This window comes from Vicia villosa, linkage group LG5 (genome assembly GCF_029867415.1).
Source record: "Vicia villosa cultivar HV-30 ecotype Madison, WI linkage group LG5, Vvil1.0, whole genome shotgun sequence".
In the NCBI taxonomy this organism is placed as follows: domain Eukaryota; kingdom Viridiplantae; phylum Streptophyta; class Magnoliopsida; order Fabales; family Fabaceae; genus Vicia; species Vicia villosa.
In genome coordinates, this window is record NC_081184.1 from 36,083,901 (window position 1) to 36,155,989 (window position 72,089).

Genomic DNA, 72,089 nt, shown 5'->3' on the forward strand with positions numbered 1-72,089 from the left:
CGCTCATCGTAAGGATTGCTCCTGACATGCGACTATTGGTATTACCACCTCCTATCTCAAGTTACTCACAAAAGTCCGGGTTAGAACTTTATCTCATCACAGAGGAACCATCGAGCACCAAAAAGAAAAAAAAGAAAGAAAGTAATCACACAAAGCACACAATAATATATACAGATAAAAACACACAGATAAACAAAAATAGGCTTAACACACTTAAAACTGATTCCCCAGTGAAGTCGCCATTTTTCTGTAGCGGGGAAAATCTGATATCGAAGCCATGGGATTGACTCGAATCAATATTTCGTTTGAAATCGCCACCGCGCTTTATTTTTTCAAAAGAAAAGGGAAAAGAACGAAAAACCCAAAGTTTTGTTTTTTAAAACAAGGAAGAGAACTCAGGTTCGGGTGTTGATTATACAAGGGGAAGGTTTTAAGCACCCCTCATATCTGTGGTACTCCACAGGAACCTTTTTGAAAATCTGTGTTGTGTGTGCTAAAAAAGAGTTTGTTTTATTTTTAAAATAAGCTCGGAAAAGCGTTAAGCTTTGTGCCTACATACCTCCTCGGTGCAATGGAGAAGTCAGAGCTAATGTAGTTCCGCTTAAAGGGAAAACATTTTTTAAAACGAATAAACACTTTATCGTCGTTTGAGAGAAATACTCAGCCATTGATCTTGAGCATGAGAACAAACGAGTTCTTTGCATCGCAAATGAAAGAAGAGCTCCAACTCGGATAAAATCGACGAGTATGCCACTAGCTCTCTCACGCGGAAAAGATCTCATTATATCAATCATTTTCAAAATCGTGGGGTATAACCACTCGTTTCGACAATTAACGGTGTCTAAACTTTTTGAAGAAAAAGGCCATTGAAGGCTAAAGATATTTTTAAGAAAAAGGTTTTGAAAAGATTGCAAACATAAGAAGGTTTTTGAAAAAGGGAGAAGATTTTGAAAATTTAAGAATGGGAGGAGATGAAGAGGCTATCCTATTGCGTAAAATAAAAGCTAAGGAAAAGAACGGTCTAACCGAAATAAGAAGCCAACACTTGACATTGTGAGTCAAGGTAGATTTCCCTTCCTTTGGAATATCAATACTAAACCAACATTATTACTTGGGGATCCAGATGAACTTATTATCTTAGCACCATTTCGCATTAAGCATATTAAAATTCTGGCAAAAATCGGGCAGAGTAACGGCTGTTTTCGGGTAAAATCCTTATCTCAATGTCTTGGAATTAACCATCAAGGGCTTTCAAGGAAATACCTGCACACATAAACAGACAACAATCCAATTCCAGACAGACAGAATAACAGCAGAGTAACAATATCATAAGGGTCCAGAGGTACTAAGTCCATAAGTCCGAATCTCCAAAATGCTAGGGATAGTAACCAATAGTCCAAAAGAGAGCCTTAGGTGTTTTTTAGATTTTTGTTATTTATTAGTGTTTTAGCATAAAAGTAAAGTATGGTCCAAGTGGACAAAGAGAAAATGGCGGAAACATAAACATATGTCCAAATGGACAAAGAGAAAATAGCGGAATGTAAATATGATGAAATGATAAAATAAAGCGATAAAGCGAGAAATATAAAGAGCGGTATAATAAAGTGCGAAAATTAAAGTCAATTGTTAGATGTTAAAGATAACCATCTTGAAACTTGTCAAGTATGTTATCAAAGTTAGTAATAAAGATCGATGGTGAGTGAAGGATGTACTCGGATTTAAATTCAATGAACATTTATCAGAAGCTTGATAAAATCATAGCGACTACACGATAAACCTTCATAAGTCTTAAATCAACCGCATACAATTCTCTTCTATGTTTGATCTTTTTGATTCGGGACACGAAATATTGCGCTATGTTAAGCAGATCGCCAAGTGATTTATGTAGAAATCACCCTACAACGAGGCCGGTCAAAACTTTATGTGCTAATGCATGCGAGAGGAATGATATGTAGATCATTCTCCGAAAGCAATACCGCACGAAAAGAAAAATGGTGAGTGATCTAGTCTTTACTAAGAATCCATAAGAATTCTCAAAGTATTAAGACTTTCAACGATCAAAATAAAGAGAAGTAAAAGATGGAACAACATTAAAAGCTCCTTTCATCCATAATTTCAATCACATAATTTTGTGGATTTGGATTCTCATCCTATCGACGCCCTAAGTCCATTGAAATTAGAGAGAAATTAGGCCTCTAGTTTGTGATTCAAAGAAAATATCAAAAGAATGGAGTAGAAGAAGAGTTAGAACGAAAAACAAGTTAAAAATAGCAAAAACAAGCATTCTGCCTCACTGGAAATCGATTTACCTCTGTAGGAAATCGATTTCCTGCCTGCAGAATTCAGATCTGGCGCAAAAAACAGAGTGGAAATCGATTTCCCTCTATAGGAAATCGATTTCCTGCGCATAGTTTTCAAAAAAACAGCATTATGAACTTTGGAACTTGATTTAGGCAAACATACAAACACCTTATGATCACATATCCATTGGAGCACGAATTTTCCATCAAATCACCATCAAATAGGACCAATATAGCATCAAAGATGCATTGAACACAAACAACAAAGAATCACATTATGGTAGATGGAAAAGGAGGATGAAAATTACCAATTCTTGAACAAAACTTAGATCCACTTCAATAATCACCAACACAAATCTTGATCTCTCAACAATTGAAGAAAAAAGAGTGAAATGGATGGTGGTTTAGCTCAAAGTTTGTGAGGTTCAAGGTGTGACTCACAAACTTTATGAAAGAATAAAGAGCTTTGGTGAATTTGGTAGGGATGAGGAGAGAAATTGCAAGGGGTTTTTTGGCTCTCAAAGCTTGAGAAATGAGAGAGTAGAGGTCTCTATTTATAGAATTGGAGCAAGAGTAGTGGCAAATTGGTCTTTTTGTGTTTGGTAATTAATTTGTGGTTAATTGGTAATTAAAGTGGGATTTAAATGGTAAAATGATATTTAAGTGGGTTTAATGAAGGAGTTAATTTTGATGAGGTGGAAAATTGGTAAAATGATCAAATAAAAGGTGCCAAAATGATGTCAAGCTTCCCTCCTTATATTTTTTTGAATTTTGCGGACAGGAAATCGATTTCCCACAGGGGTAAATCGATTTCCACCTTCAAATTTTCAAAAATTGTTTTCTTGCACTGTTTTGACTTTTGCCCGATCTTTCACCTGTAAAATATAAACAAAAGAGACAAAACACATATTTTTGATTTTTGGATAGCACTAAACAAATAAAAATCTAAAAGTGCTTGATGATTCCCCTCAGAGATAATCACAGTATCAAAGACAAAGCCTCACAATGGTGCTTTTGATTGATGATTGAATGCAATTGATGTATGATCTTAGGGTCAAAAATTGGGGTATGACAGTATGCAAACACATATGGCTCCTTTTGTCATACATGCATTTGCGTTTAAGTTGAACCAACCCAAACTGTCTCGATACAAGATTGGGTTGATAACAGAGAAGGCAACAATGGCTCTTTGGGGACCGTAGTCGATGATACAATAGTTTAGGCGTAAAAAAAGCTTCCCAAATAACCATAGATTCAGCTTGTTGATCTGGAGAGGGTGCAGGAAATTTTCGCGTAAATGTTAGGAGTGAATTAGTAGTGTTTTCATGTTTTAAATTAACTACCTTTTGAGCTAAAGTTGAGTATATCTTAGGAGTTTTGAGGATTTTACGGTTAGAATTGAACTCTAGAGGTTCGACACTAATTGTAGAACAACTTGCGTCACTTTGGGTGTTATTTGTGCAGATATTGAAGTTGAGAAATAAAGACGAAGAAACACGCAGGCGTAGAGCTTCTGGAGAGGAGGAATCACAAAGAAGGAAGGTGAAACAAAGGCCGAGCCGCACCAAAAAGGGGCGAGACGCGCCTTAACCCTCTGACTTGGGTTCGCGCCGCGCGAATACGTGCCGAGGCGCGGTGGCTGCGTTACAAGGATGAATTATTATAAATAGAAGCCCTAATTATCATAAGGGGGATCTTTGGTGAGCGAAATTCAGAGAGCAATCCTAATCCAGAGCAGCAAACAACATCCGACGGAGAATTCAACATCAATTGAAGACATTCCCTTGATGAAGATGAATCCAGCCATGAAACTTTGTGTGTTCTTCATATCTATGGAGAGCTAAATCTCATTGTGTTGAGTTTAAGGTAGTAGTTAACCTATGAAGATGCAATTACTTTGATTAATTCCTGTGAACAATTGTTTAAGCTTTATTATCAATGAAAAACCTTGCTTTTATTTTATATCATTGTTGAACTATCAATCGAGAGATAGGGTTTATACTTTTGCCCTAGGTTTTTACATTGACTTGTTGATTAATACTCAGAGATGAGATTTTGAAGAAGTTTTCATAAATCATCGCGGTTAATTCCCTTTATCTTTATAGTTATTCTGAGATATCGAATATCATACCGATAGAGGTGGTTCTAGATTGATTATTAGACATAATATCAGTTTTGAGGATGAATGAAGATAATAACTTAGATAATGTTCACATGTGGATTAATTGATTATTGCATATGAATAGGTTGATGAACCCTAAAACTCAACATATTCATTCACCATTGATATTCATCTTTAAGCTTTTTATCATTCAATCATTATTTTGTTATTTGCAAGTAGAGATTAAAACAATCAACATCAATATTTTTCACTACTCATTATAAATTAACTATAGAACGGCAGTAATATTAACTCAGTCTCTGTGGATACGATATTAGAAAATATTTACCCAAAATACTTTCAACAAATTGGCGCCGTTGTCGGGGACTGTTTCAATATTGCACGCATTGCAATAGTTTTTCTTATTTTGAGTTTACTTTCATTAATCTCGTTGTTTCACGTGTTTGTTAGTTTTTGCAGATTTAGTGTATGCGCAGCAAAGTTTCCAGCGATCAACTTCTTTTTGATCCCGAGATCAAAAGGACCGCTAGGAGATTGAACAGCATAACACGAAAAAGAGCAAGCATAGCAAAGGCAAGAGACAATGCAACTGCGACTTCGTCACAATCTTTTGAAACTATTGACGAGTCGTCTGACGGACTTTACTTTTACGAACTATTTGGAGAAGAGCAAGAAGCCATCATACAACACACTGTTGTGAACATGGCCGCCACAGCTCCTTGTGCAAATAGTCCTCGTCTCAATCCTCAATTCGCAAGGACTGCCCCCAATGAGCGGACATCTGAATTGAAGACCGGTATTCTAAAGCTCATCTGTGCAAGTCCTTTCGCCGGATTGGACCATGAAGACCCATACACTCATCTGACTCGATTCTATGAGTTAGCAGGTACTACAGGTGTAGCCCAAGCGGAGGAAGAAACATTGTTCAAAAGGTTGTTCCCATATTCTTTGCTATCAAAGGCTAAAGATTGGTATCTAGATCAACCTGAAACAGTTATGACTGATTGGAATACTCTGGAAGAAAAATTCTTGGAACGGTTTTACTCTCAAAACTGATTCTTTGATGCTAAAACAGCAATTGCGGTATTCTCTCAAGGTAGTAATGAATCACTGAATGAAGCTTGGGAAAGATACAAAGCTATGCTGAGAAAATGCAAGGGACACGGATTTGCAGAAGTTGATCAAATTCACATGTTCCGCAACGGTCTTACACCTACAAATAAGACACTCTTGGACGCCACAGCTGGTGTCTCACTAATGTCCAAAACAACTGCTGAAGCAATTCAGATAATTGAGAGAATGGCTTTGAATGACCGACCAGGTAATCATGACCGAACTGTCAGAGATAAGAAACCGGGCCGATTGGAGCTAACTAATAGTGATGCCCTGCTTGCTCAGAACAAATTGCTAACTTCACAAGTGGAGCTTTTGACACAACAAATGTCCAAACTTCCACAACAAATCAAAGAGCTTAATGGAGTTTCAAATTCATACCAAGTTGCTAAGTGTGAGTTATGCAAGGGAGATCATCAAACCGGATTTTGTCCACCAGTCTTGGCAGAAGAAGTGAATTATATGAACAACAACCAAGGACATAGGCAAAATCAATACCCAAACCCTCCGCCGTATCAACAGAATTATCCTCCAAGGAATAACAACCAAGGGTATCAACAAAGACCTAACAATCAAGGGTATCAACAACAAACTTTTCAACCTTACACTCAGCCTCCGCCGCAACATCAAGGAGGACAATCTAAGTTGGAAGAGACTATGACGCAGTTCATGCAAATGTCAATGACAAACCAGAAAAGCCAGGAAGCCGCAATTAAAAATCTGGAAACTCAAGTGGGCCAACTGGCTAAACAAATTGCAGCTAATTAGTCGAATGCGACATTCTCCGCCAACACTCAAGAGAATCCTAAAGAGCAGTGCAAAGCAGTTGTAACTAGAATTGGTCAGAAAGATGGTGAGGGGGAAGTTGAAATCAATGATGCCGAGAAGGAGGATAATAATCGTGCTGCGGAAGATGAGGAGAATGAAATCATAGTGAGTGATATGAATAAAGATGCTGAAAAAAATAAGGGGTCGCGGCGCGCTAATACACAGTCGCGGCGCGCTAAGGATAAAACAGCTAGCAGTATGATCCCCAGCCAACATCTCCCATATGCACATGCACCATCAAAGAAAGATCATGCTAGACAGTATGCAAGTTTTATGGAAATCTTCAAGCAATTACAAATTAACATTCCATTCTCCGAAGCCATTGCCCAAATGCCAAAGTATGCAAAATTCATGAAGGATATCTTGACAAAGAAGTAGAGACCAGAAGAGGAAGAAGTTGTTGTACTCGATGCCCAATGAAGCGCTATAGTGTCCCGTCTCCCTCAAAAAGCAAGAGATCTGGGACGAGTTACTCTACTGGTCACCATTGGAAATCAGCACATTGGGAAAGGATTGATAGATCTAGGATCAATCATCAATCTAATTCCTCTATCAATAGTAAAAAGATTGGGAAATATCGAGATGAAGTCAACCAGAATGACCTTACAACTTGCAGATAAGTCCACCACTCTTCCCTGCGGTGTTGCACAAGATATGCTAGTAAAGGTAGACAAATTCCTATTTCCGGTAGACTTTGTTGTGATTGATATGGAAGAGGATAAAGAGTCACCAATTATTCTGGGAAGGCCATTCATGAAAACAGTTTGGATGATGATAGATATCGATGATAGTATTATGAAGCTAAGATTCCAAGATGAAGAGGTATGCTTTAATCTCTTCGACGCCATGAAACAACCTAAGGATAAAAGCGATTGTTTCCGCCTAGATGTCACTGAAGAAGTAGCCACAGAGGTAGCCAGTGAGATCCATCTTTCTAATCCGTTAGAAAGATCCCTTGTTAATTCTTTTAATGTTCTGACTCAAGAGGAAGAAAAGGAAATCGAAGGATTTGTAAAAGAACTATAGAAGGGAGGAAACATGAACGATAAGGATGAGAAAGTGGAAACATTGGACCCACCAAAAGAAGTGAAGGAAACAAAGACGGAACTAAAACTACTACCGGCTCTTCTGAAATATGTCTTTTTAGATAAGGAGGGAAAGAAACCAGTAGTTATTAGTTCAAAGCTAACTACGCAAGAAGAAGAAAGACTACTTCAAATCCTACAAAAGAATAAAGCTGCAATCGGATGGGTCTTGGCCGATTTAAAAGGTATAAGTCCAGCATATTGTATGCACAAAATCATGTTGGAAGAAGAATTCAAACTGGTAGCTCAACCGCAACGAAGGTTAAATCCAACTATGAAAGAAGTAGTAAGAAAAGATGTAGTCAAACTATTGGAAGCAGGAATGATTTATCCAAGTTCAGATAGCGCATGGGTGAGTCCAGTACAAGTAGTGCCAAAGAAAGGAGGAATGACAGTCATCAGTAATGAGAAGAATGAACTAATACCAATAAGAACTGTCACTGGTTGGAGAATGTGCATTGACTATCGTAGACTCAACAAAGCCACGAGAAAAGATCACTTTCCTTTTCCCTTCATGGATCAAATGCTTGAAAGATTATCCAGACAAAACTATTACTATTTCTTAGATGGATACTCCGGATACAATCATATTGTAGTCAATCCAGAAGACCATGAGAAGACACCTTTCACATGTCCCTTTGGAATTTTCGCATATAGAAGAATGCCATTTGGATTATGTAATGCCCCAGCCACCTTTCAACGGTGTATGCAAGCAATCTTCTCCGACCTCATTGAAAAGAGCATTGAAGTATTCATGGATGATTTTTCGGTGTTCGGAAAATCCTTTGACATTTGTCTAGCTAATCTAGACGAGGCACTAGGAAGATGTATTGAGACCAACCTAATTCTAAATTGGGAGAAATGCCATTCATGGTAACTGAAGGTATTGTACTAGGACATAAGGTATCTTCAAGAGGGCTTGAAGTGGACAAAGCCAAGGTGGAGTTAATCTCAAAAATTCCACCTCGAGTAAACATAAAAGGGGTAAGAAGCTTTTTGGGTCATGCGGGATTCTATCGAAGGTTCGTAAAAGATTTCTCGAAGATTGCCAAACCATTGAGTAACTTACTCAACAAAGGTACGTATTTTACTTTCGATGAATCATGTGTCCAAGCTTTTAATGAGTTAAAAGAAAGGCTAGTTACCGCACTTGTGATCGTAGCACCTGATTGGACAAAACATTTTGAACTTATGTGTGATGCTAGCGATTATGCCATAGGCGCGGTACTAGGCCAAAGAAAGGAAGAAGTATTTCACGTTATACACTATGCAAGCAAAGTTTTAAACGACGCTCAAGTCAATTATGCCACTACAGAAAAAGAGTTGCTAGCCATAGTGTATGCCCTTGAAAAATTCAGATCCTATCTCATTGGAACAAAGGTGGTGATTTACACGGACCATGCGGCCATTAAATATCTGCTAACTAAACCGGATTCGAAACAAAGGCTCATTCGATGGGTTCTTCTTTTACAAGAATTTGACTTAGAAATCCGCGATAAAAAAGGTTCAGAAAATGTGGTAGCAGATCATTTATCCCGTCTGGTCAATGTAAATGTCACTACCCAAGAAGCGGAAATAAATGACGAATTCCCAGATGAACAACTTTTTCAACTCCATGTAAGACCGTGGTTGACCGATCTTGCAAATCATAAAGCAACCGGTATGGTACCAGAGGACTTTGATTGGCATCAAAAGAAAAAAGTTGTTATCTGATGCTAAATACTATGTGTGGAACGACCCATATTTGTTCAAGATAGGTAAGGATGGCATACTCAGAAGGTGTGTGAATGAAGAGGAAGCCCAACAAATCCTTTGGCATTGCCACAACTCTCCGAGTGGTGGGCATTTTAATGGATGGAGAACAGCAACAAAAGTTCTCCAATCCAGTTTTTTCTGGCCAACTATTTTCAAAGATGCACACCACCATGCGATAAATTGTGATAAATGCCAAAGAGTTGGAGGGATAAGTAAAAGAGATGAGATGTCACATCAAACCATGATCGAAGTTGAAGTTTTTGATTGTTGGGGGATCGATTTCATGGGACCTTTTCTTCCCTCATTTACTAATGAATATATTCTAGTTGTTGTGGATTATGTTTCCAAGTGGGTTGAAGCTATCGCTACTCCAAAAGCGGATGCCAAAACGGTATTTAAATTTTTAAACCGTAACATCTTCACCCGGTTTGGCATGCCACGAGTAATTATTAGCGATGGTGGATCCCATTTTGTTAATGAACAGGTTGCTAAAGTGTTGGAAAAGTGCGGCGTCAATCATAAGATTGCCTCACCTTATCACCCTCAGACCAACAGGCAGGCAGAAATCTCTAACAGAGCAATAAAGAATATCCTAGAGAAGACAGTCTCGATATCCAGGAAAGATTGGTCCGCAAGGATTGATGATGCTCTTTGGGCATACCAGACTGCATACAAAGCCCCCACTGGTGCATCGCCTTTTCAAATGATTTATGGTAAGGCATGTCACTTACACGTAGAGATAGAGCATAAAGCCTTGTGGGCTCTACATTTCCTTAATAGAGATGACAGCCTAGCATTTAAGAAAAGGAAAGAACAACTCCATGAGCTAGAAGAGTTCAGGTACTTAGCATATGAGTCCAACAAAATGTACAAGGAAAATATGAAAAGATACCTTGACAAGAAACTTAAAAAGAAAGAGTTTAAGGTTGGAGATCTTGTGCTTCTGTTCTATTCAAGGCTAAGATTATTTCCCGGTAAATTGAAATCTAAGTGGTCAGGACCATTCATGGTCAAAGAAGTCAAACCATATGGTGCTATTGTCGTTGAGGATAGCAAAACCAAAGAGAGTTGGACGGTCAATGGAGAAAGACTGAAAGTTTACCTTGGGGGAGAATTTGGTAGGGAAGTGTGTATTATTGCACTTCTGAGTACTTAAGGAAGCTGATCGTCTAGCTCAAAACGACGTTAAACAAAGCGCTTGTTGGGAGGCAACCCAACGCAGTAAGTTTTTATTGTTTTCTCGTTTTTAATTTTAGTTTTATGTATCATCAGACCGGTGTAATTGAGCAGGAACAGAAACCTAAACAAAATGCAGCACCGCACCGTGAGACCTCATACCGAGGCGCGACACGTTGACATAAGCTTTCGCGTGTCGCGAAAGATTTGCGCGCGCCGCGGTGATGCGAAAGCAGATTTTTTCCTCTAACCTGCCCTCAGTTGCCTTGCGTACTGTGGTTAGCCGGAGCCCAACCCTCTTCTTTTGGGGGGGTGCAGGTGCTCGACAAGATGAGTTCCTGAAGCGACCAGAGGAGGATAGTGAGCTGTTATGTTTATGATAACTGTCGTGATGATTTTTTATTTTTTTATGTCATTCTGTTTTTATTTTATGTCATTGTTGCTTTTTAATTTTTTGTTAGTTGTCCTCAGTTTAGAAAGAGTAGTTCCACAGCAAAATGAAAAGCCCAAGCAAGACAATGATAGTACCAACAAGGGAGCAACATGCATGAAAGTGGTAGTGAGTGGAAATTTTTCAAAAATTAATTTTTCCCTTTCTTTTTCAATAAAAATGACAAGGCAAGTATGAATTTTCGAACTCTGACTCTTAGTGTGTGCATGAAACGTAGGTTGTTAGTAAATACTAATATTAGTTCTTTGTGGTACACAATTTTTTGTTGGATCGGCTTAGCCTTAACCCTTGTGAGGAAAGCTTTCCATTGTTTACTATATGCAGGAGACCATCAATTACTTTGACTTGTTTGTATTGTGCTAAACTGTTTGTCGCATCGTTTTATGGAAATCCGTGAAAAGGACTTAGGCACTTATTTGAATCTGAGAGTTTCTTTGAGCCTATTCCATCTTAAAACTTATGTTTTCTGTGAGGGTGTGATCCTTTGCTAACCATTCTTTGAGCCTGAGGTCAGGATAAATTTCATAATATGCACCAAGAAAAACATCTGGTGAGGTGTTGATCTCAATGAAAAGTTTTATTTTGGACCATCAACCATAAAATTTGGTGATGTGTTTTCTCTTTTACCTTTATAGAAAGTAGGGGAGCATTCATAGAATCTAAATACAGGTTGATCTCCAAGTTGGGGAGATTCATAAGCAAAAGAAAAGTAAGTACAGGTGGTGATGTGCAAAGAACAAAAGAATTTCGTAGCTTGACAAAAAGAAAACAAAGGAAAAACAACATGTGAACTTGGACAGTTGTTGAAAATAAAAGAAACATCGAGCTACAAATGAAAAGATGAACGGGTGAAAAAGCTAATGGTATAGAGAAAAAGGAATGAGTTATGTGATTCAGATGCTTCCCTAGAATAGGAACAACCCTTGAACATCTTCTTTTCTTTGAATCTAAACCACATTACAACCCTATAAAGACCTTTCGATTCTCAGATTCCACAGGACTTGATGATAACAATATGGTGAACTTATGATATGGATATTTGTTGATTTAATTGTTTGGATGAGTGTTTAACCCCTCTGTTATTCATCGTACTTTTTTATGAGTGATTAGTGCTGATTCAACTGCGGTTCTGTAGTGTTTTGAACTTCTGGAGGTAATTTCCTTTCAAAATCTGTTTCATGTGCATGTTCTGAGTTTGCAGGGAGATGAAGAGTATCTGAGTTAGTCACTGAATTGAACCATTTGAAAAACTTTTTGAAAAACTTGTTGCATGATTGTTGGTACATTTTGTTGTTTTTATTGAGGTGAGTAATTTTGTTTAGGGACAAACAAAACTCTAAGTTGGGAAGAGTTTGTTAGGAGTGAATTAGTAGTGTTTTCATATTTTAAATTAACTACCTTTTGAGCTAAAGTTGAGTATATCTTAGGAGTTTTGAGGATTTTACTGTTAAAATTGAACTCTAGAGGTTTGACACTAATTGTAGAACAACTTGCGTCACTTTGGGTGTTATTTGTGCAGACATTGAAGTTGAGAAGTAAAGACGAAGAAACACGCAGGCGTAGAGCTTCTGGAGAGGAGGAATCACAAAGAAGGAAGGTGAAACAAAGGCCGAGCCGCGCCAATAAGGGGCGAGACGCGCCTTAACCCTCTGACTTGGGTTCGCACCACGCCAATACGTGCCGAGGCGCGGTGGCTGCGTTACAAGGATGAATTATTATAAATAGAAGCCTTAATTCTCATAAGGGGGAGATCTTTGGTGAGCGAAATTCAGAGCGGAATCCTAATCCAGAGCAGCAAACAACATCCGACGGAGAATTCAACATCAATTGAAGACATTCCCTTGATAAAGATGAATCCAGCCATGAAACTTTGTGTGTTCTTCATATCTATGGAGAGCTAAATCCCATTGTGTTGAGTTTAAGGTAGTAGTTAACCTATGAAGATGCAATTACTTTGATTAATTCCTGTGAACAATTGTTTAAGCTTTATTATCAATGAAAAACCTTGCTTTTATTTTATATCATTGTTGAACTATCAATCGAGAGATAGGGTTTATACTTTTGCCCTAGGTTTTTACATTGACTTGTTGATTAATACTCAGAGATGAGATTTTGAAGAAGTTTTCATAAATCATCACGGTTAATTCCCTTTATCTTTATAGTTATTCTGAGAGATCAAATATCATACCGGTAGAGATGGTTCTAGATTGATTATTAGACATAATATCAGTTTTGAGGATGAATGAAGATAATAACTTAGATAATGTTCACATGTGGATTAATTGATTATTGCATATGAATAGGTTGATGAACCCTATAACTCAACATATTCATTCACCATTGTTATTCATCTTTAAGCTTTTTATCATTCAATCATTATTCTGTTATTTGCAAGTAGAGATTAAAACAATCAGCATCAATATTTTTCACTACTCATTATAAATTAACTATAGAACGTCAGTAATATTAACTCAGTCTCTGTGGATACGATATTAGAAAATATTTACCCAAAATACTTTCAACAGTAAACCATTCGGGACCCACTTCTCTATTCACGAACGGAGCCATAGAAGGACTGAAGTGATAACGTTTAGTAAACATCACGATGTATGCTCGAAAAGCTTTATGCAGTTTCCCTCCTTCTTCTAAAGGGGTGAGGTGGGCAAGTCTAGTTCCTTCAACTGTTCAGTTCCGAATAGCTGTGTCTTTCTCATCGACAACACCTTTACTTGGAAGGAAAGCTTCAAAGGTGGCATTAAGCTATAACTGCAGTAGCCAAAAGGGTCCAGCGAAAAGAAGAGAAGATCCAGTTTTGTAGTGTTTGATGAAGTCTGTTGATTCGCCAATGCTTTCATAAAGGTACCCTAGAATTAGCGGGCTTAAGTTCAGCTTTTTCCAGCATTGATTTGGGTAGCTATACAGAGATACCTCTTGGCCACTTGAAGAGATCTAGAACAGAAAACACATCTCGAAAGCCAAAGTGCCAGAAATGCAATATGCTCTTTGTCTGATACCTCGTAAGTCGTTTTGTCATGGTGTTTCATGATGAATGGAGTGAAAGTGGCTTTAATTTCATTAAATCATATGGTATCGATATCCATGTAGTTGGGATCAAAGATTTCCCCTGTTGGTCGAAGCCCTGTGATAACGGCTATATCGAAAAGAGTTGGGGTAATCATCCCACAAGGAAGATGGAAAGTACTGTGGGAAGCATCCCGGAAATATATAGATGCTACTAACATGGTTTGGTTATATTCTAAGCCTGTCGTTGATAATTTGATCAAATCGTAAATCCCTAATTCTTTCCAGAAGGGAGCCTTTTTGGATTCAACCTTAGCCAATCGGGCGTAATAAAGCTCGGGATCCTTTGCTAAAAGGACCGCTCTAAAAACTGAGAGAAAATTAGTCATGTAAACTAACCTAATTTTTCCTGGAACTACAGCGGCTTCAGTCGAAGCGCCTTCCACACTGGTGGATTCAGCTAAGAGTGGTTTACCCCCTTTGTCTATCTTCTTCTTACTTACTAAGGGTCTAGTCTTGTAATAAACAGGGAAGAATTTGTCTTGAAGAGGATTGTTATCACCAGGTAAAGGACCCATAAAAGCATGAGTCTTTTCAGAAAGAAGGAAAGGGATGATTACCTGGGAAGCATAAATAGCACGAGATTCTTCTAGGTTTGGCTCTGGAATGTATTGCTGATTCGCTACTTGTGTGGGGCGTTGAAGTTTTTGGACAGGTTGAAGAGCATCTGTAGTTTCCGTTGATGGGTTTTGGACGATGGAAGACGCCATGAGTGAGTTGCTTCAAGAAATAAAGTTGAGATCTAAAAAAGGATTTTTTGCGTTCAGGAAGATGAAAGAACGATGATGTGTGAAGAAGAGAGAATCCTGAATGATAAAACCCTGGTATTTAAGGGTTTAGTGAAAACTTTTCAAATCTCTATTTTGTTTTGAATAAAGTTCAATAAGACACGCGTCGGCAGCTGATTCACTCGTCTGGCAGTCGAACAGTTATTATCCTTACTCTTAGTATCTAGGAGCAATGATTATGAGTAATGCTAAGACGTGGGAACGCACGTCTTGAAGAGACGTTGTTGAAAATGACAAGACATCTTTGAAAGAAAAGTCATAAATGATTGTGACGTTAGTCAGAGTCTTGGAACTCAAAGAAGTACGAGGAAATCGAAATCTCATTACGGCAAGAAATGCCTATTTCTCTTACTTTTCCGTAACAGGCATTTATTGGGGGCAATTTGTTAGCTGGAGATTTCGATTATTGTATATGCTTTTCGAAGATTTAAGTTTCGAGGAGAAAATGGCTTTGGATGGCTATCTCTAAGAATGTTATTTGTGATGAAGATTCCTAAAATTGAAGTTGAATCGAAATAGGTGGTCTTCGGGACTTAAATGGTTTTCTGAAATACAAGGCTGCTAAAACTTAAAGTATTTCGATGCATTCTCACGAAGAATACATTGCCACGTATCAAATAAGATTCGAGCGGGAGGTTTTGAATTTCGAAATGTTCTGTTTAAAACTACAAAGACAAATGGCGCCCCAGGGATTTGAAACACATGCATGTGGGCAACGTGGCGTTTCGTTAGCGTAGGACCTTTAGGGTCGAATTAGTATAAATAAGGGTCTTAGTATCAGGATCCAGGGTGTTCATTTTGTACAAATTACTCACAAATCACTCAAGTATCAAACATTAAGAGAAAGAGTTGTCGCTGATAAATGTACGTGTAACACCAACACCTTACATATGTTTGTATTTTCATTATAGAATCGAAGTATTTTACATTCCTTTAATTTTTTGTTAAGTTTTTCCATTCCTGCAATTTACATTCCTTTTTACATTCTTGTCGAAGTTTTACTTACGTTTATTGTCTAACCACTTTACTTTTCGTCGTACATTCATTTAGTTTATTTCGCAAAGTTATTTACACATTCACAGCATAACCTTATAAAACAATAAAATCCAAGAGAACATGAATCAAATCATTCTGAAAGACAACTTTTCGACACATGTCCTAGGATCAATCTAGTCGATCTTGCGAGTAACCAAAGTATATTTATAATTTGGAAGACTAGCGGTTGTTTACCGGAAATCACCGTAAACACCCCTGTAAAGGCCTGCAAAAAAAGAGGAGGGGCAGGCATACATATTAGAAAGTGCAGGCATAAAACATTGGTATTTCCCACACAAAAAGTGCAGGAAAAAGGGAATGACCGAAGGGCCGGACATCTTTTGCCCCCTAGTATTAATAAATAAAGTCATTCTTGTTGTGAAGGGTACCAATCAACAAGAAGAAATAGATTTATATGAAATATATTCTCTTTTAGCTATATTACAGGCCATAAGCACGTTATTAGTTTTTTCTGCATCATGAATTTCAAACTCTTTCAAATTAATGTAAAGAGTGCTTTCTTAAATGGATACATCCAAGAGTAGGTATTTGTTGATCAACCTCCAGGTTTTATGAACTCAACCTTTTTTTTATCATGTTTTCAACATTTTGAAAGGTTTTTACATATTGAAATAAGCTCCTATAGCTTGGTGCGATCTTTTAAGCGAGTTCTTACTGAAAAAAAAGTTTCAAAGAGGACAAATTGATAAAACTATTTTTATCAAGAAAATAGAATATGATATTTTAGTGGTTCAAATTTATGTTGATGATATCATCTTCAGTGCTACTAACGAATCCTTGTTAAGATATTTTTCTAAAATGATGAAGAACGAATTCGAAAATGCTAATGATGGAGGAGCTTCAATACTTCCTAGTGATTCAAATTCATGAATCTAAGGAATGAACCTTCATTAATTAAGCCAAATATTGCAAAGATCTATTAAAGAGCTTTGACATGGAGAAATCCAAAATAACAGTAACTCCAATGGCAACCTCATGCAACCTAGACAAGGACGAGAATGGAAAACCAATTGAGAAAAGCAAGTACTGAGGTATGATAGGCTCCCTCACTTATCTCAATACATCATGTCCTAATGTCATATTTGTTGTGTGTCTTTGTGCTTGTTTTAAAGCATCCCCAAAAGAATCACACAGTCAAATGCAACCCGAGATATCTCATTAGAGCACAACAAATGGGTTTATGGTATCCCAAGGGAGCAGATTATGACTTAGTATAATACACCAATTTTGTTTTTGATGGGTGCAAGTTGGATATGAAAAGTACCAGCGGTACGTGTCACTTGCTTGGGAACCCGCATGTCTCCTGGCATATCAATAAACAAGCAAGAACTGCACTATCAATATTTGAGGTAGAATAAATTGTTGTGGGTGGTTAATGCGTAAGAAATTTTTTATCTTATCGAATAAACTCGAGGAAATTTTTACAAAATAATTTCCTAAGTAAATCTTCTTTTTCATAAGAATTGAACTAGGAATATTAAGTGAATCATTCATGAATTAGCATGCTTAACTGTCTCTTCTCATTCTTCATCCTACCTTTATCTAAATGATTATATGTGATTTATGTGCTATGGGTGTTTTCCTGCCTTTTGATTAAGCCAAATGGGGAGAAGTATACTCATAGAGGGAATAGCGTATACTCTTAACTCATGTGAATGAGATTTTAACCACTTAAAACTTTATATTTGTATTTCTCTTTTATCACCTCTTTAAGAGATGTGTTTTCATCATAAAAAATGGGAGAATATGGATTGATGTGCTTGAAGGCTAAAAGTTCATAATCTTGATATTGACAACCCTATTGGTGTTTTGATGACAATAATGTGGTGTTGTTTTTTTTACCTCCCCGTTTCACTTGGGAGGACGGCACACTAGACCCTTCACGCAAAATTTGGAAGGAGAAGGCGCCCGGGATGGGATGAATTTTGTTTCAATTCTTCCTACGATATCACACGAACTTTCTTATTGTCCTACGAGTAGGAAAGGGGAAAAAATATCTCAACTAAACCCTAGGAGTTTGCTAAGTGTGGGGATTTCACCTAGACTAGAAATTCTGGAGTTCGGGGGGTCGGTTATACATAGGGAAGAGTTTAAGCACCCTACATATCCGTAGTACTCTACGGGAACCTTCTCTGTGTCATTGTGATTGTGTTTATTGCTAATGATTGGGAAAGTTTCTCCTTTGTGTTAGGAGAGAGAATTGATTTGATTTTAAAAAGACAGACAGACAAACAAACTGACTATTTTTGGTATTTTATTAGCTCGCTGAGATTCCTTGTGAACCTCATGCTTACATATCCCTAGTGGAAGTCAGAGCTTAATGTAGTTCGGGGAACTAACTAGGGAAATTAATTATTTTTGGTGCCTTGCTTGAAGCTCGAGGTTGAAGCTTTGAATTAAATCTCTGTTTACAATAAAGAGACATGAAATCATCTTTACAGAGAGGTATTTCTACTATTCCACCACAAACATTTTAAAAGTGACAGAAAAGCTAAAATGATGTTTCATTAAGAGGGGAGTCTACTTGGTTGATCAAGTATGACAGCCATCGTGCCTCTAAAATGAAAGATTCTCAACCAAATTAGGGAAAGGGTCGTACAAGTCTGGGTGTGTTTCCAGAGCATGCCTTTCAGTGTCCTAAATGGGAGAAATGATGATTTGTTTGAAATGATGATCATTTGAAATGATTGTTTGTTTGTGGTGAGATAAGAGAAATATCTACCTATGAAGATGAGCTATGTCTATCTATTGTTTGAAAGATTTGATTTTTTAGCTGGCTTGAATGAGGCCCAAGCTTGAGGCTTTTGATTGATTTATTGACTTATTGAAAGATAACTCTACTGGGGAGAATTTAAACTAAGGTTTTTTTGTGTTCTGTACAAAGCCCAGAATTGAGGCTGACTCTAATTGGAGAGTGTTTAATTGATGGATTTTATTTGGTGTTCTGTACAAAGCCCAGAATTGTGGCTGACTCTACTTAGGGAGACTCTATTTTTTGTGTGCCTTGTATGAAGCCCAAGGTTGTGGCTAACTGCTGAGGATAACTGAGTTTTTTAAGACTATGGATGACTCTATTTTATGTGCCTTGTACAAATCCAAGGTTGTGGCTGACTCTTACCGAGGATGGTTATTAATTTGTGCCTTGTATGAAGCCCAAGGTTGTGGCTACTCTAGCTAGGGGAAAGATTATTTTCTACCTTGTACAAAGCCCAAGGTTGTGGCGGACTCTTAAAGAAACTAATTATGGAAGACTCTATGGGGAAAAGATCCTTGAGATTAGGAATCTTTGACACAGGGAAAATATGGTTTATCTGCCTTGTACAAAGCCCAAGGTTGTGGCTACTAAAAATGAAAAACTCACTGAGGGAGTTTTATTCTGCTAGAGGTTCTAACAAACTGATTTATTTTTATGTTTTTTGGAAGCTAACCCTTTCCAGGGATTTTGACTCAGTTGGGGAAAATGACTATTAAAAGACTGATTTTTATCATGTTTTTTGGAGGCTGACCCTTTCCAGGGGTTTTGACTCTTTTGGGGAATTTATCCCTTAAAGGAATAAATCTTTGGATTTGAAGGAGTGATTTTGGAGGCTGACCCTTTCCAAGGGTTTTTGTTAAAATGAAAGAATGTATGGAGGCTAACCCTTTCCAGGGGTTTTTGTTAAAATGAAAGAATGTATGGAGGCTGACCCTTTCCAGGGGTTTTTATTAAAATGAATGGCAGAAAGATTATCTAGTGGAGACTTCTTGTTTTAAAGCCCAAGATTAAGGCTGACTCTTGCTGAGGACAAGCAAACATAGATCCTAGACTCTGCTAAGGAAGATTTATGAAGATAAGGGTGACAGAGACTGTCCATGTCTCTCATTCCAAAAAGTGTACTTAATATGAGATTGAGACAATCTTAGCTTGTTTAAAGTCTGGTTTAAAGAATGGAAGAAACTCACCAGGATAGGCTAAAAGGTAACTAAAGACCTGTTCCTATGTTTATAAGAAACCTGATGGGTCCTTGTATACAAGCTCAAGAGGAAGCTGGAAATGCTTTTAAGAAGCCTGTGGGTCCTTGTACAAAGCCCAAGAGGAGGCTAATCGAGGGTCATCGAGGGTCCTTGTTATAGCACAAGAGAAAGCTATGTTGTTTTGAACTTATTTTGGCTCTAAGCAAATGGGTAAGAGGTTTCACCGGGAATAATTCCTCTTTGGGTGGATGTGTCCTATTTTTTTTGTTCTAAGGTTTTTGCCAAGATGTTTCACCGGGAATAATTCATCTTGGGGGTTTGAACTATAGATCTCTAATTAGGAAAGATCCTTCACCGGGAAGACATTCTCAATCCTAGGCCATACTCCTATAATATATGTATATAGTTTAACTGTCCTAGGGTTTACACTCAAACGTAGTTCTAAACAAATATATAAACAGTTCTATATTTGACGGTAATTTAAATAAAGACTGTAAATTGAAAGCTCGTAAAGCCTAACCTGGATGGAGTGGAGGCCTTTGAAGAAGTATGTACAAAGCCTTACCAGCAATTTTTGATAACAGTTGAATACTTATAATAAATAGTTAAGGGTTTTGAAAACAGAAGAAGTGAAGATGGACAAAGGTCACATAGGTATCTGAAGAGTTTCACCGGGAATAATGCCCTTCAAATACCAGAAGAATGTTTTGAAAACAGAAAGGAGATTTTGTAAATACAGTTTTTGAAAACAAACTATGAAAAGAAAAAGGTGTTGGGACTTACTCTCTATTAGAGGCCCATTGAAAATGATTCACTGTTGAATGAGATTGAAATGATATAAGGTTTTGTTGTTTGAAGACCTTAATCATTTGTTTAATCGGAGACTGAAAACAGTTTTGAATATTGACAAAAGTCAACTTAATTAAGGCAAAGATGAAATCTTATACCTAATTAAGACCTAAATAATTAGGGTTTTATCATAAGATTATTCACAAAATAATTAGGTTAAAACAAAATGAAGATATATATTTTCAAAGTATTTAAGAAAACACTTAAAACATAATATTCTAAACCTAATAAAAATATATGAAATAAATAATATTTTTATGATTTTTTTGATTATTCACAAAATAGATATATTAAATGACAAGTGTGTAAAAAATGAGATCAAAATGAATTAATTTGATAGGTTAAATAATTGTTTAAAGTTGTGAAGAAATTAAATGAAAAAGAGTGATAAAAAAATAAGGTTTTGTCACCTAGAGGGATTGAACTCACGCCCTCCAAGTCACTAACCCAAAATAACACCAGTGTGCCAACGCGCGCTTGGTGTTTATGACACACATCCAGTTCATTATATTTTCAAACAAGTGGTAAATCATTGAAAAATAAAAGAAACAAAAAGTCTGGGGCGAGGGGGATTCGAACCCCAGACTTGAGGCATGAGGAGACTAAGAGTGCATGTGAGGCCACTAGGGCAAACGATGAATTCGTTTATAAAACGCATTCCATTCAAAATAAAATAAACCTAGCATATAGATTTGAATTTCGCGCGCCACCATGGTCGTCTTCTTCCTCGAGCTCAAGGATTTTCAAAATTCTAACTCTCTGGTTTCTCAACTAAATGGCATGATGTAAACATCAATCTTGCTCTAAATTTCCTCACGAATCCAGACATGTAACTAACATGAATTTATATTAACTACATCTACTGAATTAACTAAATTACGTGAAGAACCCTAAAATTTGAAATTTAAATTAAATGATCATACTGAAGGATAAATGACTGATGATAGAGGGTTTTTAATCCTCTGATGATGCTGAATGAAATGGTATCGAGCTTTAACCAAAGAAGTACACGAATTAAAGAGATGGAGTTGAGAAACTTACCTCTGAAAATGGAGGTCGTGAGGATGATAGAGAGCACCTGGGCTTGTATGAATGATCCCAAAAGCTTCCTTGGAACTCACTGATGCTAACTGAATGCTTATTGTGACTTCAAACCTTCTGAATTGCTCTATGGACCTCCTTCGATTTGAGCTTCAAGTGGACATGGAGGGTGATGAATCTTGAGTTACAGATGAGCTGCAGCCATCTGAACAGCTTCACTATGACCTAAGGAATGTGTCTGGATGCTTGGCTTTGTTGGAAACCTTCTGAATTGCTCTATGGACCTCCAACTGCAACAGCTCCAAAGTGAGAGCAACAATGGTGTTCCTCCACCTACAGAAGTGATCCAGGTGCTTGGATCACCTCAAATGAGCCCCCTTGAGATGTTATAATGCTTACTTTCCAAAGATAAGCTCTGGTTTGAAGAAAACGATTCTTCTTGCCAAAGAACTTTGAAAAACCATAAGCATGAGAAGAGAAAGAGAAAGCAAGGAATATGGTTGCTTTGGTGTGTTTTCTGAATGAGAAAGAGCCCTCTATTTATAGGCAAATGGCTCAGAGCAATTGATCATAGCAAGCTTGCTTAGTGAAGTGAGTTTGGTTTCTTAGTCATGAAGAAAATTTGAAAATATCCCAAATGCAATGATGCATTTTCGGGCTATCTTCCCCAACCATTGATCTTGTATGATCTTAGGGAACATTTCTGATTCAGAGGAGAGTTCTAATTGGCTTAGAGCAAGATTCCTTGATGATTCACCATTTGCCATAAATTCAAAAATGCAATCATTACATAATCACATGCCTTTGTTTTTGGGAATCTTCTCTAATCCTTATGCAATGATGAATTTGGATGTATGGCATGTTTTCAGATGCATTAGAAGTCGGGTAGCATCATTTAGAGAAGTTACTTGCACAAAATTGCAAAGTTTCAAATTGCACATGACCTATAATTTTCACTTCAAGTGCCTAACTTTGGTCAATCATATCTCTTAGCTCAAAATGAATTTGGGAGAGGTTGAGCACAATTTGGAAAGCCCTCAATATTTACTTTGATTCATTAGTTTAGTGTTTGCCCAAATTCTTTAGGGAAATTAGTGAAAAAGTCCCATAAAGTTTGAAGAAAACTAGGGTTTTCTTGCATGTTTTGTGAAGGCAGCCACTTTGAAGCTCCATAACTCTTCAATGATTGATTTTTAGCCAAAACATCATATGTGTCAAAGTTGTTTATTGGATCAAAATCTACAACTTTCATGTTGGGAGTTTTTTTCAGTTTGTAGGTGAAATTTTGAGAAAATCCCTTCCAAAGTTTGGCAAAAATCACTTGAAAACACTTAGAAAAATTTCTAAGTATGAAAAGTCAAACTTTTGACTTTTGATTTTTGATTGATTTTCTTGATTTTCCTTGATCAAATGACTTCAAATATCATATATTGATGATTTAAAACTTCAAAAGTCATGGTTGACCAAAATTTCCAAAAAGTCAAAGGTGATCCTGTGCAGTTGACTTTTTCAGATGAAGTGAATTCTTGGACTTTTGTGATGAATCAAAATCTCCTGAGTAATGTGAATGGATTATATTGAGGGAATATAAGCTCTTGAGTCATGCTTTGAGTTTTGGATCCATATCCTGATTAAAAGTCAACTATCTTGGTGAATTAGGTCAAAAACCCTAATTGTCGACCAGATGAAATTGATGACTATGGATCTTAGCTTGGAGTGTAATGCCCAATGGATATTGTTATATGAGCCATTTGAAGATGATTGATGCCTTTGAGTGACCCCCTGGAGTTTTCTAGGGTTTCCCAAATGTGATCCCTGATTTTAGTCCTTGATGGGGCTCAAAACCCTAGACTGGGTATCAGATGAACAAGTGACTGCTCTGAGTATCTATTTTGTCTTTGATGAAAAGCCTAAAAGATTATGACATCTCAGGGGGTCAAAAATTAGGGTATGACAGATGCCCCTATTTAAGTTTCTTTTATCTGGAGGGAGAGAGATTGATATCTCGATTACTTCAGAGTGAAAGAGACTTAAATACCAAAGAATGCCCAAATTTTTGGGCGTTCCTGAGATGTTGCAATGATGAAAATCTTTGTATGACTTGATCCTGTTGTCGCACTCGGCGGGGGATAGGGAGACAAACTCCTGTAGAAACACGTAATGTGGATTCGGGTGAATGGATGGCAAAGTAACATGCGCAATCCATCTTCTTCAACTAAGTGTCGATACTTAGAAAAAGGTAAACAACCTCCCCTCGATCCGGATGTCTGTATCGCGGAACTGGTCTCAGTTATAATGACGATAAACAACCTCCCCTCGTTTCGGATGTCCATATCCTGAAACTGGTCTCAGTTGTGATAACCTCCCCTCGATCCGGATGTCTGTATCTCGGAACTGGTCTCAGTTATAATGATGATAAACAACCTCCCCTCGTTTCGGATGTCCATATCTCGAAACTGGTCTCAGTTGTGATAACCTCCCCTCGATCCGGATGTGTGTATCTCGGAACTGGTCTCAGTTATAATGATGAGTAACAACCTCCCCTCGTTTCGGATGTCCATATCTCGAAACTGGTCTCAATTGTGATAACCTCCCCTCGATCCGGATGTCTGTATCTCGGAACTGGTCTCAGTTATATTTGGACAATATCTCAGATAAAGAGAAAATTTCCAAAGGTTTGTTTCCTCATCAAACTTCTCATCAGCACTTGGAGATGAGACGTCGTTTGATGGTAATAAAGAAACTTTACCATCTTTCCTTTCGACTTAACGTTTTTGAAAGAATGTCATACGGCCTCATGATCTTTTGAGGGGCTAATGACTTTGCTTGAAAGCGGACGAACTGTTTTCGGGATGAAAACCACCATTCGTCGACTTATGCCGGGGAATCAACAAACTGTTTTCCTAAGAGGAAAACCGCCATTTGTCGACTCTGAAGGGGATGAAACATCCCAGAAACAGAAAAACTGTTTAAAGAAACTGCCATTTGTCGATTTCTTGAGTATTTAACAGACAAACTGTCTTCCCTTGGGGGAAAGACTGCCATTTGCCAATTGCTAGGGGAACAAACTGTCTTCTACTAGGAGAGACTGCCATTTGTTGACCCTGCCGTGGAAAGAAACGAGTGAACTGTCTTCTGCTGAAAGAGACTGCCATTCACTGGCTCGTCTTAGGAAAAAGTGAGCAAACTGTCTTCTAATGGAGGAGACTGCCATTTGCTTATTTTGGTGGGGAAATTCGAAAGCGGACAAGCTATCTTCCGGAGAAGATTGTCAATTGTCAACCTGCTTGGGAAGTCCAAAAGTGGACAAACTATCTTCCGGAGAAGATTTCCGTCTACTGACCCGTTGGGGATAACAAAAGTAGTGAACAAACTTTACTCTTTGAGGGAGATTTCTGCTTGCTGACTTGCTGGGGAATCCGAACTATCTTCTTGAAGAAGATTGCCGTTCACTGACTCCGCTGGGGATTTGTTGAAGCATCCTCCTGGGAGAAAACTTGTCACTTGTCAACTTTGCCGAAGAATCAAAGTTATTTTCCTGATGCAATCTGTCATCCATCGACCTTGCTAGGGATATTGAACGATTCTGTGAAGAAGGCAAATGCGAAACAAACCCATTTTGTCGAGTGTGGCTCTGCGGGAGAATCTCGGCTGGGGAACTCCAAAAGTGAACAAACTATCTCTTTAAAGGAGATTGCCATTTGTTGACTTGCTCGGGGAGATCCCGACTTATTTTCCTTGACGAAAAGTGGTATTTATTGACCCTGCCGGGGAAAGACCATACTCTCATCGACCCTCTGGGGAATTAAAAATGCAAAATAGACTATCTTATCTGAAGAAGATTGTCAAGTGTCGCTCTGCGGGAGAACCTCGGCTGGGGAACTCCAAAAGTGAACAAACTATCTCTTTAAAGGAGATTGCCATTTTTTGACTTACTCAGGGAAATCCTTGTGTATGAACTGTCGTCTCAAAAAAGAAAGTTCTTCCACAACTCGCAGGGAAAACTCGAGTACATGTCTTAATGACTTGGGTATTAACATGATCAAAGCCCGACTAGACTATGTAATTATGATGTAATGTATGCGTGAATATTATGATAAAATGTAAAGTGATTGTGAACAGAATTGTTGCGGATATGAAATCCTGGGATACGACTTGAATCCCGTTGATCAGAAGATGTCTTCTTCTTGAGAGATGCACTCCATTGGGGATATCTGGTTATCAGTTGCCCGCTGTTTGGAAGTGAGTGACATGAATTTAAATGAAAATCCGTCATCGGGAGATGTTCGCAAAGCGACCTCATGGGGAAATCTGGGTTCCCGGAGTCTCAACCGTTCTTGGAACAACTGTTTGCATTCTTCCTATTGTAAGTAAACCTTAGAAAGAAATTTCACCTTTATTTTTGCAAGTAAATTCATTTTGGTTTTATGAAAACATTTGTTTCAAGAAAATGACTGTTTAAACTTAAAATGCATTTCAAGAAACTGAATAAGACTAGATTGCAAAGAAAAGGCACAAGGCTCAAATTATTATTTATGAAATGGTAACCAGCCAAATGCTTGATTCCATGGAGTATTTACAAAGTTGGAAATTGGTAATTTTCGGGAAAAGGGCTACGATGAAACGTGACGACCGTTATCTTTCCCTTCCACTCTGGATTACGCTGCATGCGTGCTTCGTAGAAGATGACCTACTGATGATGAATACTCCGCTATGGATTTCGAATGATCAAGTTTGTCTTGAACACAGTTACTTGCCATATATCCCTAACTTTTACGTAAACTACCCCTTTCGGGTTTTAAGTCTACCGGGATTGATTATTTTTTATGTCTCTAACTTTTGCCTGAATCGCCCTTTCGGGTTTTCGATTCACCGAGACGCTCTTTTTTGCCTAAGCCGCTCTTTGCGAGTTTTCAACTTAGCGAGCTGTTCTTTTGTTTATTTAGGCGAAGTATTTCTTGACTGCGTCGACGTTCACAGGACGGGTGAATTCTTATCCATCCATAGTCGTGAGTATTAAGGCTCCTCCTGAGAAAGCTCTCTTGACCACGTATGGGCCGTCATAATTGGGAGTCCATTTCCCTCTCGAATCTGTGAGAAAAGATTGAATCTTTTTGAGTACAAGGTCGCCTTCTTTGATTGTGTGAGGCCGAACCTTTTTGTCGAAAGCTTTCTTCATTCTTTGTTGATATAGCTGTCCGTGGCATAAAGTTGTCATGCGCTTTTCTTCGATTAAGTTCAATTCATCGAATCAGCTTTGACACCACTCGGCTTCTGTTAATTTTGCTTCCATCAAGACTCTCATTGATGGGATCTCAACCTCTATAGGTAGGACTGCCTCCATGCCATACACAAGGGAGAAAGGAGTTGCTCCAGTCGAAGTACGTACAGATGTACGGTAACCATGAAGAGCAAACGGGAGCATTTCATGCCAATGTTTGTAAGTATTGACCATCTTCTGAATGATTTTCTTGATGTTCTTGTTAGCTGCTTCTACAGCTCCATTCATCTTTGGTCTGTAAGGAGATGAGTTGTGATGCTCAATCTTGAATTCTTCACAAAGCTCCTTCATCATTTTATTATTCAAATTTGACCCATTGTCAGTGATTATCCTCCTAGGAATGTCGTAACGACAGATGATGTGATTCTTGATAAACCTGACGACAACTTGTCTTGTAACGTTTGCATATGAAGTTGCTTCAATCCACTTGGTGAAATAGTCTATGGCTACCAAGATGAAGCGATGTCAGTTGGACGCTTTTGGCTCGATCATTCCAATCATGTCGATTCCCCACATGGAGAAAGGCCAAGGGGAAGAGAGTATGTTGAGAAGAGATGGTGGCACATGAATTCTATCGGCGTAGATCTGACATTTGTGACACCTCTTTGCATACTGGTAGCAATCTGACTCTATCGTCAGCCAATAATATCCTGCTCTCAGTATTTTCCTTGTCATGGTGTGTCCATTGGTGTGAGTACCAAAGGAACCTTCATGTATTTCTCTCATGAGTGTTTCTGCTTCTTTCTTGTCAACGCATCTGAGCAGAACCATGTCGAAATTTCTCTTGTACAGAACATCTTCATTCAGGAAGAATCTACAAGCTAACTTTCTCAAAGTTTTTCTATCTTTCTTTGATGCCCCAAGAGGGTACTCTTGCCTTTGAAGAAAGTTTTTGATGTCGTGATACCACGGTTTGTCGTCGATGATTGCTTCTACTGTGAAAACATGAGCGGGCCTATCCAGGCGCATAACATCGATCTGAGGAATGTCATTCCAATGATTTATCCTAATCATGGAAGAGAGCGTGGCTAATGCATCAGCCAAGTTATTTTCTTCACGAGGAATGTGATAAAAATCTACCCTGTCGAAGAATGGTAACAATCTTCTTGCGTAGTCTTTGTAAGGGATTAGCCTTGGTTGGCGTGTTTCCCATTCTCCTTTGATTTGATTGATGACCAAAGCAGAATCTCCATATACATCCAAGTGTTTGATCCTTAGATCCATGGCTTCTTCGAGACCCATAATGCAAGCTTCATATTCGGCCTCATTGTTTGTACATTTGAAAGTTAATCTGGCGGTAAGTGGAATATGGGTACCTCGAGGGGTAACAATGATTGCCCCAATTCCTCGTCCATAAGCATTGACAGCTCCGTCAAAGATTAAGCCCCACTGGGATCCTATCTCAGGTCCTTCGTCTGGTAGTGGCTCGTCGTAATCTTTCATTTTGAGGTACATGACGTCCTCGTCTGGAAAGTCAAAACTGGTTGATTCATGACCATTGAGTGGGTGGTGAGCCAGGTGCTCAGCTAGAATGCTTCCTTTCACGGCTTTCTGTGCGTGATACTCGATGTCATATTCTGATAACAACATCTGCCAACGGGCAATTCTCCCAGTTAAAGCAGGCTTCTCAAAGATGTACTTGATTGGATCCATATAAGAGATCAAACAAGTAGTATGTCGAATCATGTACTGGCGGAGACGCTTGGCAGCCCAGGCCAATGCACAACACGTCTTCTCGAGCATGGAGTAGCGGGATTCACAGTCCGTGAATTTCTTGCTCAGGTAGTAGATGGCATGCTCTTTTCTCTTTGTCTCGTCTTGATGTCTAAGGACACAGCCCATGGAATCTTCTAAGACGGTTAAGTACATTATCAAAGGTCTTCCTTCCACTGGAGGAGACAAGATGGGTGGTTTGAGCAGATATTCCTTAATGTTGTCGAATGCTTTCTGACAATTGTCTGTCCAGACACAACTTTGATTTTTCCGTAGAAGTTTGAAAATTGGAGCACAAGTTGCAGTCATGGGATATATGAATCTCGAGATGTAATTCAGACGTCCAAGAAATCCTCTAACTTGTTTCTCGGTTCTGGGTGAAGGCATTTCTTGAATTGCCTTGACTTTGTCTGGATCTACTTCAATTCCTCGTTTGTTGACGATGAAACCAAGAAGTTTTCCTGAGTAGACACCAAAGGTACACTTGTTGGGGTTCAGGCGAAGCTGAAACTTCCGTAAGTGTTGAAATAACTTTGTCAGATTCTGTATGCGATCTTCCTCATTCTCTGATTTGGCAATCATGTCGTCCACATAGACTTCCACTTACTTATGCATCATGTCATGGAAAAGTGTAGTCATGGCTCTTTGATATGTTGCCCCTACGTTCTTTAGTCCAAAAGGCATAACGCGATAGCAGAACATGCCCCAGTAGGTGATGAAAGTTGTTTTCTCCATGTCTTCAGGTGCCATTTTGATTTGGTTGTATTCTGAAAATCCATCCATGAATGAGAAAACTTTGGATTTTGCTGTACTGTCAACCAACATGTCAATATGTGGTAACGGAAAATCATCCTTAGGGCTAGCTTTGTTCAAATCTCTGTAGTCGACGCACATGCGGACTTTTCCGTCTTTCTTAGGAACGGGAACAATGTTAGCTAACCATTGAGGGTATTCTGAAGTGACGAGGAAACCAGCGTTGATTTGCTTTTGAACTTCCTCTTTGATTTTCATAGCCATCTCCGGATGAGTTCTTCTCAATTTTTGCTTGACCGGAGGGCACTCTGCTTTTAATGGTAAGTGATGCTCCACTATACTGGTATCCAACCCTGGCATATCCTGATAAGACCAAGCGAAGACATCTGAAAATTCTCTGAGCAGCTCTATCAAACTCTCTCTGAACTGAGCGAAGCTCCAATCTTAACCTCTTTTCTGTTTCCATCGGAACCAAGGTTAATGATCTCTAGAGGCTCATTGTAGGGTTGAATGGCCTCTTCCTTTTGTTGAAGTAACCGTGAAATTTCCTTTGATATTTCTTCGTCTTCTTCTTCCTCTGCCTCGAATACAGGAAACCCAAAGCTTGGAGAAGTCATACGGTCATACGTTTCAACGGGGTATTTTATGATTAATCTGCATATGTGTGATAAGTTTGATTTAGACAACGAGAGAAGACTCGTTGTATGTAGTTAATGGGATTTTTGATGTTTTTTAAGGGTGTTTTTTAGGATTACCAATTTCCGAAAAAAAGAAAAGGAAAAACTAACGAAGGAACAAAATGACATTTTTATTTATTGACAGTCATTTCTTGAAACAAAGACCCTATAAAACAAAACTTTATTGCTTTGGGCGAAGCAAAGAGGGACATTTTCCTAAGAAATAGTAAAATGCAAATCCCTATGAAACATCTCTTCACCCTGGGCTATGGTGAGAGGACAAAATAACGGTGAAAGTTCCTACTTAGGAGTGCGAACAACAGTTGAAACTTCAACAGCTGTCCAATAGTGGTGAACCCCATTGTGCACTAAGTAATCTGGAACCTTAGGCTTAAGCTGGCCTGTGGTAGGTCTTGATTTACCAACCACTGTCTTTGCAACACTCAGACGATCTTCTTCTACTTCAGCAGACTGAGCGGTGTGAGCATACCCATTCCCAAGTGGAGTATGTCGGTTTTTCTTTTGAGGAAACTTCCAATCTTCTGAATGGAGAGACTCGTTGTCGGAGACACTTTCGAGATCATCCTCTTCTGTATTTTGGTCTTGCTCTTCTCCCAAGATGGCATTGACTAGATATGTGAACTCTAAATCAGTAGCCTCGGAAGGTGATTTGGGATATAATCCTCAATGATGACTTCACCAGACGCTGATGATGAATAGCAAGGGTTATATATCTCTTTTGGCTGAGAGAGGTACTCGTAATCAGTGTTCCATCCAGTCGGAACAATGTCTTCAAGAGAGATTTTTGAGCTTTCAGGAGCGGAGTATTTCACCATGTAGTCGAATTTTCCGCTTGGTTCTCCTAATGTATCCCAGGTTTCTTCGGGGATAGGAGGAACTTCTTCTGATGAACCATGACTTCTGGTGGTGAAGCTGTTAGTAACTTCATCACTGCTTAGTTGAGTCTTACTTTCAGTTCCTTTAGTTGGATAACAACAAGGTGAATCAGACTCTGTTAGGGATATATATCCTGCTTTGTTAAGATAGGATAGCCATTCCTCTTCATCGGTGTTTTCCGTACCGATGGTATTGACTGCTTGTTGAACAGGTTGAAGAAAACCTCCGTTGTGGAAAGTTTCTTGAATTGGAAGAACTACCTCAATTCCTGGAATAGCCTTTGATGATGCTGGAAAGAATCCAACTCCTGTTCTGTTCTTGTTGTTGGTAGGAATATTAATGTGCCCCCAACCACTGGTAGTGCCATCCTTTACAACTTGGATTGCATCTTTGTAGGAAGAAATAGACGCTGCTTTCTCTTTTCCTTTTTCCTTGTCCAAGGAAAGTGCTTGGAACTTGGTTCCAACGACTTCTTTTGGTTCTATGTCGGAGAATGATGACAGGTTGCTGACGATCAAAGCTCGTTCTCCACATACGGTTACCAATTTGTCATTTTTTATGAACTTCAGTTTCTGATGAAGCGTGGAAGTAATTGCCCCAGCCTCATGAATCCATGGGCGACCTAGCAAACAACTGTATTGTGCCGGGATATCCATAACTTGGAAAGTGATTTTGAACGTCTGAGGTCCAATAGTTATGGGAAGATCCACTTCCCCGAAAACTGACTTTCTCGATCCATCAAATGCTTTGACGACAACGTGACTATCCTTTAACGGGTGATCTTTGAAAGATAATCTCGATAATGTTGATTTAGGCATGACGTTGAGAGAGGATCCATTGTCTATTAGGACTCCTGTGAGTACATCACCCATGCAGCTAACTGAGATGTGAAGTGGAAGGTTATGGTCCACTCCTTCTTCAGGAAGATCTTCGTCACAGAAACTTAGGCTAGTTCCTGCGGAGATGTTGGCAACGATACTGTTGAATTGTCCCACAGTAAGACTTGGTTCTACGAAAGCTTGTTCCAAAAATTTCTGTAGAGCTTCCCTATGAGCCTCAGAATTCAATAGTAGGGAAAGAACAGATATCCTAGACGGAGTATGTAGTAGCTGGTCTACAATGTTGTATTCACTCCTCTGGATTAATTTCAAGATCTCATCATTTTCTTTCGCTTGAACAGCATTGGTCGGATGATTGTCTTGCTTATGTGGGGCTTCTTTCGAAGGCTTTTCCATATTTTCTGTTGCTCTGTTGAAGACTCGTCCACTTCTGGTGACTCGACTAATGTCAGCAATGTTGACAACAGATGGTAATGGTATTTCCTTACCATTTTCAATGAATATAGCATTGTACTTGTATGGTATAGCCTTGTCAGACTCATACGGTACAGGACCTGGTAGGTAGATGACTAACGGAGCAATTGCTGTCTTCCTGCTGTCATACTTGACTTGCGTTGGTTCAACTTGATTAATTTGAGGAGATACGGTAAAGACTTCGTCATCTTCTCTGTGAGCAAGAACTGTAATGGTATTTTCATCCATTAGTTTCTGAATGTCGTTGCGAACTCGCAAACATCCTCGTGAATTTCTTCGACAGATTTCGCATCTGCTGTAAGGATGGAAATCCGTTCCAAAGTAGGCAAGTCCATTCAAAGTCTTATGGAACCTGACTACCGATCCTTCGAGATCTTCAACTTTGTAGATTTTATATTCTCCTGGACACCCTTGCACCATGTTGACGTCGTGCTCAGTTTTGACTCGAATGTGTTGAATCCATCCTAAGTCCATTTGTTCTTGTAATGCAGCTTGAACTACGGCACATCCTTGATTATTCCTTGGACAAATTTCGCATGTGAAGTAGTTGTGAGGTGGTACATGACCATATCCAGCTTGTCTAGCGTGCATTTTGACAAGATTTTCCCCTATCTGACAAATATCGTAGATTTGAATGACATTGGGGTGTTGATCTATCAGATTCACTGAAGCTTCTTTATGTTGCGGCAAAGGATTTGCCTGGACGTTGGGATTAGTATCTTTGAAGGATAGCATTCCACTCTTCACTAATTTTTGAACGTCGATCTTGAAATTGAGACATCTCTCAATGTTGTGACCTGGTGCCCCCTGATGATAGGGACAAGATTGGTCAGCCTTGAACCAATGTGATGATTCATTTGCAGGATTTGGAGGGCTCTTTGTCTGAATGAGTCCTTTCGCCAGTAGTGTTGGAAGCAAATCCGCATAAGGCATTGGTATAGGATCAAAAGGAGGATACCTTGAAACCCAATTGTTGTTGAAATTTGGAGGTCGAACCTGTTGCTGAGGTTGCTGCGACCTTTGTTGAAATGGTTGTTGCGAAACCTGAGGTTGATAAGCTGGCGCTGAGTTAACAACTGGAGTTACTGTAGCAACCTGAGGTTGAAACCTCTTTCTGATTTTGTGCAAGACATTGCTGACATCTTGATCCTTTTTCTTCTGGAAAGAACTTCCATACTTCCTAGGACCATGTTTACCATCTCGGTAAAGTCACTTGGTGCACTTGCAACCATTCGTCCGTAGTAAAATGGACTCAAAGTCTTGAGATAGATTTTCGTCATTTCTTTCTCTTCAAGTGGTGGACAAATTTGAGCAGCAACTTCACGCCATCTCTGAGCGTATTCCTTGAAGCTTTCTCTATCCTTTTGAGTCATGGCCCGGAGTTGATCTCTGTCGGGAGCCATATCCAGATTGTACTTGTATTGTTTGACGAAGGCCTCTCCGAGGTCTCTAAAAGTACGAATCTCTGAACTGTCCAAGTTCATATACCATTTGAGTGCAGCACCAGTCAGGCTGTCTTGAAAATAATTAATGAGCAATTGTTGATTATCAGTCTGAGTTGACATTCTTCGAGCGTACATCACGAGATGACTTTGTGGGCATGAATTCCCTTTGTACTTCTCAAACTCTGGCACTTTGAATTTGTGGAATCTTAACATTTGGAACCAGACAGAGGTCTGCAGCATTCTTCCCAAATAGATCTTGTCCTCGGAGAGTCTTGAGTTCCTTCTGCATTTGCAGAAACTGTTCTTGGAACTCGTCCAATCTTTCATACACGCCAGCATCCTCACTTGGAGCGTGATGATATACTTGTCCGTCCGGTGGAGGAAAAGTATGCATAATAGGTCGTGGAGAAGCCATGACAGCAGATCTTGGAATCTCAGCATTTTGTTGTGTGAAACCCATTGCGGTTGCTCTTGGAACTTCAATTTCCAGAGGTTTGTAACCCTCCGGTGGACGCATATCCATGGTGACTCTTGGAACTTCAGAAGCTGGAGGTATCTACCCTTCTGGAGTAAAGTTATACGGCATGCCCCAAGGTCGATCGGGCGGCATGGTATACTGAGGAATAGGAGTAGAAACAATCTCGGAAACCACAGTCCTTTGTGGTTCTTCTGGCGTTGGTCGATTCTGCGCAACTACCAGGGCTTCTACCATACTATTGAGTCTTTCAACAGTACCTTTAAGAGTATTGATCTCTTCTCTGAGTTCTTCATTCTCTTGTTCAAAATCTTCCATTCTTTTCTTGCAACTTGAACGAGTGTTGTATGGATGAGACAGCTTGAAAGTCTTTGTTCACCTCCTTCTCCTCCCCTCTTTCTGGAGAAAGGAAAGTGACTATTAGATCCGCGACAATTCTCGTGTCAGTGCGTACGACTAAAGCGATGCATGATATGTAATTAAGTTATTATTTTTCAAGGAAACGCCATAATTACGTTATGAAACATCAAACTTTTATTAATTAAGCGAAAACGCCGTTTTTTACACACTTTGAAAAAGGAAATACAGAGAAACTGAGAGAAAGGACTCTAAAACTTTGACGAAGAGCCGACTTCACGTTCTAACATTTTCTTCTGTTTCTTGAGCTGAGCATTCTCTGACGTGAGCTGATCGATGATCCAGGAAGCAGGAGGGATATGATGAGAAAGTGATGAATGTGTCACTTGTCGATCGAGTACTTCAAGTAACTCATCCTTCCTTCTTAGGATGTTTTGAATCTCAACGTTTTCCGTGTTGACGATTCGATACTTGTTCCTCCAAGCATTCCTTTCTTGGCATACTTTGTTTAATGCCGCTTGCAGTTTTTCAACATCGGTGGAGAAAGGTAAATTGGTTCCCTTAGGGGAATAGGTTCTTGATGTTGATATGGCATCCTGAGCTTGAATGCTCTGACGCGTACCCATTGAAGGTAAGGATCCAAAGAGATGCAAAGATGTTTTCCTAACAATCTTCTCCCTTTTGTGTGAATAAGACGCCAGGCTTGGACAATTTCCTTCTTCAGCATGTTACCATGATCGTCGATGTTCTTGAAGAACAGACCCTCCAATTGGATACTACTTGGAATATTTTTCATGGGATAGCCGTATTGACGACGGGCTAAAGCTGGATTATAGCTGATTCCTCCCTTAGTTCCAATAAGGGGTACGTTGGGATAACTTCCACAACTGAAGATGATCTTGGTTTCGTCGTTGTCCGGACTACACCAATCAATGTCTGTATGAGTGAGGGACATGATTTTCTGTGACCAGTAAAGGCCATCCCTCATGTTCCAGAAGTGCTAGACTTTGGCAGTTGCGAAATGAACCATTCGTATAACAACGGTACACAGCATGTGATTAATCCTCCTCGCTGCAGGTTTCTTGAATGCACAGAGTGATAAGCATCCGCAAGCAAGGTTGGAACTGGATTTCCAATCAAAAAGATCTTAATTGCGTTGATGTCGACGAAATCGTTAATGTTAGGAAACAAAAACAATCCGTAGATAAGCAATGCTAAGATTTCTTCAAATGCGCTCATATCTTGGATGCTGATGAAGTACCGAGCTTGATCTAACAAGAACTTGGAGGGTAATCCTTGAATTCCTCCTCTACTCACCATATGAGTTCTGATGTCGACTACGTTCAAAGGAGTAGTTGCAGCAATGATAATTTCGTCAGGATTCTTTTCCAAACCGGAGTACGGATCTTGCGCGTACACGGGTATTCCAATCAGACGAGAGTACTCCTCCAACGTAGGCATGAGTTGATAATCTGGAAAGGTGAAGCAGTGATACGTTGGATCGTAAAACTGCACCAATGTGGGAAGGATCCCATCCACTATGTCAGTGCTTAGAAGAGGCAAGAGTTTTCCATACTTCTCCTTGAAAGCCTGGGGGTTGACCACCAGTTTTCCGAGCTTTTCCAATTCCTCTATCTTAGGAATCTTGAAGGTGTATTTCCTAGCTCTCTTTCTCCCGTAATCCATGGTATAGATTCTTAAGTTCTCTCTCCGTTTCTCTCTTTCTATGAAATTCAAAACGTTCGTTATTTAGTTTCCTTGAAAAACGACTCGAAAAAGACTCTTTTTTTTTAATTATTATGATGAATGTGTAGCAACCTGCCCTAAAAATTAGCTTTTAGAGTCGCCACCTATTCTGAAGGGCGAATAGGAAACCCTACGCAGTTAAGAGATCGGGGTAAGTTATTATAATCAGGTCGAGGGAAGGTGTTAGGCACCCTCAACCCTTTCCTATTGGCTTTGAATCTAAGGCAACAGTTTATGGCTAAAATATTCAGGTTTAATAGCTAAGGGAGTGAATAGGGAAAAAAATGAGATTTTAGGGAAGGGGACTCGCCTTGGTTATCCAAGTGCCTACGTATCTCCTTAGGGAGAATCAGAGTCAACGTAGTTCGGGCACAGGGTTGTACGCCTTAGAATTGATATGAGTGTGTTGACGGTATTTTGAATTACCGTTTCGTAGTTTTGAAAAGGTATTTTGAGTTACCTTCGTAGTTTCGCAGTATCGAAGAGATGAAAATTTGTGGTTTGTGGTTTGATGTGTTTTAAGTGTTTGGGCGTACAACCCTGATTTGATATGGCACTGTTAGATGCGGTGATCAATAGATTTGATCAGTATAGCTAACAGATTAATGGGCATTGCTGGTTACTCAGATCGATAGATTGATCGTCGCGGGCAGCAAACTAAGTGTGTTTTAAATTTAATTAAATTGCTTTATTCAGATATTTGATAAGTACGACATAGAGAGTCGACTAATTCGAAGGCGGGATGAAATAGATATTCATCCGCCATTTATCCGTTAAAGGGGAAGTTAGAATTGATTGTTTTTATTATCTTTATCTCTCGTCTACTGCGACTAATAACTTTAGTCGGGTCGAGGAGAGAATTAGTAAGAATTATTGTTTTGCCAAACGGTAATGGGATTGGTCAACCCCTCATAATGATAACCTTGGTTTTTTTATTAAAACTAATTAAATAAATAAAAACAATTAAATCGAATAGTCGAGATAATTGAATAAATCGGAAGAGATCCTAAATAATTCTAAATCCTAATCCCTAACCTCTATTTTATTATTTAAATCCTAAATTAAATTCAAATTATATGCATATATATAATTACAATTGCATAAACAATAAATAATATATATAAAAAAATATATATACAAAGAAACCTGGGCACTGATTGTATGTGGATGCCCCTGAGGGTCCACTGTGGTCCTGCGCGTCCAAGGGCGCTGGATTCAAGTCTGGGATGATCCAATGGCCGGTACTTGCAGGTGCACGAGGATCCTCCATAAGAGTAGAACACCTAATCCTGCAGCATGTTGATTCAAGGAAAATAAAGAAAATAAGCAAAAGGTACCAGGGATCGAACACATGTTCCCTTGGTCACCAATTGCTCTGTTGTACCACCTATGCTATCCGCTTCAGTTGTTAAAGGGAGTGATCAAAAAGTATTTAATCAAAAACTAATTTTTTAAATGAAAAGGAAACGCGCCCAGCAGCAGCCTGGTTGTCTTCTTCGTGGAGCTTTTTATAAAGCACACTTTTGCCCACGGTTTTAACCGTTACCGTAAACCCCCTCCTCAAAAACCTGCAAATCATGGACAAAGGATGCAAGCAGATAACTCAAACTATATAACAATAACCTTACGGATCCATTGGACACATTAATTTAACTTGAAATTGCTTCTAACAAAAAAACCCCTTTTGAAGGTTATGAACCCTAATAATGGCAGATTGTTCAACCTGCACCAGAAACTCAATTAAACTATATAGCCAGCATCAGAATATCGTTACCAAGACAAATATATAATCAAATTGCATTAATAATACGCGTATACATGAAACTGAGTTTCGACTTTTTATGGCTTTAGCGAGGGCATGTATTTCACGTTTCTGGGGGTTTTTATCAATGATGATGATTGTTTTACGTTCAGGAAATTCAACAGAATCAATTGTTATGTTTGGTTTCGCTTGAATCGATCAAAAAACCTTGGCTGCTACCTTCACTCACTCCACGGTTTTATCAGTTTGTCTATGGTTCTTTGGCTGCAAAACCTTATGAATCCCCCCTCTTGTGCACAAAGTCTTTCTTTTTTTTATACTAGTCTATTTAGGGTTTTTTTCTATACCTAATGGGCCTATTGCCCACTTAAACTAATAATTATAAAAAGACTAAAAAATAAATCCTAATCCTAATAAAACTAATATTAATACTAATCCTAATAATAACACTATTAATCCCTAATGACAATTCTACTAATAATATTAACAATAGTTAATTAGTAAAAATTAATAATATTAATACTAATAATTAGTAATAATAAAATTAATAAAACAAATGTTAGTAAAAGAACTATAATCCCAGAAAAAGATAAGATCCTTGTGATAATTGGGCCCAAGGTTTGGATTCCAAAACACCTGTTAATTGCACCCCATTTTAACTCAACCTGATTTATAAGAGAGCGAGTTTGACAATAGAAATGTCAAACCCTATGGCTCTTAATTTTGAATCTTAATGTGTCAAGAGACTTAGATCTGATCGGGCAAATTTTGGGGTATGACAGCTGCCCCTGTTCAATCTTCTTAAACCTGAAGATTTGGATAGGCACGTCTGCCTATCGTAATCTAAAGGTAGAAGATGATTGAACACTGAAATGCCCTGAAATTTTCCTTTGTTGGGAAGAAATTCCATAGGAGATGGGCTTTAAAGATGCCATCCAGGGTAAATACCCTTCTCCTTGTGAAGCATATACTTTCTGGAAGGATCCAGATGCTTCTTTTTGTAGCACGGCCTAAAAAGGCAACTGAACTTATGCGATGTTATGGTGTATGCGATGCATGATGCGGTGAGCTTCTCAAAATAAATGAGAGCGATGTATGTATATGCATTATGTATGACTGAGTATGTAAGTTGAATGATGCATGATTGTTAGTTAAAGTATGTTAGTAGCACTGAAAAGAAAGATAACACCTTTGATTGTTATTGATGATGTTTTGAAGAATATCACTGCCGAGGGACTAACGTGATAAACCCAATTGAGAAACCTTTTGAAAATCTTTGTTGTAAAATCCTTTGTAAAACCCCGTTTGCCTGGAAAAGCTCCTAAAAGGGATGGAATAGGTCTTAAAGAAGACTGCCTGGAAAGACTCCACTATGTGGTCGAAATGCATTGATAACTCCGTGTAGAAAATCCTGGTATGAGAAAATAAATCCCTGCACCAATAGGATCATTTGCTAAGATTATAGCAAACTCACCTGCACCATTTAGGATCGTTTTCCATGCTTGTAGCAAACTCACCCGTATCATTTAGGATCATTTGCCGTACTTGTAGCAAACTCACCTGCCCCATTTAGGATCATTTGCCGTGCATGTAGCAAACTCACCCGCACCATTTAGGATCATTTGCCGTGCTTGTAGCAAATTCACCTGCCCCATTTAGGATCATTTGCCGTGCTTGTAGCAAACTCACCAGCACCATTTAGGATCGTTTGCCGTGCTTGTAGCAAACTCACCTGCACCATTTAGGATCATTTGCCGTGCTTGTAGCAAACTCACCTGCCCCATTTAGGATGATTTGCCATGCTTGTAGCAAACTCACCCGCACCATTTAGGATCATTTGCCGTGCTTGTAGCAAATTCACCTGCCCCATTTAGGATCATTTGCCGTGCTTGTAGCAAACTCACCCGCACCATTTAGGATAATTTGCTATGCTTATAGCAAACTCACCTGCACCAATAGGAGTCACTTGCCCTGGTTCGGACAAGTTTATCTGTACCAATAGGAATTACCTGCCATGGTTCTAACAAGCGTACCTGCATGAAAAAGATTCACTTATCGCAACACGAGGGTTGGAAACTCACGACTCGAGGATCGGAAGACTTTTGTAGTATGCAAATGCACTAGATGATATGCGTATGCTAATGCGTATGTATGTATGTTGGAATGAACAACAAGGTTGCTATCATCGGTAAGGTTACCGGGATACATCAATCAGGTGATCGGGTGAATATCTCCGTAAGGTTGCTATCAGTAAGGTTACTGGCATCGGTTAAGTTACCGGCATCGGTAAGGTTACCGGGAAGCAAGTGGACAATGCAGCTTAGCACCAGAGTTTTGAATTAGATGTTTTTATGTATTGGATAATGCTTATGTTCATGCATATGTTGATTGATGTAATGAGTGGAACGAAGTAATGTCTTCTATAAGACTAGCTAAAAAGGTTTCTGGAATGGATAGAAATTTGTCTTTGAAGAAGACCACCTGGAAAGGCAGAAAATGTTTTACAAAGACTACCTAAAAAAGGTTCTTGGAGAGGACAGTAGGATTTGTCTGAGAGAAGACTACCTAAAAAAAGGTGTGGTGTAATGTATCGACCAATGTATGTAATGCATGATTTGTATGTATTTGCATGATGCCCCAATGATATGTTGTTGATAACCAAGCGTATATAGCTCGCCGATGTTGGATGGTTGTTGGATGCTAGCGGGATTTCCCGATCCCTGTTTTTGAACTTTGAAGATCGTAGTTAGGAGAAAGATTTCTCGGATGTTTGTAAAGTGTGAGAACATCCTTTTCCTTTTGCTGTGTGTCTTGCCCCAGTTTGGCTCTTTGAAATACTCCACGCCTTTGACCTTTTGAGGTTCTCTAGACCTTTAACCTTTGGAGATTCTCCACACCTTATGGGTTTGATACCCAATGCCCCGATGTTTAGTGGAGAAAGGATCCCCATGATCTCCAAGCCATGAAGGGAATGCCCCGAGGAATAACCTTGTCGTACCAATGTACTCCAGCGTTTAGGTTGAAGGGTGTGCCCTTGATCTCCAGGATATGGAGGACTATCCCTAGTGTTCTATCCTTTGTATTTGAATTCTTCCCATGTTTGACATGCCCCTGATTGTTGTTGCTTCGAGATGTGCCCTGAGTCGATTGAACCTTAGGAAGAGTGCCCCTAGTGAATAGGATGTTTGATTGCATGCCCCTGTGATCCTCGAGTTTTTTGCCCCTGTTAAGGGGAACCCCCTAGATGTGATTCCCCCCGTTCCAGAGTCTTTATTAGAAATGATCACCTTTGATTAACCCATTTCGACATTTCCTCGATGCTAAGTGTATACTCGCAGATGACGTTGTACCATTTGAGAAGTAACTCCAATGCAATGTGTATGCAAGTTTTGAAATCGAAGTCCGTTATGAATTAGGACTGAAATGATTAGAAATGAACGTTTGAAGAGACGTAATGGTTAGAAATAGTTTTAACAAGCCTAGGAGTCAGTATAACAAATCCTGCTGAATATGCTTTCGCGGTTGACCTTGCCTCAATTAGGACTTTTAAATGTTGTAACTTGGCCTGGTTCATGTTTTAAGAAACAATGGATATAAGGCTTAAAATTTTATTTATCCCACCCCTTTCTCCTTGATGTTCTCCAAATCCTAAAAACTCGCTTAATCCAATGGATGTGCTTTGTTTGCAAGAGAATCGTTTCAGTTGAGTAGAAGCTTTTAGTGAAGATCCAAGCATTGATGTGAAGCTTTGATGGTTTAGCAGTCACAAGATTATCCTTTGTATTTCTCCTTTGTTTTGTTTTTATCCCTTATTTTGCATGAACCAATTCTTTTGGATTTGATTCATCGGGATGCCCTAATTTTTGCCTAAGTCATTTTGTTTTCTTTTCATGGAATTTTCTGTTTTGACTTAGCGGGCGTTTTTCTTTTGAAGGCTCCTTTTGCGATTTGATCCTTGGATATTGAATATTGTGACTGCCATGTTGACTTTGATTTGTAAGCTTCACCTTTGATACTTCCTCGATCTTGAATGATGTAATGAGGAAGAAGATTGTTGTGAATGTTATCTCCATTACTTCCTCAATCTTGGATGAATGCGAGGAAGAAGATATGCTTGAACCTTTACTTTGCTTGATCCTTATGCTTGAACCCTTGCTTGGATTGACTGATTCTCTTGACAACCAAAGTACACTATTGAATTAATTGAAATCTACCCTGCCCCTGGTTAAAATCAAGATTCATTTGAAAAGAAGAAACAAGCTCCAACTCCTGGCTCGAGGGGGTGACGAGGGATTAACATCCTTATATCTCCACTGTTTGGGAATTGAACAATGCCTGTACATCCTCGGCTCGGTCTTACCTCGAAAGCATATGTTTAGCGAGACTTAGTTATTTGTATTCTTCATTCTCTATTAAGTTTGTTAATAACCTCAAATTTGAAATAGAATAGGATAGAAGCAAAATGAATTGACTCCAAAACCTGCATGGTCATCCCATTAGAATTGCTAATCCGAAGGTACAACTTTTTATTTTGAGTAACACTTAGCGCTCGTGGGGGTTGAAATTCTGAGCATGATAAACACCTATTGATCCTAGGGACAATCCCCTTTTGTAAATCCGTTGACTTTGTTTCACTCCTTAGTTCTTTAGACTTGTAGAAGTGAGGGCAAACTCGAATTTTCCCTGGGCACGTCAAACCTGTCGAGAATAAATTGTTAGCGGTGGGTTTTCGTCGTATCGGAACTTCATGAGTTTCTTTTGACTGAACCTCTTTTGCTTTCCCTAAGGATAGTATCACACCATTGCAACCTTCAAAGTTTGTAGATTGATAAAGAGAACGCCTATGACCCTTTTGCCCCTTGGCGTGGAGTTAACACACGTCGCATTTCTCCATCGTATTTATGCATCTTTGTTCAGGATTTTGCCCTAGTTGGACTAATCCTTGCCTCCAGGTTATCGTAGGGCATCCTTGTAAGTTTGATATGTTCTAAGATGAACCCCTTTATGACTAGATACATCTTGAGTGTATCTATGAGGGAACTCTTTGTTGAACTAATCCTTGCTCGATGACAACCTTTATTGTATTTATAATCCTGTTATGACAAGGCATGGACATGCGGCTGGCATGGCGAAAGGCATCCTTTTTTTTCTTTAGTAAGACTAAGATACTTCTCAATAATTTATCCTCCTTTCTCCATAGTCTACGATCCTTTGATTTTCTTCGGGAATTTTGGGAAATCGGCTAGCGCGGTAAGTGTGGATGCGGGTGAAGATAGAAATGCAAATGTAGATGCAAATGTATGACTACATGAAAATGCGAATGCATGGCTATGCGGAACTCCTTGTATTGTAACACCGTGTAAGCAATGCAGACGTGTGACATGTAATCCTAGGGATAGCCTTAGAGGCGACATTAAGCCCTATTGAAACTCTTACGAGATAGACGTGATGACATGCCAATGGAAATCCCTTAGATTCGGGAGTATGTAGAAGGTAGCGGCTGGTGACCGTTCAAGACAGTTACCAAGTCTCATGACCATCGAGAGGCCAATCAACGTGTACCAATGAAGTTGTCCTTGGTGGGAAGGTTCTCTGTGCGGAACACAACCTATACAAGAACGATATTTGATGAAGTGAAATCCCTACAGGCTAGGGATGAGAGATGTATAGATGGAAATCTAAACCCTACAAGTTAGAGGGTGCACGGAAACAAACATGGAGTGACCGTTCAGGACAGTCACTAGATCTCATAGCCATCGAGAGGCTAATCGAACGCATGTTAATGAAGATGTTCTTCGGGGAAGGACGCGTCGTTGTGAAAACACATGGATGTAAACGAAAATCCCTATAGGCTAGGGAGTACATAGGAGCAAGCACGGGGTGACCGTTCAAGACGGTCACTGAATCGCATGGCCATCGAGAGGCCAATTGACGTATGCCAACAAAAATGTCCTTCGTATGAAGGATGCGTTTTTAGAAATATAATCCCGATAGGCTAGGGAACACGTAGATGCAGGCGCGGGGTGACTGTTCATGACAGTCACTAAGTCTCATGGTCATCGAGAGGCCAATCAACGTGCCTAAATGGAGGTGTCCTTCGTGGGAAGGACATGGTTTTGGAAATAGGGTCCCTGCAGGCCAGGGAACGCGTAGATATACCTGCAAAATTAACACGCAAGACATTCGCAGTATATAAATTGCAACCACATAATAAGCACATAAGCATATAAGCCCTAGGTTCATAGGTTCGACATAACGGCCTAGGGTGTCTACCCTTCCCATTGGTATGTTCTAGAAGGTCTCATGGGGTCGTTCGTAGCCGCCGAGACTTTTTGTCTCTTTGGATTTTAGAACAACTCATTTGATCCATGAGGTTCGAATTTTAGGGGTAGGTTCCCAGAGAGATCAGCCAAATACCAAGTACAGCCCTCAACAAGGTCAAGCCTCGTATCAGACATTTCCGGATATTCAACCCACTCTGAGTGGAATTATAATAAGACTCGTAGGCGATGTATTTCCCATCTGGTCATTATTATAATTCCCACGCTTAGGTTTAACAACAGTTTATAATCCCAGAAAATACAGTAAAACAAGTAATTAAATAAACATTTAAAAATTACTGTAAAAGAAGATTATTGTAAATAAAACTGTAAATAAATAAATAAATAAATAAATTAAATATTTAAATACAAGAGAAACCTAAATCCTAATCCACAACCCTAATTTTGGCAAATTAGCCAAACCCTAAAAATTTCGCCAAAAACCTAAATGTTTCGCCAAAACCTAAACCCTACCTAAATCCTATAGAAGCATAATAATTCACCAGTTTTTGTTGTCCCCAGCAGAGTCGCCAGCTGTAGCAACCTGCCCTAAAAATTAGCTTTTAGAGTCGCCACCTATTCTGAAGGGCGAATAGGAAACCCTACGCAGTTAAGAGATCGGGGTAAGTTATTATAATCAGGTCGAGGGAAGGTGTTAGGCACCCTCAACCCTTTCCTATTGGCTTTGAATCTAAGGCAACAGTTTATGGCTAAAATATTCAGGTTTAATAGCTAAGGGAGTGAATAGGGAAAAAAATGAGATTTTAGGGAAGGGGACTCGCCTTGGTTATCCAAGTGCCTACGTATCTCCTTAGGGAGAATCAGAGTCAACGTAGTTCGGGCACAGGGTTGTACGCCTTAGAATTGATATGAGTGTGTTGACGGTATTTTGAATTACCGTTTCGTAGTTTTGAAAAGGTATTTTGAGTTACCTTCGTAGTTTCGCAGTATCGAAGAGATGAAAATCTGTGGTTTGTGGTTTGATGTGTTTTAAGTGTTTGGGCGTACAACCCTGATTTGATATGGCACTGTTAGATGCGGTGATCAATAGATTTGATCAGTATAGCTAACAGATTAATGGGCATTGCTGGTTACTCAGATCGATAGATTGATCGTCGCGGGCAGCAAATTAAGTGTGTTTTAAATTTAATTAAATTGCTTTATTCAGATATTTGATAAGTATGACATAGAGAGTCGACTAATTCGAAGGCGGGATGAAATAGATATTCATCCGCCATTTATCCGTTAAAGGGGAAGTTAGAATTGATTGTTTTTATTATCTTTATCTCTCGTCTACTGTGACTAATAACTTTAGTCGGGTCGAGGAGAGAATTAGTAAGAATTATTGTTTTGCCAAACGGTAATGGGATTGGTCAACCCCTCATAATGATAACCTTGGTTTTTTTATTAAAATTAGTTAAATAAATAAAAACAATTAAATCGAATAGTCGAGATAATTGAATAAATCGGAAGAGATCCTAAATAATTCTAAATCCTAATCCCTAACCTCTATTTTATTATTTAAATCCTAAATTAAATTCAAATTATATGCATATATATAATTACAATTGCATAAACAATAAATAATATATATAAAAAAATATATATATACAAAGAAACCTGGGCACTGATTGTATGTGGACGCCCCTGAGGGTCCACTGTGGTCCTGCGCGTCCAAGGGCGCTGGATTCAAGTCTGGGATGATCCAATGGCCGGTACTTGCAGGTGCACGAGGATCCTCCATAAGAGTAGAACACCTAATCCTGCAGCATGTTGATTCAAGGAAAATAAAGAAAATAAGCAAAAGGTACCAGGGATCGAACACATGTTCCCTTGGTCACCAAGTGCTCTGTTGTACCACCTGTGCTATCCGCTTCAGTTGTTAAAGGGAGTGATCAAAAAGTATTTAATCAAAAACTAATTTTTTAAATGAAAAGGAAACGCGCCCAGCAGCAGCCTGGTTGTCTTCTTCGTGGAGCTTTTTATAAAGCACACTTTTGCCCACGGTTTTAACCGTTGCCGTAAACCCCCTCCTCAAAAACCTGCAAATCATGGACAAAGGATGCAAGCAGATAACTCAGACTATATAACAATAACCTTACGGATCCATTGGACACATTAATTTAACTTGAAATTGCTTCTAACAAAAAAACCCCTTTTGAAGGTTATGAACCCTAATAATGGCAGATTGTTCAACCTGCACCAGAAACTCATTTAAACTATATAGCCAGCATCAGAATATCGTTACCAAGACAAAGATATAATCAAATAGCATTAATAATACGCGTATACATGAAACTGAGTTTCGACTTTTTATGGCTTTAGCGAGGGCATGTATTTCACGTTTCTGGGGGTTTTGATCAATGATGATGATTGTTTTACGTTCAGGAAATTCCACAGAATCAATTGTGATGTTTGGTTTCGCTTGAATCGATCAAAAAACCTTGGCTGCTACCTTCACTCACTCCACGGTTTTATCAGTTTGTCTATGGTTCTTTGGCTGCAAAACCTTATGAATCCCCCCTCTTGTGCACAAAGTCTTTCTTTTTTTTATATTAGTCTATTTAGGGTTTTTTTTCTATACCTAATGGGCCTATTGCCCACTTAAACTAATAATTATAAAAAGACTAAAAAATAAATCCTAATCCTAATAAAACTAATATTAATACTAATCCTAATAATAACACTATTAATCCCTAATGACAATTCTACTAATAATATTAACAATAGTTAATTAGTAAAAATTAATAATATTAATACTAATAATTAGTAATAATAAAATTAATAAAACAAATGTTAGTAAAAGAACTATAATCCCAGAAAAAGATAAGATCCTTGTGATAATTGGGCCCAAGGTTTGGATTCCAAAACACCTGTTAATTGCACCCCATTTTAACTCAACCTGATTTATAAGAGAGCGAGTTTGACAATAGAAATGTCAAACCCTATGGCTCTTAATTTTGAATCTTGATGTGTCAAGAGACTTAGATCTGATCGGGCAAATTTTGGGGTATGACAGAATGATGCATGAATGCATGAATGCACACACAAGAGTTTCTAAACAAACATGGCGTAGAAGGGTATAGTGGTCATGAAGTCACAACGCAAACCTCGCCCCAATGGTAAACTAAGGATAAGGATTTTTGTACCTGTAGAACGGGTTCTAGGGGTCTCAGAGTTTTTGCTCAACCTTAAAGATACGTTGATTGGTATCTATAAGAGAGTTTTCTCTGAGTGTAGTATCTGCGTGACAATTACTTCCGTAATCACCGCTCTACATCCTAAGAAAAGGCTTTAAGTTGGGTTAATGTGTTTCTAGGTCCTCCTGGTACAAATCAGTCTCGGAATGCATTGGCGCAGTTAATCACAACCAGCTAGGCAAATCCCAAGAGTAGATTTGGAAACCAAGATTAGAGGGCCTTCACCGGGAAGACATCCTCCATCCTATCTTATGTTGCACTCAAATCCGGGTGTAGGATTTCTCACCACAAGGGGGAATCAAGCCCTTTCCCGATACAGAATAAACAAAATAAACAAATATAAATGCAGCAAACACATGATATGACACAAAGGTTAGGCAGGACCTCTCTTGTTTGAGGGGGAATTTGGCATCCCTAATTCCTCATTGGGGCTGGACCAGCAACAGGTCAACCATTGGTTTGGATGAAAAACCAAGGTTTTTAACACTTATATCCCCAGCAGAATCGCCATTTTTCTGTGGTGTTGTTTTTTTTACCTCTCCGTTTCACTTGGGAGGACGGCACGCTAGACCCTTCACGCGAAATTTGGAAGGAGAATGCGCCCGGGATGGGATGAATTTTGTTTGAGTTCTTCCTACGATATCACACAAACTTTCTTATTGTCCTACGAGTAGGAAAGGGGAAAAAAGATCTCAACTAAACCCTAGGAGTTTGCTAAGTGTGGGGATTTCACCTAGACTAGAAATTCTGGAGTTCGGGGGGTCGGTTATACATAGGGAAGAGTTTAAGCACCCTACATATCCGTAGTACTCTACGGGAACCTTCTCTGTGTCATTGTGATTGTGTTTATTGCTAATGATTGGGAAAGTTTCTCCTTTGTGTTAGGAGAGAGAATTGATTTGATTTTAAAAAGACAGACAGACAAACAAACTGACTATTTTTGGTATTTTATTAGCTCGCTGAGATTCCTTGTGAACCTCATGCCTACATATCCCTAGTGGAAGTTAGAGCTTAATGTAGTTCGGGGAACTAACTAGGGAAATTAATTATTTTTGGTGCCTTGCTTGAAGCTCAAGGTTGAAGCTTTGAATTAAATCTCTGTTTACAATAAAGAGACATGAAATCATCTTTACAGAGAGGTATTTCTACTATTCCACCACCAACATTTTAAAAGTGACAGAAAAGCTAAAATGATGTTTCATTAAGAGGGGAGTCTACTTGGTTGATCAAGTATGACAGCCATCGTGCCTCTAAAATGAAAGATTCTCAACCAAATTAGGGAAAGGGTCGTACAAGTCTGGGTGTGTTGCCAGAGCATGCCTTTCAGTGTCCTAAATGGGAGAAATGATGATTTGTTTGAAATGATGATCGTTTGAAATGATTGTTTGTTTGTGGTGAGATAAGAGAAATATCTACCTATGAAGATGAGCTATGTCTATCTATTGTTTGAAAGATTTGATTTTTTAGCTGGCTTGAATGAGGCCCAAGCTTGAGGCTTTTGATTGATTTATTGACTTATTGAAAGATAACTCTACTGGGGAGAATTTAAACTAAGGTTTTTTTGTGTTCTGTACAAAGCCCAGAATTGAGGCTGACTCTAATTGGAGAGTGTTTAATTGATGAATTTTATTTGGTGTTTTGTACAAAGCCCAGAATTGTGGCTGACTCTACTTAGGGAGACTCTATTTTTTGTGTGCCTTGTATGAAGCCCAAGGTTGTGGCTAACTGCTGAGGATAACTGAGTTTTTTAAGACTATGGATGACTCTATTTTATGTGCCTTGTACAAAGCCCAAGGTTGTGGCTGACTCTTACCGAGGATGGTTATTAATTTGTGCCTTGTATGAAGCCCAAGGTTGTGGCTACTCTAGCTAGGGGAAAGATTATTTTCTACCTTGTACAAAGCCCAAGGTTGTGGCGGACTCTTAAAGAAACTAATTATGGAAGACTCTATGGGGAAAAGATCCTTGAGATTAGGAATCTTTGACACAGGGAAAATATGGTTTATCTGCCATGTACAAAGCCCAAGGTTGTGGCTACTAAAAATGAAGGACTCACTGAGGGAGTTTTATTCTGCTAGAGGTTCTAACAAACTGATTTATTTTTATGTTTTTTGGAAGCTAACCCTTTCCAGGGATTTTGACTCAGCTGGGGAAATTGACTATTAAAAGACTGATTTTTATCATGTTTTTTGGAGGCTGATCCTTTCCAGGGGTTTTGACTCTTTTGGGGAATTTATCCCTTAAAGGAATAAATCTTTGGATTTGAAGGAGTGATTTTGGAGGCTGACCCTTTCCAGGGGTTTTTGTTAAAATGAAAGAATGTATGGAGGCTAACCCTTTCCAGGGGTTTTTGGTAAAATGAAAGAATGTATGGAGGCTTGTCGCACGCTCGCGAAAAATGAACAGAGTCGCCACTAATATATTTATCCCATCAAGGGAAAGGAATATCAGAAAACCTAAGAGGAAGGAACAGGGTCTTTCGACCAGAGAATCTAGGTACGGGAGTCGGTTACGCAAGGGGAAGGTATTAGCACCCCTCGCACCCATCGTACTCGATGGTATCCACCTATGTTTGTTTCGATCTAAAGGGTGTGTGCTATGTCTATGTCTATATGCGAATGAATGCAGAATGTAGGGAAAATAAAGAATTGTACTCGCACGGGCCCTACCCCGCTGCCTACGTATCCTTTTCAGGAATCAGAGTTACCGTAGCTTGGCTCACGTTTTTCTGTTTGTTTTTGTGTTTTTTAATTGGGCGGAGTTAACGTTCGCGCTCTTGCATAAGGGATCGACCTACGATGCGTACGAGCGGAAATAACATTGCCCTTAGGAGGAAGAAAAAGAGAGATTGGTTTGTATCTTTTAGGGTAATTCCATGATGACAAAACCCACTACAAGGCTTCGCATCACTTCCTTACTTTGTTTTAAATCTGAACATTTATTAAGTGTTTTAAGTGTTTTTGATTGGTGTTTTTTAAGGGAATTTGTTTGTGACTTAGATCATACCAAAAGAGTTTGTTTTTTGAGTATTTAGAGAATGCACATCGAGGTCTACACCACAATCGATTCTCTAAATAACGGCTAAGAAATACATCGAGATCTACATCTCAATCATTTCTTTTCCGCTAAGTGGAAAAGAACGTACATCGGGGGCTACGCCCCAATCATTTCTTTTCCACTATGTAGAAAAGAACGTACATCGGGGCCTACGCCCCAATCATTTCTTTCCCACTATATATAAGAAAAGTCATAGTATGATCTTCGTCAGGTTTTTTATTAGGTATTTTAGAGTTGAAAAAGGAAAAAGAAATGAAAGGGGGGACTATCTTACTTTCTAATCTAATGTTGTTATTCTAATCTAAATCTAATGTTAACGTACTAATGGAATCGATTCTAAAAGGAGCATTAAAATGGTATTAACAAAGTAGGCCTAAAATAAGGCCAAAAATACAAACAATAAATCATACAAGAGTCATACAAAAATAACATGGAAATAGCGCCGAAAAACAATTCAAGCATTAATGCGAAATTAAACTAAAACTACTATTTTTATAGGTTTTTTTATAAAAGAACTTGAATGTCAAAATTAACCTAAAAAAATCTACTATTTTTTATGAGTTTTTATTGTCAACAAAGAATTCTAATTCGAGCCTAAAATATGCTAAGAAACCTAAATTGTTAAGCCTAAAACTAATGTTTTTTTTTGAACATTTTCATTATTATGGAGAAACCTAAATCTAAGATGAATTCCTAAAAACTAGTTAGAGGTTAACAAATTTTATATAATTTTCATGCCTTTTATTACCTAAAAGAAAGTAGAAAAATTAAGTAAGAAAGAATCTAAAATCTATCGATTTTAATGGAGTCAGGGGGGTGTAAATTGATTTTAATGGTGTAGTCAGGAATTCAGGCGCTAGGCCCACACAGATGGCCCAAAGCCCTTTTTTTATCACAATTCAGCCAAAAACAAGTAACATGGGCCAGGGGAGGTGAGATTAGCATTTTCGTGGAGATGGCCCAAGAATTATTCAGATTGTTATTTGGATTCCAAAAATCAGACCCTATAAACTATCAATCCCAATTAATCACGTAATTTCTATTAATTCCAACTTAATCTCAATTATACTACATCACTATCAATTAATACTCAGATTAAAAAAATTAACCTAAAGTTTAATCAAATCAAATAAAAACGAAAATTAAAAGGAAAGGGATTTAGGGTTACTAATGTGACGCATCAGCTTTCAAACTCCAAAGAGACTCTGCTCTCCCTCTTCATGAACGCGGCGGCGCGACGAACGGAAAGCTCCTCTCCGGCAATAAATCTCCGTGTGAATCGAAGAACGACGCCATCATCTTGCCTCTCCGCCTCGCTCTCACCTACTTCTCCGATTCACGGTGGATCGCGATCGTAGCTTTAGGTAATGAATTCAACCTTTCTTAATTTGAAGCTCTTTTCGTGATTCCCTTTTCTCTTCCTCTATCCGATTCTTCCCCTTCTTCTATTCTTCTGAGCCGTTGTTTATTATGCTGAGGTTGTTGCGATGATGCGATGCGATGCGAGGTCATTAATGATGAACAATTGTTGCTGGTTCGTTGAAGACGAATATGAATGGAGATGGTGATGATTGATGAAGAGAGAGAGGTTCTGTTGTGAAGATTCAAGAAGATGAAGGTTGGAGTTGCAGAGAGTGAAGATGGTGAAAAGTGATGTGAAGTGGGGGAATCGTGGAAGAATATTGAGAATGGCTGAAGCAGATGGCATGAAGGTTGGAGATTGTTGATGTGTTTGGCTATGGTGATTGAAGGTTCAGAAGTGAGAATGAAGGTGAAGATTGAGAAAGAGTGAAGGGGTGAATTGAGGATGGATGAAGTGTGAAAATGGTGGTCGCCTTCTGAGTCGCTATGGTTCTGACTTTATAGCGGTGCAAGGTAATTCCCTTCTCTGATTTTCTGTTACTCTGTTCATGAGAATCGGTTATGCATAATTCTGTTTTTCTGTTATCTGGAGTCTATGATTCAGTTAGTTATTTACAGTTAGTTGGTTAGTTATGTAACTGTCAGATTCTGTTATGAATAGAGGTTAGGGATTGGTTAACTCTGTTTTTTTTTTACAGTTAGAAAGTTTATGAGTTTAAATTCTGTTATAGGTGGTTAGTTATAGTGTTAGTAGGTACTAAATGTTAGTTACAAATCTGTTAGTTAGTTAGGGTTTAAGAGTTAGTTAGGATTGGTTTGGAAAGGTTAAAGTGTGAAACTGTTAGTGAATTGGTGTTGGAATTAGTTAGGAGTTGTTTGAAAGCTGTTAGTTAGGATGGAGCTTTAGTATAGCAGTATTGTCACGGGGCTGAACTGAAATTGTACTTGGGGATAATGCATGAACCTGAATGTGTGTATATTGGATGAATTTGTGTCCGATGCACTGACTGATGTTGCTGACTGAATTATGCAGGCACAGTGTTGAATGTGTAAAGTTACATAACTGATTTTCTTCATACATTTTTCAGGTTTGAATTGATATGAAATGGGACTGTTTGGTTTAGTTTGTGGAACTGTTTTGAATGAAAATAGTTGTGGGATATGGTTTGAAATGTGAACCGAATCTGATCCATTAACAAATGTGCAGGGCTGTAGCTTTCTTGGTGATGACGGTTGCTCGGAGTTTTTGGAAGCCTTGGTGTTATGAAGCAACTTCTGATGGTGACGACACGAAGAGGGGCTGACTTGAAGATGTTGAGGAGATGTGATGATATTGTTGGATGTTGCGGAGTTATGTTACAGGGCTGACTGAATGGTTTTGTACAGGTCTTGGCAGCTGGTTTATTTGTAGGTTTATGTTAACATGTGTATGCCAATGTGAATTGTATGTTGTATGCAGGCTGGTATGAAGTCAGAAATCATGCAGTAGGTTTTGTGGAGGAGTGAAGAATGAAGGTTGATGAAATGGCTTGGTCACAAAGAGAACTTGAAGCAAATTAATGTTGAGTCACGAATATGCTGAACAGAAGGAAGATAGGTCTAGGACAGGGTGTTGACTTTGGTCAACTGTTTGACCAAAAGTCAACTAGAAGTCAAAATAATTTTTGGGTGTAATTTTCAACGTAGCTTGTATGTAATGGATTTGGCCAATGCTAATGAAATGTGGACTTTTCATGACTTTTCTTGTGTATTCCTTTTATGTAGTATATGGATTTTGTAATGGATTGGAACATGAAATATGTAATGCTTTTTTTGTAATGAAATTTGTATGAAGTGTATGAATGTTTAAGTATGTATGGACTTTGGATCCTTTGAATGTGTAGATTCTGAATGAGTGAATGGTGAACTTGTATGATACAAACCCTCTTCGACATGCACCTTGAATTGTATTCAGATGGAATCTCGATCAGAACTCATACATGCACTCCTTAAATCCCACCCTTGCGTGCATACCAGTTTTGATAAATCGAAACAAACTTGACCTCATATGCCATTACTTGAATTCAAAGTTTGAGTTTACTCGTATTTTGAAATGAAACACCTGATAAGCGCACCTCTTTAACTTTGATGGAGTCAACCCTTTTTCAATTGTATCATGATGTATGCCTTATAACTCACACAAGCCAAAATATCGAATTGATGACCCATACTCCTCTTGTCCGACCATAATTCCTTTTTAATTGTTGGATATAACCTAAGACGAAAATCAAGTTCGGAATATTGAAGGAAAGATGTTCAAGATAGCCCTAAGACCAAACTCATACATAAGGCATTGAAATCCTGATTCCGCAGTTCCATGTTCAAAGAAGAACTAGATGAACTGGTCTATGTACACCTCAAAACATTATGGAACCTTAACAATTCAAGATCCTTGATCCCAATACCAATTTTATTGATTAATGAATGTATGATATGTTAGATGACCTAATGGGGATATGCAGATGAAATGCAAAGCTTAAGCCTGATAAAACTGAAAGGGTAGGACAAATTTGGGGTATGACAAGGCTGACCCTTTCCAGGGGTTTTTATTAAAATGAATGGCAAAAAGATTATCTAGTGGAGACTTCTTGTTTTAAAGCCCAAGATTAAGGCTGACTCTTGCTGAGGACAAGCAAACATAGATCCTAGACTCTGCTAAGGAAGATTTATGAAGATAAGGGTGACAGAGACTGTCCATGTCTCTCATTCCAAAAAGTGTACTCAATATGAGATTGAGACAATCTTAGCTTGTTTAAAGTCTGGTTTAAAGAATGGAAGAAACTCACCAGGATAGGCTAAAAGGTAACTAAAGACCTGTTCCTATGTTTATAAGAAACCTGATGGGTCCTTGTATACAAGCTCAAGAGGAAGCTGGAAATGCTTTTAAGAAGCCTGTGGGTCCTTGTACAAAGCCCAAGAGGAGGCTAATCGAGGGTCATCGAGGGTCCTTGTTATAGCACAAGAGAAAGCTATGTGGTTTTGAACTTATTTTGGCTCTAAGCAAATGGGTAAGAGGTTTCACCGGGAATAATTCCTCTTTGGGTGGATGTGTCCTATTTTTTTTGTTCTAAGGTTTTTGCCAAGATGTTTCACCGGGAATAATTCATCTTGGGGGTTTGAACTACAGATCTCTAATTAGGAAAGAGCCTTCACCGGGAAGACATTCTCAATCCTAGGCCATATTCCTATAATATATGTATATAGTTTAACTGTCCTAGGGTTTACACTCAAACGTAGTTCTAAACAAATATATAAGCAGTTCTATATTTGACAGTAATTTAAATAAAGACTGTAAATTGAAAGCTCGTAAAGCCTAACCTGGATGGAGTGGAGGCCTTTCAAGAAGTATGTACAAAGCCTTACCAGCAATTTTTGATAACAGTTGAATACTTATAATAAACAGTTAAGGGTTTTGAAAACAGAAGAAGTGAAGATGGACAAAGGTCACATAGGTATCTGAAGAGTTTCGCCGGGAATAATGCCCTTCAAATACCAGAAGAATGTTTTGAAAACAGAAAGGAGATTTTGTAAATACAGTTTTTGAAAACAAACTATGAAAAGAAAAAGGTGTTGGGACTTACACTCTATTAGAGGCCCATTGAAAATGATTCACTATTGAATGAGATTGCAATGATATAAGGTTTTGTTGTTTGAAGACCTTAATCATTTGTTTAATCGGAGACTGAAAACAGTTTTGAATATTGACAAAAGTCAACTTAATTAAGGCAAAGATGAAATCTTATACCTAATTAAGACCTAAATAATTAGGGTTTTATCATAAGATTATTCACAAAATAATTAGGTTAAAACAAAATGAAGATATATTAAATGACAAGTGTGTAAAAAAAGAGATCAAAATGAATTAATTTGATAGGTTAAATAATTGTTTAAAGTTGTGAAGAAATTAAATGAAAAAGAGTGATAAAAAAATAAGGTTTTGTCACCTAGAGGGATTGAACTCACGCCCTCCAAGTCACTAACCTAAAATAACACCACTGGGCCAACGCGCGCTTGGTGTTTATGACACACATCCAGTTCATTATATTTTCAAACAAGTGGTAAATCATTGAAAAATAAAAGAAACAAAAAGTCTGGGGCGAGGGGGATTCGAACCCCAGACTTGAGGCATGAGGAGACTAAGAGCGCATGTGATGCCACTAGGGCAAACGATGAATTCGTTTATAAAACGCATTCCATTCAAAATAAAATAAACCTAGCATATAGATTTGAATTTCGCGCGCCACCATGGTCGTCTTCTTCCTCGAGCTCAAGGATTTTCAAAATTCTAACTCTCTGGTTTCTCAACTAAATGGCATGATGTAAACATCAATCTTGCTCTAAATTTCCTCACGAATCCAGACATGTAACTAACATGAATTTATATTAACTACATCTACTGAATTAACTAAATTACGTGAAGAACCCTAAAATTTGAAATTTAAATTAAATGATCATACTGAAGTATAAATGACTGATGATAGAGGGTTTTTAATCCTCTGATGATGCTGAATGAAATGGTATCGAGCTTTAACCAAAGAAGTACACGAATTAAAGAGATGGAGTTGAGAAACTTACCTCTGAAAATGGAGGTCGTGAGGATGATAGAGAGCACCTGGGCTTGTATGAATGATCCCAAAAGCTTCCTTGGAACTCAGTGATGCTAACTGAATGCTTATTGTGACTTCAAACCTTCTGAATTGCTCTATGGACCTCCTTCGATTTGAGCTTCAAGTGGACATGGAGGGTGATGAATCTTGAGTTACAGATGAGCTGCAGCCATCTGAACAGCTTCACTATGACCTAAGGAATGTGTCTGGATGCTTGGCTGTGTTGGAAACCTTCTGAATTGCTCTATGGACCTCCAACTGCAACAGCTCCAAAGTGAGAGCATTAATGGTGTTCCTCCACCTACAGAAGTGATCCAGGTGCTTGGATCACCTCAAATGAGCCCCCTTGAGATGTTAGAATGCTTACTTTCCAAAGATAAGCTCTGGTTTGAAGAAAACGATTCTTCTTGCCAAAGAACTTTGAAAAACCATAAGCATGAGAAGACAAAGAGAAAGCAAGGAATATGGTTGCTTTGGTGTGTTTTCTGAATGAGAAAGAGCCCTCTATTTATAGGCAAATGGCTCAGAGCAATTGATCATAGCAAGCTTGCTTAGTGAAGTGAGTTTGGTTTCTTAGTCATGAAGAAAATTTGAAAATATCCCAAATGCAATGATGCATTTTCAGGCTATCTTCCCCAACCATTGATCTAGTATGATCTTAGGGAACATTTCTGATTCAGAGGAGAGTTCTAATTGGCTTAGAGCAAGATTCCTTGATGATTCACCATTTGCCATAAATTCAAAAATACAATCATTACATAATCACATGCATTTGTTTTTGGGAATCTTCTCTAATCCTTATGCAATGATGAATTTGGATGTATGGCATGTTTTCAGATGCATTAGAGGTCGGGTAGCATCATTTAGAGAAGTTACTTGCACAAAATTGCAAAGTTTCAAATTGCACATGACCTATAATTTTCACTTCAAGTGCCTAACTTTGGTCAATCATATCTCTTAGCTCAAAATGAATTTGGGAGAGGTTGAGCACAATTTGGAAAGCCTTCAATATGTACTTTGATTCATTAGTTTAGTGTTTGCCCAAATTCTTTAGGGAAATTAGTGAAAAAGTCCCATAAAGTTTGAAGAAAACTAGGGTTTTCTTGCATGTTTTGTGAAGGCAGCCACTTTGAAGCTCCATAACTCTTCAATGATTGATTTTTAGCCAAAACATCATATGTGTCAAAGTTGTTTATTGGATCAAAATCTACAACTTTCATGTTGGGAGTTTTTTTCAGTTTGTAGGTGAAATTTTGAGAAAATCCCTTCCAAAGTTTGGCAAAAATCACTTGAAAACACTTAGAAAAATTTTAAAGTATGAAAAGTCAAACTTTTGACTTTTGATTTTTGATTGATTTTCTTGATTTTCCTTGATCAAATGACTTCAAATATCATATATTGATGATTTAAAACTTTAAAAGTCATGGTTGACCAAAATTTCCAAAAAGTCAAAGGTGATCATGTGCAGTTGACTTTTTCAGATGAAGTGAATTCTTGGACTTTTGTGATGAATCAAAATCTCCTGAGTAATGTGAATGGATTATATTGAGGGAATAGAAGCTCTTGAGTCATGCTTTGAGTTTTGGATCCATATCCTGATTAAAAGTCAACTATCTTGGTGAATTAGGTCAAAAACCATAATTGTCGACCAGATGAAATTGATGACTATGGATCTTAGCTTGGAGTGTAATGCCCAATGGATATTGTTATATGAGCCATTTGAAGATGATTGATGCCTTTGAGTGATCCCCTGGAGTTTTCTAGGGTTTCCCAAATGTGATCCCTGATTTTAGTCCTTGATGGGGCTCAAAACCCTAGACTGGGTATCAGATGAACAAGTGACTGCTCTGAGTATCTATTTTGTCTTTGATGAAAAGTCTAAAAGATTATGACATCTCAGGGGGTCAAAAATTAGGGTATGACAAATAACATTGATGATTATTAAAGTCAGAAATGATATCCTTCCAAATATTTGATGATGGTTATTAACTTGAAAATATCTTAAGCCTTATCAAGAATAAGATTCAATGTTCTAATGAAGTGCTTATATGATAGGTATATATGGCAAAGGAACTTGAATGATTTAAAGTTATGAAAGAAGCTCCCCTTGTTATGTGTTTCTGGGTTACCAGAGTCTTGTAAAAGTATGAGAGTAACTCCTAAGATAATAAGAAAACTCCCACACATACACTTAAAATACTTTTAAGGCCTCTATTTTCTTAACAAAATCACATAAAAATGTTTTCAAAGCCTTGCCAACTGATTATGAGAATAACTAATTGGTTAGATGCAAACTTTCAACTAAACAATCAATTAGACAAATGAACTAATTGATTAGGACTTGTCTGGTTGAGTCAATAATTGATTGGGACAATCTTTTAATGCTTGGAAAAACACACACACACACACACACACACACACACACACACACACACACACACACACACACACACACACACACACATATATATATATATATATATATATATATATATATATATATATATATATATATATATATATATATATATATATATATATATATATATATATATATATATGAGGAGGGTTATATTTACTCCAGGAGTAAGTTATTATAACTTACTCCAAATCTAGACCATTGATTCTTTTCAATCTAATGGTTAAAAATAATAAGTAATAGTTTTCTCTCTCCACATTTAATTACTTATTATTTTTAACCACTGGATTGAAAAAAATCAATGGTCTAGATTTGGAGTAAGTTATAATAACTTACTCCTGGAGTAAATATAACCCTCCTCATATATATATATATATATATATATATATATATATATATATATATATATATATATATATATATATATATATATATATATATATATATAGGGGACGTATCAAATGAGAACTTTGGCTATAACGAGAACTGAGAACTTTTAATAATAATCATTAGATTTGAATTAATGGCTCAGATTTACCTTATATTTTATAATATTTAATTAATGTTTAAGTGAACAACATATTTATGTAATATGTACTTAAAATATTAGGTAAATCTGAGCCATTAATTCAAACCCAATGGTTATTATTAAAAGTTCTCAGTTCTTATTATAGCCAAAGTTCTCATTTGATACGTCCCCTATATATATATATATATACACACACACACACACATATCAAAACTTTCCATTTGTGGCATTAACAATCGATTATTCACATATTCGGCATATGGATTGTTTCCTTTTTAAGCCACATTTTCTCCTATATAAAAGAGGCCTCTATTGTTTTGAAATTACACCATAATTCGAATATTTCCTTATTCTTTACATTTTATCACTCTCTTCTTTGTCTTTAAATATTTTCTTTTACCAAAGTTTCCTTAGTTCCTTGTAGGTGAAAACTACTTGTGAGGAAAGTGTTGTGCTGGTGTTCTGCCAGTGTTTTATTTTCAAGAGTTTGATACATGTGTAGAATTGAGTTTGTTTCTTGAGATCAACCATTAGAAAATCTCTTTTTGGTTATAGAACTTAGCCTACAAATGTTCTTTTTGGTTATTAAGATTATTCAGTGAAATCTCTAATTGGTTCATGAGTTCATCAGTGGAAAAACACTCTTTTGGTTAGGGGGATAAGCCAGTGTGAAATATCTCAAATCACTTGTATGAAGGGTTTGTGGGGATAACCTATAAAAGCTCAATATTATTGTTAAATCTCAAGACGAACTTTTGGGGATACGACTAGACCAATATTCGGCCAAACCTGTATAAATCTTAGTGCCATCTCTGTAACCATATCTCTTTAATTTATTTATTTACTTTACTCTTTTATTGCATTTCGCTACTTTTCTCTCAAAATTTGTGCATACTAACATAAAATGATTTTTAATTCATAAAACCTTAAAATTAATCGTGAATTTTAAATACCATAATTAAACCTCTCCCTTTGCTCCTCTTGTACTTTGAGTCACTTGTCTAATAGTATGGATGATCAACTAAAGGTAAAATGGATGTGGACAAAGGCCATTAGCAAGAAAAGTGGTGGAAATTTAATAAGAAGAAAGAAGGGATTTAGAAATGGATCAAGCCTCAATGATAGATGAATTTTATGGCTATTAAATTTTTAACTTTTATGTTTATGGATTTAGGTTGTAATGAACCAATGATGATTTGATAATTGTTTAATGAAACACGTTTGTGAAATTAGGAGACTTGAAGAATGTGGTGAATTTATGCTTTATTAATGATGATTATGAATGGTACATGAAATTCTGGCATTCAGATTAAAGATTTCCTAAAGGATGTCGAGACACCATTTTCCAAACACACACAATGACAAGGTATAAAAGTGCAGTGCAGAAACTTTAAAGAACACAAATAATTGTTCACCCAGTTCGGTATCAACAATACCTACTCTGGGGGCTACCAAACCATGGATAAGTCCACTATGATAGTATCAATTCAAAGTACTATGCAAACAACCTCCGGTTCAGACGTAAACAATTTTCGGTTTATTTGTTTCTCACTTAATCAGTACCTGTGCAAAGTTCTACCTAAGACTCACCTAGGTATGAGGGTCTCCTCAAATCCCCCTAAATACAATTACATATATTAAAAGACATGCTTCTAAAATACAGTCATCCAATGCTTAAAAACTTATGAATGAACACGGAATTTACAACTCAATAGAAACACCTAACTCTTCTATCAATGTGATATTATAGTGGCTCAGAATAGACAAGATTGCACAAACCCTAACACAAATTACAATGTAAGTTCACACAAAATAATAGGTGTGATGCTTGCTATTTATATCAATCTTCTGGACTAGATTTGAGCTTCAAATCGCCGTAGGGCACTCCAAAAAATCTTCCACAATCTTCTCCATTAAGATAGGGCTCTAATTATTAGATTCCTAAATATTCTTCATATTTAGTAACTAATCAAATATCTTGAAAACAAAGAAAATCTCTTATCCCTTAAATCAAGCACCACATAGAATTGCATAATATTCCAAAATATTCTACACCTGTACACCAACTAACTTCAATAGTTCCAGTTATACCATAACAGACGCGATGTCGAATGAAACATGCATAGGACATCTTTCTTGACATCTTTCTTGACATCTTCTTTAGTTGAAGTGAATGGAACATCTTGTTCAACATGTTCCCATAAGTTATTCTTACTAAACATAATACCAATCAAAATATAGAGAATTAACAATCTCCCCCTTTGGCTTATTTTGGCTAAAATAACTTACTAAACCATTGTCTCAAAATAAATCAAACACACAAACAATTCAACAATTAGAGATGCAATATAAAAAAACAAACATGCAACACATGTTAGTTATACAGTGGAATATGTATGATGTCAAAACATTGTGTCTGACATCTCTGCACACATGCTTTGTTAAAAAATTGTGTCCTACATCTCTGCACACATGCTAATCCAGCTCTTCTCCCACCTGTAAAGGATCTCCCCGTTAACAGCAGCAACTGATCAAAAACACACCAGAGAGACAAAATTCTCTCCCCCTCGGTCAGTGGTTAGTGGTTAGTGTAAAAGCACACACAATGTTACTCCCCTTTTTAGCCATAATAGGACAAAGCAAAGTTTTTTAGTAACCAACGAAAAACAACCACACACATACATTAGCATATAGTTAAAATGTTAAACACATCTTAGGCCAACACCAGCCAGCTGCATTGTAATTATAGGAACAAACAGAGACCCTTGATGATAACAGGATATTTGAATCCTCACCGAAGCTTCTCTTGTATCATTTGGAGAGAGATAGTGATTTGATCCTCCTTCTTTCCCTTAAGTGCTTGACTGCAACTCAGTCAATAATTACTATAATTCTTCACACACATAGATGCACTATTTGCTTATTAGTTGTTCAAGCTGAGTTGTATCCAAAGCCTTCATAAAAATATCAGCAAACTGATTTTCCGTTTTTATATGCTCAAGATTTATGACTTTGTCTTCAACAAGGTCTCTAATAAAATGATGTCTGATATCAATATGCTTAGTCATACTGTGCTGAATAGGATTCTTGGAGATATTTACAGCACTCGGATTGTTGGAGAACAATGTCATAACATCTTGTGTGACATTATATTCAGAAAATCTTTGCTTCATCTATGGAAGTTGAGAGCAACTGCTACCTGTTGATATATACTCAGCTTCAGTTGTGGAAAGTGATACATAATTCTGCTTCTTGTTGAACCAAGAGATCAAATTTCCCAGAAAGAAACATCCACCAGAGGTACTCTTTCTGTCATCAGCACTTCTAGCCCAATCAGCATCACAATAACCCCATAACTTAGTGTTTGAGTTATGTGAATACAGTATCCCATAGTTTTATGTACCATTCATATACTTCATAATCCTTTTGACTTGATTGATATGACTCACTTTAGGTTCTACTTGATACCGAGCACATACCCCAACAGCAAAAGTAATGTCTGGTCTGCTTGCAGTCAGGTATAGAAGGCTACCAATCATGCTTCTATACAGACTTTGATCAACACCAACCCCCTTTTCATCCTTGGTTAGCTTCAAGTGTGTAGGAGCAGGAGTTCGTTTATGACTGCATCTCCAATCTAAACTTCTTCACAATACTCTTTGCATATTTTTCTTGACAAAGAAAAATAGTGTCTTCCATCTGCTTGATTTGTAACCCGAGAAAATAGGTTAATTCACCAACCAAGCTCATCTCAAACTCATATTTCATCTTCATAACAAAATGTTGGACCATCTCATTCGACATCCCACCAAATACAAGGTCATCCACATATATATGAGCTACCATGAGTTTTCCATCCTTTTGTTTGACAAAGAGGATTTTATCAATTCCACCCTTATATCCATGATGAACTAAAAAATCATTCAACCTTTCATACTAAGCTCTGGAAGCTTGTTTCAGAACGTACAAGGCTTTATTTAGTTTGAACACATGATCTAGAAAGGTAAGATCACAAAATCCTTTAGGCTGTTCAACATACACCTATTTATTCAATAAGCCATTTAGGAAGGCACTCTTAACATCCATTTGGAACACCTTGAACTTTAAAATACATGCCACCCCAAGTAGTAATTTGATAGATTTCAGACGAGCTACAGGAGCAAATGTTTCATCAAAGTCTACCCTTTCAATCAGAGTGTACCCTTGAGCAACAAGTCTGGCTTTGTTTATGGTAACAACCCCTTGTTCATCTGACTTGTTCTTGTACACCCATTTTGTTCCAATGACATTAGTTGCTTCAGGTCTTGGTACTAAGTCCCAAACCTCATTCCTTCTTAAACTTCTCAAGCTCCTCTTGCATAGCATTAATCTAGAACTCATCAGCTAAAGCTTCCTTGACATTCTTTGGTTTAACTTTTGACACAAAGTTGGAGTTTAACACAACTTCTCTTGACCAGGTGGTTACACCTTTATTCTGATCTCCTATGATTATCTCCTTAGGATGATCTTTCTGAATCCTGATAGAGGATCCTTTATCAACTTTCTCAGTGTCTGCGGCTTCTGCATTATCACCTGAGTCAGCAACAGTAACATCCAAAGGAGGGGATGTTTCAACATTATCAACAGGAGCATTTGTTTCAGAATTACCCATAGGGAAGAATGTTCCAACATCATCTATGACAACATCTTCTTTTGGTGAGTCATCAACCACCACATTTATTGACTCCATCATCAATTTTGTTCTTGTGTTAAATACTCTATATGCTCTACTATTTATAAAGTACCCCAGAAATATTCCCTCATCAATTTAGGATCCATTTCCTCCTCTGATCACAGTAATCCAGAATGTAGCATTTACTCCCAAACACATGAGAATATTTCACTGTCGGCTTCTTCTCTTTCCACAGTTCATAGAGAGTAACTGAAGCTCTAGTTCTGATAGTCACTTTGTCGTGGATATAACATGCAATGTGTTATACCCAAAAATTTGCCCGCATCTTTTTTCAGAAGACTTCTATCTAAAAATTAAGAGTTTCATATAATCTTGGATTTTTATTCCATAAATATCCTGATTTTATGAATACTCGGTTTTTAGAATTTTTCTTATACGGTATTTTGGCTCGCTGTTGAATTTATTCTTACACAAACGCCAATTACTGTTTATCATTTCACACACGCTGTTTATTTGAAATTTATTTGCAGATAAATAGTACTGACGCAATTGGTACAGAATTAAATCTTTTTGCAGGCACAGAGTCCGGGGATTCAGACTGTACTGGTAACAAGTAAATTATTATTAATTTTTGTTTCCCACTAATTTTTGTACTATATTCTATTATTTTCAAAATCTTTTCTTTTCTTTTCAAATCTCTTTCTTTCAAAATCAATTCCTAACTTTATTCTACACATCTCTCTTTTCAAACCCTACCATACACTTTCTTTCAAATCCTACTACCACTCAAATTTTCCTTTTTTGTACGGAATCACTTCATTCCCCAACATCTTTATCCTTCTTTTCACTCTATAAATACCACTCATTTTTTTTCATAAATTCTCACATCAAATTTCAACTCATCCCTCAAATTTCTACATCATATTCATTCTCTCTTCATCCCCGACAAAAATGGCGAAGCGGATAGAAACGTGTTTTCTTATGGTCATCACCGTCGTGGTGGTAATCATGTCCTTCTTCTGTCTGCATAGTCCTGAAAAATGCGGACCTGGGTTGTTTACACTCCCAATCATCTATATGTTATTATTTGTAGCATGGGTTATTAATCGTCATTCTTAAAGTTTGTCGTATCTTTTGTTTTCAAATAATGTACCGTTCATTTGTCATACTGTTCATTATATTATGTAATATTTGTACTGTCAGTATTAAATGTCGTACTATCTATCGTACTGTTGTTCAATTATTAAGATAATATTTTGTGTGTTTTCTGCCAGTTAAATATTTATTTTTCTGTGCATTAAATGTTTTTTCAGGGTTATTATCGGTAATTTCGTTCGCGTACAGTATATATTATTTATTTATTATGTCTGTGTTTTTCTAACAACTCATGTAAATAAATTTTCACCATTAATACAACAAAAAACAAAAAGAAAAATTAACTTTAACTGTTGATTTTTTACTTTAACTGTTACATTAATGCCTGAACAGTCAGTTGACAGTCAAACCCGCTGACAGTGCAATTCTCCGTGTGTTTGTACCATCAATCAAATCAATCTTTTGCATTTCAAAATTCCAAGATTTTTGTTCTAGAAGTCTTCTGAATATCACATGATTAGCAGAGACTCAACACTGCACAAAAATCAGGTACGCTTAACTGTCTCCTACACGAACAGTTCCTAACTAGGGTTTTTTGTTTATTTCAGGAGAACAAGTTTTTGAGACTTCAAATGGATTTCATGGATCTCCATATATCTCAAAGTACCACCATACAAATTTTCAAACTTCAATTCGCTCAGACGCACAGTCAGCAGCTCAAATAGTCAACAGACGACCAGTTTGACCGAAAAGTCAACAGACAGTCAAAAATGAAATTTTTTGTCAACATCCATATTTTGTCAAAAGATTCATCATTTGATCATTGGTTGATCATAATTCATCAAGGAAAGATCAAAAATCAACAAAACCCTAAGTTTCAAAATTAGGGTTTTCTCCTAAAAAGTCAAATGAACTTTGACTGGTCATAACTCTCTCATCCTTCATCCAAAAAATTCCAACCAAAGCTCATTTTGAAGGAAATTCAATTATCTTTCAAATGCAATTGGTCCCATGGTTATTAGATTCACCATTTGGAAAATATGAACCAAGACATTACAGGTCATTTTCAAAGTCAACAAAAAGTGGTTTTTTGTCAAAGGCCATAACATCAAGATAACTTCTCCAAATGAAAAAAAGTTTCCAAAGTGGCTTGTAGAGGACATCTTTAGGTTTCTAAAAAGTACAAGAACTCCTTCATATGATAAAAATTGAGGGATTTATGCCTTGTTGAAGTTGGCTATTTTTTTGGAAAATGCATGAAATCAAATTGATCAAAAGTGTTTTTTTTTCCAAAAGAGACCAAGTTCCCATGATCCAAACATGCTTCTAACAATGCTAAGGGACTCCCATGACCAACATAAGGCCCATAACATTTTATTTCTTTTTGGTTTAATTTTATTACATTTAAGATTAAATTTAAAAGAAATGGTGCAAGATAATGTTATGTAGCTTTGATCTTAAGCATGAGTCATCAAGAAACATTCAAAGTTCTGCCCCAAAGAGATGGTACAGCAGAAGATTGAAGAAAAATGAGCCATGGTTGCTTGAATTCAAAGCTACATATTATTAAAAAACTCAAAATTCAACAAAAGCACTTAATGCTTCTTAGCTTAGTTTTTAAGTGTTTCTCTGCCTATAAATGAAGTAGAACACTTCATCAATAAAAGAGAGACGAAATCAGAACCTTACTCTTGCTTGTATCACTCATAAATCAAATTGAAATTTTCAAAGAAACTTGAAATTCGAATTTTTAGTTTAAGTCGTTTTTAATCCAAACTAAACACTCAAATACAATCCCCAAGCATCACTGAATCTATTCAAATCAGTTTCAAGATTTGAAACTCAAAGAATCGAGCACTATACCTCACGGTTTGCTCAAACTAAAACTTACAAAAATCTCATCATACATGCATGTTTAACAAGATGTAGACATATATTTGAGTTTAGTATGAGGTTCTGATCATTTCTGGAAGTTTAATTGAGGTTTGGGTGCTTGTACACGAAACCACCATTTTAGGGTTCTTCATCTCAAAATTAGGGCTTTTCAAATTAGGTAAAATTACAGGTTCAAAGAGGTCCCATTGAATTCGTATGGACCAGACGAGTTAAACCATGGCATCGCGCCAAATTTCTATTGCGTTTTGCTTGTATTCGCTATTTTGCAGGTGTAATAGATTGGAGCTTTTTACACCACCTGCAAATGAACAGTGTAAAAGAACATGACTGATGAAGAAGACAAGACGTGGCGTCCTCTGGTTGGCCAGAACGCGCGTGTCTTTATTTTTTTAATTTCTCTGATCCAGTGCCTTGCAGGTGTGTTACGCGCCATATGCTCTCACTCCAACCACCATCAGATCACGCCAGCTGCTCATCCTACGCACCAAAACACGCTAGTCCATGATATGCCCTCAGACCAATCCACACAGGATCCTTTATTTCTATTTTATTTTATTATTTCATAATTGATTTAATTTCACTTCTAAAAATGATTAAAAATAGTTTTAAAAAGCCAAAAATTATTTTAATTTCACTTCTAGGTTCAAAAAATGTTAAATTATTTTATAACATAAAAATATTTTATTTTTCTTAATAATTAAAATATTTTGTTTAATTAATTAGTATATATTTATATATTTGCTTTTTAATTATTTCAACCAATCAAAAAACATAAAAAAATTGTTCTTTATATTAAATTTAGTTTATATATTGTAGACTAATTTTGTAAATATTTAGAATATTTTTCTCTTTAAGCTTTAAATATTTGTGTAATTATTTACATAATTATATGTTATTTAACTTAATAATTTCAAAACAACTTCAAAAAATCCAAAAAAAAATAGTTTTATTTTAAAATTAATTAAAAAACATTTAAATATATTTTAGACTTAATTTTTAGGTTTAAATTTTATTTCCACCTTTTTCTCATTTTAATTAAATTAATTATGCATTAATTCTAATTAAAATCAATCATACAAAAATCTAAAAATACTTCCTTTTATCTTATTGCAATTTAAATTCCTAGATAAAGTGTATAGGTTGTCAAATTCATGTAAATAGCGTAGTTTACATTCCTCGCACAAACGATGTAGTAGCGTAGATTTACTTTCCGCATTTTACATTCCCGCATTTTAATTTCAGTACATATAAAACTGCGTGTATGTCAAAGATAAAAACTGAAGCGTTAGGTCACTAACTTCAAAGATAAAATATCCGAATCAAAACACAATCACACTTGCACCTCTTAGGGTAATCCCTCTTTTACTCTTTTCAAAATCAAAAATCAAATTCTACTGTTTCAAATGCAAAATCGAACTTTTGATTACATCTGGTAAAAGGAGAATTTTCTAAAGGAAATAGGAAAAGACCTTATAAACTTAGGGTAGGCCTCCTAATTGCTTGCTCAAATTAAACAAACAAATGTCTCATATACCATTGTTTTTTTAAAATAAAACTTTCAAAAAAAGACAAAACTTGGTATATATCCAAACAAGGATCATTATGAAGTTAACGTTCTTTTTTTCAAAACATCTTTCGAAAGATAAAACACTTTGTATACATCCGCACAAGGATCATTATAAAGTCAATTCAAAAAATGAATTTTAAGACCACATACAAGCATTTCAAGGCAAGACAAATGATTTAAACAAGTGAGCTAAGCAATTAAGAGCCCATGGATAACCATGGATACAAAGGGTGCTAACACCTTCCCTTTGTATAACCTACCCCCTTACCCAAAATCTCTTAAAGGTCTTTTTCTGTTTCTTTTATAAACCTTTCCTTAATTGGATAAAATAAAAGTCGGTGGCGACTCTCTGATTTTCAAAAACACAAAAGCAAAAGAAGAGTCAGTTCTTATATCTCTCACGGGAGGTATGGTAAAAAACCGAGGGCGACACAATGTTCATGGATTCAACCCAGAAATAGTATGGGAGTTTCTTAGCATGAAGCATGACCCTAGCACACTCTTGGATAGTCCTATTTTTGTGTTTCACCACCCCATTTTCTTGAGGAGTGATAGGTGCTGAGAACTCATGACTTATCCCTTCAGAAGAACAAAATTCTTTAAATTTGTTGTTCTCAAATTCCTTCCCATGGTAACTTATGATTCTGACCACATTGCACCCTTTCTCTCTTGGAGCCTTTGACACTGTTCTTTGAAGACTTCAAAGACATCAAATTTCTCTCTGATGAAACTCACCTAGGTGAATCTAGAGAAGTGATCCACAATCACATAGGCATACTTCTTTCCTCATAGACTTTTAACCTGCATAGGCCCCATTAAGTCCACGTGAAGTAAATCAAGAACCTTAGAGATGATAGTCAGATGTTGAAGCTTCTTATGGGACATCCTTGTTTGTTTCCCAATTTGACATTCACCACAGATCTTTTCTTCATCGATCTTCATTCTGGGAATGCCTCTGACAGCTTCATTGGATATGACCTTCTTCATACCTTTCAAGTGAATATGTATGATATTTTGATGCCATACTTTAGCTTCATCCTCATTTGACATCAAGCAAGTTGAAAAGCATTCAGTTTCTTGAGGACTCTATAGATAGTAGTTATCCTTGAATCAGGTTCCCTTTATGATAACTTCACCTCCCTCGTTTGTTACAAGGTATTCTAAATGGTTAAAGTTAACTTTGAGACCTTGGTCACATAGTTGACTAATGCTAATCAAGTTTGCAGTTAGCCCTTTAACAAGCAAAACATTTTCAAGACTTGGTTGTCCTGCATGGTCCAGCTTACCAACACCTTTTATTTCACCTTTTGATTCATCTCCAAAAGTGACATAACTGGTAGAACGAGGCTTGATATCTACCAAGAACTTCTTCACACTATTCATGTGTTTATAACACCCAATATCAAAATACGAGTTTTCTCTAGTAGAGGCTCTGAGAGAGGTATGAGCTATGAGAGCAGTCACAACATTTTTGGGAGTTCACTTCTTCTTTGGTTTACCATCAGTTTTCTCCTTTCTGGGCTGTGAAACTATCTTGGGATATCCATGCAACCTGTAGTATACGGATTTTATGTGACCTAACCTTCCATAGTAGTAACTGAAGGATAGAAAAACACTTAGAAAGGGGGGGTTTGAATAAGTGTAGCTTTAAAACTTGTAAGATAAAAACAGTTTGCACAATGATTTTTATCCTGGTTCGTTGTTAACTAAACTACTCCAGTCCACCCCCTTGGAGTGATTTACCTCACCTGAGGATTTAATCCACTAATCACACGAGATTACAATGGTTTTCCACTTAGACAACTTCTAAGTCTTCTAGAGTATACTGATCACAACCTGATCACTCTAGGAACAATCTGCTTAGATACCCTCTAAGACTTTCTAGAGTATTCTGATCAACAACCTGATCACTCTAGTTCTTACAACTTAATGTAAACAAATTCTAAGAGTTACAATGCTTCTAATAAAGCTATTATCACAACTGTGATTTTCTCTTAAGTTTAAGCTTAATCTCACTAAAGTATTACAACAGCAATATAGTGAGTTTGATGAAGTTTGAGAGCTTTTGATTTGAACAGCGTTTCAGCAAGTTGGTTCAGAGTTCGTGATTCGTAATTCGTAACGTAGCTTCTCATCAGAACTTCATATTTATAGGCGTTTGAGAAGATGACCATTAGGAGCATTTAATGCTTTGCGTATTCCGTACAGCATTGCATTTAATGTTTCACTCTTTTGTCAACTACCTCGAGCCTTGCTTTCACTGTGTCTACTGACGTTGCCTTTAATAGCTTTCAACGTTCCTTTTGTCAGTCAGCGTAGCCTGCCAGCTAGTACTTGCTTCTGATCTGATGTTTGTGTGAACAACGTTTGAATATCATCAGAGTCAAACAGCTTGGTGCAGAGCATCTTCTTGTCTTCTGTCCTTGAAGTGCTTCTGAGCGTGATACCATGAGAACTTCAGTGCTTCTGCTTCTGATCTCAAGTCCTTCTGATGCTTCCATAGACCATGTTCTGATTCTGCTTGACCATCTTCTGATGTCTTGCCAGACCATGTTCTGATGTTGCATGCTGAACCTTCTGAGTCAGTGCTTCTTGCGCTGATTTTGTGCATACTCTTTATATAATTCCTGAAATGGAAATTGCATAGTATTAGAGTACCACATTATCTCATACAAAATTCATATACATTGTTATCATCAAAACTAATAATATTGATCAGAACAAATCTTGTTCTAACAATCTCCCCCTTTTTGATGATGACAAAAACATACAAAAATGATATGAATTTGCGATCAGAATATCAGATGGCTAAAGACAATTACACAGCTATAGCATAAGCATATAAACATAGTGTGTGAATATGTCTCCCCCTGAGATTAACAATCTCCCCCTGAGATAAATAATCTCCCCCTGAAATAAATACTGGAAGAAATTTATAAATAAAGGACTTCCATGAGTATTTTCCATTTCAGTTGAGACGATCACATATGCTTAGATCTTCAGAACATTCATAGCTTCTGATTCTTGCTTCCATAGGACAGCTTCAGAGCTTGAATTTCTTCTTGAATCATTGCATGCTAGATTGTATCAAAACATTGTTGAATGTACCAGAGCATCATCAGAGCATTTCTACATCTTGAAATGTTACAAAACAAACTAAACGACAACAGTCAGAGCATGAATGAATCAGAACATAAAATATGTATCAGAACATATAATATGTATCAGAGCAAAAAACAATAATGTTTCAGAGCATATTTAGAACTAAAACATGCATCAGAACATATAAGGAATAAGTGTGTTAGAGC

At 37.6% G+C, this 72,089-nt stretch overlaps 1 protein-coding gene across 1 annotated transcript; it reads left to right on the forward strand.

Annotated features, from left to right (window-relative positions):
* The first annotated feature begins 7,401 nt into the window (after positions 1–7,401).
* LOC131604512 (uncharacterized) lies at positions 7,402–10,359 on the forward strand. Its single transcript, XM_058876947.1, has 4 exons — positions 7,402–8,275; positions 8,332–8,966; positions 9,202–9,594; positions 9,688–10,359. The coding sequence occupies exons 1-4, from the start codon at positions 7,402–7,404 to the stop codon at positions 10,357–10,359; spliced, it is 2,574 nt and encodes an 857-aa protein (XP_058732930.1).
* Positions 10,360–72,089: the final 61,730 nt, after the last annotated feature.

Coding starts and splice junctions, on each gene's coding strand:
- LOC131604512 (XM_058876947.1), top strand. CDS start 7,402: ATGAACGATAAGGATGAGAAAGTGGAAACATTGGACCCACCAAAAGAA. Junction 8,276..8,331: donor AGACGAGGCACTAGGAAGAT/GTATTGAGACCA, acceptor TGGTAACTGAAG/GTATTGTACTAGGACATAAG. Junction 8,967..9,201: donor AAAAAGGTTCAGAAAATGTG/GTAGCAGATCAT, acceptor TATTTGTTCAAG/ATAGGTAAGGATGGCATACT.